Source organism: Apodemus sylvaticus, chromosome 2, assembly GCF_947179515.1.
Source record: "Apodemus sylvaticus chromosome 2, mApoSyl1.1, whole genome shotgun sequence".
Classification (NCBI taxonomy): Eukaryota; Metazoa; Chordata; class Mammalia; order Rodentia; family Muridae; genus Apodemus; species Apodemus sylvaticus.
Window position 1 is genome coordinate 109,962,990 of NC_067473.1, and position 72,089 is coordinate 110,035,078.

Sequence of the window (72,089 nt, forward strand, 5' to 3'; positions counted from 1 at the left end):
CTGGAGGTGGTCTACAGATTCTATCTCCCCTTTGTTTGGTATTTCAGTTAATGTCATCCCGTTGGGTTATGGGAACCTCTCTCTTCCCTGGTGACTGGGACTTTCTAGTGGTTCCCCCCTTTCCCCACCTCCAAAAGCTACACATTTCTGTTCAGTTTCCTGACCCTCTGGACTTCTGTCTCTTCCCATACCTGATCCTGACCCCCCTCTTTTTCTTCTTCCCTCCTTTCCCTCTCCCAGGGCCCTCCCTCCCTCTATTTACCATGATTGTTTTGTTCCTTCCAAAAAGTAGGACTGAAGCATCCACACCTTGGTCTTCCTTCTTGTTATGGTCTGTGAGTTGTATTGTGGGAATTCTGAGCTTTATGGCTAATATCCACTTATCAGAGAGTACAAACCATATTTGTTCTTTTGGGTTTGGGTTACCTCACTGTGATGGTTTGTACAAGCTTGGGTCAGGGAGTAGCACTATTACGAGGAATATAAGAGGAATATTATGAGGAATGGCCTTGATGGTGTAGGTGTGTCACTGTGGGTGTGCACTTTAATACCCTAGTCCTAGCTGCCTGGAAGTGAGTATTCTGCTAGTAGCCTTTAGATGAAGTTGTAGAACTCTAAATTTCTATTGCACAATACCTGCCTTGATGATAACAGACTGAACCTTTGAACCTGTAAGCCAACCCCAATTAAATATTATCCTTATAAGAATTGCCTCAGTCATGGTGTTTATTCACAGTGGTAAAACTCTAAGACCCTCAGTATGATATTTTCTAGTTCCATCCATTTGCCCCAAAATGGCATGAAGTCATTGTGTTTAATTGCTGAGTTGTACTCCAGATATACCACATTTTCTGTATCCATTCTTATGTTGGGAGACATCTGGGCTGTTTCCAGTTTCTGGCTATTATAAATAAGGCTGTTACAAACATAATGGAGCATGTGTACTTGATATTTGTTGGAGCATCTTTTGGGAATATAGCTAGCAGTGGTATAGTTGGGTCTTTAGGTGGATCTATTTCCAGTTTTTTGAAGAAATGCCAGATTGTTTGCCAATTGAGTTCATTAATGTTGAGAGACATTAAAACATAATGATTGTTTCTTCCTCTTATTTTTGTTGTTAGAAGTGGAATTATGTTTGTGTGGTTATCTTCTTTTGGGTTTGTTGTGATATGATTAATTTCTTTATTTTTCAAGTATGTAGTTTCCCTCCTTGTGTTGGTGTGTTCCTCCTATTATCCTCTGTAGGACTGGTTTAGTGGGAAAATATTGTTTAAATTTGGTTTTGTCATAGAATAACTTGGTTTCTCCATATATAGTAATTGAGAGTTTTGCAGGGTATAGTAGCCTGGACTGGCTCTTATGGTGTGTATGACATCAGAACAGGATCTTCTAGCCTTTAGAGTCTCTGTTGAGAATTCTGGTGTGATTCTGATAGATATGCTTTTATATATTACTTAACACTTTTCCCTTACAACTTTTAATATTCTCTCTTTATCTGTGCATTTGTGTTTTGAATATTATGTGATGGGAGAAATTTCTTTTCTGGTCCAATTTATTTGGTGTTCTGTAGGCTTCTTGTGTATTTATGGCCATCTCTTTATTTAGGTTAGGGAAGACACTATGATTTTGTTGATGTTTGCTGGCACCTTTGAATTGGGAATCTTTAGTCTCTTCTATACCTATGATTCCTAGGCTTGGTCTTTTCATTGTGTCCTGAATTTCCTGAATGTTTTCAGTTGGGAGCTTTTTGTTCTTTATATATATATATTTTTTTGACTATTTTGTCAATGTCTTCTATAGGATCTTCTCCACCTGAGATTCTCTCTTCTATCTCTTGTATCATAATGGTGATGATTATATCTGTGACTCCTGATCTTTTTTCTAGGTTTTTCATCTCCAGGGTTGTCTCCCTTTGTGTTTTCTTTAATGTTTCTCTTTCCATTTTTTAGATCCTGGATAGTTTTGCTCAATTGCCTCACCAGTTTGATTTTGTTTTCCTGTAATTTTTAAGGGAATTATGTGTTTCCTCTTTAAGGGCTTCTATCTGTTTATCTGTATTTTCATGTATTACTTTAAGGGAGTTATTTATGTCCTCCTTCAGGTCACTGTCAATAGGAAAGAATGGAAACCCACAGGTTTCCTACATCCAGTAGAGACCTAATATATCAAGCCATATAAAGAACTTAAAAAGTTAGACTCGAATAAACCGAATAACCCAATTAGAAAATGGAGTACAGAGCTACACAGAATTCTCAACATAGCAATCTTGAATGGCCAAGAAGCACTTAAAGAAATGTTTAACATTCTCAGTCATTAGAGAAATTCAAATCAAAACAACCCTGAGAATCTATCTCACACCTATTAGAACGGCTAAGATAAAGTAACTCAAGTGACAGAATATGCTGCAGAGGATATGGAGAAAAAGAAACACTCCTCATTGCTGGGAGGATTGCAAGCTGTTACAGCTTCTCTGTAAATCAATGTGGCAGTTCCTCAGAAAGTTGGAAATCTTCTACCTGAAGATGCAGCTATATCACTTCTGGGCTTATCCTCAAATGATGATCCTCCATATCACTAGCACCTATGCTCTAGCCACCCTGTTAATAGTGGCCTTATTCATCATAACCAGAATCTGGAAGCCACCCAGTTGTCCCTCAACTGAAGAATGCATACACATAATGGGGTTCATTTACATAGTGGAATATGATTCAGTTATTAAAAACAAAGTCATGTAAATTTTGCAGGTAAATTGATGGAACTAGAAAATGTGATCCTTATTGAGATAACTCAGACCTATAAGAACATTCTTGGCATGTCCTCACTGATGAGTAGAAATATTAGCCAAAATTGCAGAACACCGACTATACAATCCACAAACCGTAATAAGTTTAGCAAGAAGAAAGGCACAAGTGAGGATGCTTCAATGCCACTTAGAAGGGGGAACAGAATAATCATGGGAGGCTGAGAGAAGGAGGGATTTGAGTAGGAGAAAAAAAGTGAAGGGAAAGGGGTAGGGCAAAAAAAATATCATCTATGAAGGAAGACAGGAGAAAAGCCCAGAGGTTCAGAAGAATGAATAGAAATATGTAGCTGCCAGGGGTAATAATGAGACATGGGGGAACATCTAAAATGTGCCAGAGACCTTGAATGTGAGAAACTTCCAAGACTCAATGTGGGTGACCTTGGCCTAACAGTAGGGAGAGGGAACCTAAGTAGATCTTCTCCAGTAGTTAGACAGTGCCGCCAATTGAGGGATGGAGATACTAACTCATCTTCAAAAGTTTTGATCTAGAATTGTTCTTGTCTAAAGGAAATGCAAGGACAAAAATGAAGCATAAACTGAAGGACTGGCCAATCAGTGACTGGCCCAACTTGAGATCCATCCCATGGGCAGGCACCAAACCCTGACACTATCACTGATGTTCTGTTGGGCTTGCAGCCAGGAGCTTAGCATGGTTGTCCTCTGAGAGAGCTGGACATATATCAGCAGCTGACTGAGACAGATGTAGATTCTTTTTTTTAATGAAATATAATCTTCATTTACATTTCAAATGCTAAAACCTTTCCAGGTTTCCCCTCTCCCTGAATACCCCCAACCCCTCCTCCTACCCCTTGCCTCCAAGTAAATACCGCTCCACCCAACCCACACCCACCTCTCCCCACCTCAATTTCCCTTTGTTGGGGTATCTATTGAGCCTTTACTGGACCAAGGACCACTCCTCCCACTGATGCCTGACAAGGCATTGCTCTGCCACATTTTTGGCTGGAATCATGTGTACCCCTCGGTTGATGGTTTAGTCCCTGGGAGTCCTGGGGTATCTGGGTGGCCAATATCATTGTTCTTCCCATGGGGCTGTAAACCCCTTCAGCTCTTCCAGACAAGCCCCCCACTCTTTCATTAGGGACCCCACAACCAGACCAATGGTTGCCTGCTAGCATCTGCCTCTGTATTTGTAAGGCTCTGGCAGGGCCCCTCTGGAGACAAACACGGCATGCTCCTTTTGGTATATACCTCTTGTCATCCATAGTAGTGTCGGGTTTTAGTGATTGTTTATAGGATGAATCCCCAGGTAGGGCAGTCTCTATGTGGCTTTTCCTTCAGTCTCTGCTCCACACTTTGTCTCCTTCATTGCTCCCGTTTTTTGTTTCTTTTCTCAAAGGAACCAAAGCACTCCCACTCAGTCCTTCTTGAGCTTCCCATGGTCTGTTAAATGTAACTTGTTTATTTTGAGCTTTTGGGCTAACAGCAACTTATCAGTGAGTCCATACGATGTGTGTTCATTTCTGACTGGGTTACCTCACTCAGGATGACACTTTATAGCTCCATCCATTTGCCTAATAATTTCATGAATTCATTGTTTTAATAGCTGAATAGTACTTCTTTATGTATATATACTACAGTTTCTGTATCCACTCCTCTGCTGAAGGACATCTGGGTTCTTTCCAGCTTCTGGCTTTTATAAATAAGGCTGCTCCTTAAGAAATGTTCAACATAATTAATCATTAGGGAAATGCAAATCAATACAACCCTGAGATTTCACCTCACACCAGTCAAAATGGCTAAGGTTAAAATCTCAGGAGACAGCACGTGTTGGCGAGGATGTGGAGAAAGAGGAACACTCCTTTACTCCTTTACTGCTGGTGGGATTGCATGATGGTGCAACCACTTTGGAAATCATTCTGGCAGTTTCTCAGAAAACTAGACATGACACTTCCAGAGGACCCTGATTTACCTCTCCTGGGTATATACCCAGAGGATTCCCTGGCATGCAATAAGGACACATGTTCCACTATGTTCATAGCAGCCTTATTTATAATAGCCAGAAGCTGGAAAGAACCCAGATGCCCCTCAGTGGAGGAATGGATACAGAAAATGTGGTATATTTGCACAATGGATTACTATTCAGCAATTAAAAACAATGAATTCATGAAATTCTTAGGCAAATGGTTGCAACTGGATATTATTCTAAGTGAGGTAACCCAATCACAGAAGAATGCCCATGGAATGCAATCACTGATAAGTGGATATTAATTAGCCCAGAAGCTCTGAATTCTCAAGACACAATTAGCATATAAAATGATACCCAAGAAGAGGGAAGGAGAGGGCCCTGGTTCTGAGAAGACTTGATCTAGCATTGTAGAGGATTACCAGGACAGGGAAATGGGAAGGGGTGATTGGGAAATGGGCAGAGGGAAGAGGAATTATGAGACTTATGGGGAGGGGAGAACAGGGAAAGGGGAAAGAATTTGGAATGTAAACAAAGAATATAGAAAATAAATAAATAAATAAATAAATAAACATAGTGCAACATATGTCCTTATTACGTGTAGGAGTATATTCTGGGAATATACCCAGGAGTCATATAGCTGGAACCTCAGGTAGTACTATGTCTAATTTTCTGAGGAACTGCCAAACTGATTTCCAGAGTAATTTTACCAGCTTGCAATCCCACCAACAATGGGGAAGTGTTCCTCTTTCCCCACATCCTCTCCAGCATCTGCTCTCCTCTGAGTTTTTCATCTTATCTATTCTGACATGTGCAAAGTAGAATCTCAGTGTTGTTTTGATTGCATTTCCAGTTTGGAGAATCCTATGGAGAGTTAGTTGGAAGTATTGAAGGAACTGAAGGGGACTGCAACTCCATAGGAAGACCAACAGAGTCAAATAACCTGGATCCCTGGGGGCTAACAGAGTCTAAGCCACCATCCAAAGAGCATACACAGGCTGGTCCAGGATCCCTAGGACATATGTACCAGAGGATGGATTACCTTGTTTCTTGTTGGCCCCTAGTGGGAGAGAATGTGCCCAGTCCTGTAGAGACTTGATGCCCCAGAAAAGGGAGATATCAAAGGGGGCACCCTCTCCAAGGTGAAAGGGAAAAGGCATGGGGTGAGGAAACCTGAGTGGAGGGGACAAAGAGGCCAACATGTGAGATGTAAATAAGTAAATTAATTAGTTAAAAAAGAAATAAATAAGAGAAGAGGTGTTAGTTTAATGTCTTCCTATGAGTATAAGGTTTTTTTTGTTGTTGTTTTGGTTTGGTTTTTTGCTTTGTTTTTTGTTATTTATAGACAGCAATCAAAGAAGCAAACATCAAAAATTATCTACTGGCAAGTTTGAAATAGAAAATAGACAGATAGATAAATAGATAGGTAGATAGATAGGTAGATAGATAGATAGGTAGATAGATAAGTAAGTAGATAGATTTTAGATAGATAGTAGATTAAACACTATTATTCCAAGTACTTGACTTAAAGGGATAAAGTGGACTATAAAAGCTGATCATCTACCATAAACTATGTTGTTCTGGTTTCTATGTCAACCAGGCTGCATGTGTAAGATGTGTTTTCTTTATCGAAGGGGGAGTCATTGAAACAGTGCTTGCATGAGCTGTTCTATAGTAGTTGAGATTTCAAGCTCAGAATTTCCCTTAAGGATCTAATTTTGATTCAAGCTATGAGTAAACCCAGATGTCTACTTTTCCCAGAATAGCTTATCTTTTGACACCTGTGAAATTGAAGACTCATATTCCCTGAAGGATAAGGATTGCTATTTAATATTAAAACACCTTGCATAGCTGGAGGTGTTGTAAGGCTGAGATGTTTATAGGATGAGAAAAAAAATGTATCTGACTGTAAAATTAGAGAGAAAACTAATATTATCACATTTTTAAATGCACTTGAATTTTGTTTGCTATAAACATAGCAATTATTAATCATTCTATCCTAGTAATTTTTAATAAGATTGTGAAAATTCAGGATCTCATATTTTAACCCTAAATTAATTTCAGCAAGAGGGCAATAGAAAAATTGGCCCCTCAAAGAAAAAAGTAATGAATGACTACCCAAACTAAAAGTAAAGGTCTTATAAATGTTTCTATTTATTTACAAAGAAAAACTGAAATTACTTAATAGTATTTAGCAGTTTTTCTCTGAAATACAAATATTTGGTAAGCATCTCTAGATATTATACAATCACTTCTAGACTAAGATTATGCCATTCAAGGTTACTGGAAACATTATATAGAAAAATCACCATTTGTAGGAGTAAATGCACGTGCTGCTTGGGTGTGTACATGAGTGTGTATGTGTATGTGTGTTTGTGTGTGTGTGTGCATGCATGCTTGTGCATGTGTGTGTGCATGTGTAAGTAGCCTAGAGTGAGAGAAATAATCACTTTCACCTATATTCATATAAGCAAACATGATCATAATGAGTCTATGCTTTGAGAAACAGTGCATTGGACCACTTGAATGCTTATCTTCTTTGTACATATACTTGAATACTTACTTTTGGAAGGATAACAATTATGAGCTTTTAATGACATTTTCCAGCTTGCAGTCCCACCAGCAATGGAGGAATGTTCCTCTTTCTACATATCCTCACCAGCATCTGCTGTCATCTGAATTTTTGATCTTAGCCATTCTGATTTGAGTGAGGTGGATTATCAGGGTCTGTTTGATTTACATTTACCTGATGGCTAAGGGTATTGAATATTTCTTTAGGTGTTTAACAGCCATTCAAGAATTCTCAGTTGAGAATTCTCAAGATCTAAGATCAGAATAAATAATAAAAATATCCTTTAGAATTATATTATAATAGAGTTTAGTTTTAATGTATCATCTACTTGTAAATGTAGGTCTGTTGTAATATCAAATACCCCAAAAACAAAAAAACAAAAAGCAACCCAAACAAAACCATACCAAAACAACGATAGCAACAACAATAGAACAAAACCTAAGGAATTCTAAGTTCTTAACTCTCATTTTTTCAAAAGGCTGTGCTTAAAGAATTATGGAACATTTCTCTCTATCTAAAAAGTAATTTATATAGATATTTTAATATATTTATTATACCTGTATATTATGTTTATTCTCACAGAACCTTATTTTAATACAGAAATTCAAACTCATACAGTCTTGGTGATTATTTATATACAATAAATTAACAACCATCCACATTTGTCTTTGTGGATTATATACTCTAATTTGAAGATACTTAGCAGGCATTTCTATAGGCATAGGGCAGTAAAGGGACAGGTGGCTTGTCCTAGCTCTTTCCTTTTTTTTTTTTTAACAGACCTTTGCTTCTTTTATGTATGTGTATATGAATGTGAATGAATATGGAGGGTCGAGGACAACCTGCCAATGTTGGTGCTTTCTTTCCACCAGCTGAGACATTATGCAGGCCTATGAGTTCTGTATATCTACTTGAAGAATGAATATCAGTTGTCCACAGTCATCAAGTATTTAATAAGGCCAATGGCCACTATTATACATACACATATTTGTATGAATTATACTATATTACACATGCACTACTTAATTTAGGTTTTCACTCACATTAGGCATATTTTATTTTAATTTTTGTACTAGAGAGGAATCTGAAACTTAAAGTATATTTATGTCACACAGGGCTAACTGAAAACAATATTTCATGCAGAAATACATCTGTGAACAGTAAATAGAAATAGAACCACAAATAATTATGTTAACAGCATTTTAGACTATTGATAGTGAGGAACCAGTGATATTGCTCTGTGGGTAAGAGAACTTGTTACAAAAACCTAAGTACCTGAGATTAATTCCAGAGACCACTGTGACAAGAGTATTGACTGCAAAAACTTTTGTCTGAATTCTACATTTACTCCATGATAGGTATTCTCTCAAGACTTTTCACATATTTATATACATCACATACAGACACACACACACACACACACACACACACACACATACATAGACACAGACACAGACACACACAGACACACACGCACATACATAAACACAGACACAGACACACACAGACACACACACACAGACAGACAGGCACACACACACACACAGAAACAGAAAGACAGAGACAGAGAGATAGAGTGAAAAAGTAAGAGAGTAAATAAAATATTATATAAAAAGAATCTTGCTTCTTATAGGTTATTTGACACACCCAAGACAAATATAAAAACAAGCAACATCAAATAGACATGGCATGTTATTTAAACAAAAATATACCATATAACCTATCGATATATGTTATTAAGGGAAAAGAGATCTTAATTTAGAATCAGTAAGCATGGAAAGAGTTGGGAGGAAGGGATGAAAATGATATATTCTGCATCACACATGTAAGAAATACACTACAAATTTATGAAATTCTCAGATAGAAAGCCATTTGACTATTTGGGACTGGGCTACAAGTAAAATATAGTTAATATTTTGTGCTTGACAATTTTTGGTCATAACATACAGAGATTATGCAGAATGAGAATTTCACAGAACCTGTGACTCCCACAGAGAGTTATAACTCTGCTGTTGTTCTGTTCTTTATAACATTAATGATACTAGTGTTATTGAGAGACACTAAAACTGCAATGCACATCACAACATTATAGGAATAAAAAATAGTTATAAACAGTTGTAAGTGTTATAAAGGAAATACAGAATGTGACGGCAGTGTATTATAAGGCCAACTATTCATTCCAGGATATGTTACTAGAGTTTCAACCTGACACATTAATAAGATGTAACAAGGCTCAGGGATAAGTCTATGAGAGTCGGGCTCTGCTGTAGCTAGAACACAGATGTGTAAGCAACTGCCTGAGACCAGACAGTTAAGGAAGGAAGGGGGCCATGGGGAAAATGAATGTGCAATCTGGTTCTGGTGAAAAGAGATTTTAACCATCAATATTTTCTAGACATGAATTTATCTATGGTATTTTATTTTTATTTATGTATATGTGGCTACTTGCCCATTGTATACCATATGTACTACATGCATGCAAGTGCCCCTAGAAGCCAGAAGAGGGTAGTGGATCTTCTGGAACTGGACTTACAAGTGCTTGCTTTCCATGTGGGTGCTGGGAAATAAACCTGAACCCAGCTTTTCTGCAAGAAGAGCAAGTGCTCTTGCTCACTGAGCCATTTATCCAGTCCCTAGATATGTTCTTGAAAAACAATGGGATGTAACTCCAGGGTTAGAAAGTGAGTGACATAATAAGCATGTTCCAGTTTGTAAGAAGTTATTTCGGTTGCTATATAGAATGAGTTAATGGGTAGTGATACACAGCAAGCACAAGAACAAATTGAGGGGGTTTATAAGAAAGGTCTCATGAATCAGGTTCAGGTTGCAATATTGAAGACAATGAATATTCAATGTAAACTGGATTCTGCCAGTGGATTTAGAGACAGCTAAATTAAGGGAGACATGAGTCAAGTTTTGTAGCATTTTTGTGTGTTATATGAAGATCATTGTTATATGTAAGGCTGGAGAGGTACAGAATCACGATCAAAGAATAAAAATGGATTATAGACATCATTAATTTGACAAGAATGTATAAAATATAGAAAGAAAATGGGAACAAAGCATTTGGGAGGGAGGATGCCCGAAGAACATGGTCCTCTGAATTAACTGAACAAAGCCATGAACTCTCAGAGACTGAAGCAGGAAGCGCAGGGCCTGCACTGCTCTGCTCCAGGTCCTCGGCATATACATGGTGACTTTCAGTTAGTGTTTGTATGGGACTCCCACGTGTCCCTTCCAAGTGAATGTCTGAGTCTCTGATTCTTCTCTTTGTCTTCGCCTTCGCTCATGCCCTTCTGTTGGTCTGCCTCGTCTAATGTTGATATGATACTCTTCTTCAAACTTATATTTTATTTTGTTATGTATTGTTTTATCTTACAGAAGCCTGTTCTTTACTGATGAGAGAAAGAAAAGGCATGGATTCAAATGAGAGGGAAGGTAGTGAGCAATTGAAAGGAGTAGAGGAGGGGAAAGTGTATTTATATTGTATTATATTTATATATATAAAGGATATATTTGAGAAAAAATCAATTTTTAATGAAAGAGAAAAATATTGACCATTTCATAGTCCTCAAATAATTATCATAGATATATATTTTCTTACTAAGTGAGAACATAATAAAATATCTGTATTTGAAACAAATTTCTATTTATCTAGTAGGATATATTTTACATATTTCTACTTTGGAGTACTCACAGTATTGTTAAAATGAAATACACATTGCTCTATTAAATATGAAAATTGTGTAATTTCTTGCATTTATTTCTATGTTCCTATTTGTTCTGTTAATTCTGAGAATGAAGTATTTATTTTCAGAGAATGAATATTAAGATGGTCTGCATTTGTTCATTAGTTATTAAAAGGTCATACTTGTCTGAAAAATATTATATTTAGAGGAGAAATCTGTGCTTCATGTGAAACTTGAAAAATGTCTCCTTTTCTTGTGATTTTGTAGAGATGTAGAATTGGATAAGATATACAGTTCAAATAGAAAGATTTTAAAATTGTGGCCAAAAATATAAAAGAAATGTCAAAGTGAGCGTGGACCTGGATGGATGAGTCAGCAGTTCAGAGAGTTTCCTTCTCCTGCAGAATACTTGAGTTGTCGCTATGAGCCAGCTTATGGGTCCTGTGAATGGAAGCTACACCATCTTCAAGAACAAGCACTCTTACCTGCTTTGTCATGTCTCTTGCCCTGCTCACTTATTTTACATGTGTTAATTTGAATATACAACAGAAAACAGGAAACAATTGCTTCAAATGAGCATACAAGTATGAAATTTAAAAAATGATAGAAATTGGCATCAAAACTCATCTTATGTTAAAAAATGAATCCCTGTAAGTTTCTTTGATTTCATATTTCTTCTACTTGATCTCCAAAAAGGCAATTTGTATGATACACTATGTGTGAATTGTTCCAAAATAATTTTTATACTTAAATGTAACATTTTATGTAATATTGTACATAAGTAGGTTTTTTATGCTTTGATGTTTAAAAATACCACATTCTCATTCACTTACTGGGACATATTGTTTTAAATGAGTTTGTATCTTTGGCACTTAGCTTTTTGCGAAGAGTCACCTATCATGTAGTCCTGTACTGTTGGAATAAACTAAAACATAATTACTTTGTCCTGCACAGGGTAGCATTTAAGGCCTTATGTTTTTATACATCTTGAAACACGAAAGATTGTTGAGGACAGAAACTTCAATGTAGATTTGATGAGGATTAAGCTGTATGCCTTTTCTTCTTTGCTTGATAAACTTAAATTAATTCTGTCATATATTTACAATTTTTTTGGTTTTCCAATGTATATAAATGTTCCATATGTCTTCAAACTTACTGTTACTAAGTATTTTTTTTTGTTGTTTTATTTTGAGACAGGGTCTCAATAAAGTTTAATTTTGTTCTCACTGAAATTCTTCTTCATCTGTCTCTTGAGTGTTGGGATTCAAAGTGTCATCTACTTGCCAAACACTAGATACCATTATTTTGATCTATTTCTTTATCACTAAAAAGGTATATGAACTTTTTCAAGCTATAGATAGTTTTAAGTTTGCACATGAAGGGGTCATGGGTATGATTTTTGATATACAGTTTTTTTTTATATTATGTGGTAAAATAATTACACACAGACACACAGACACATAGACACACACAGAGACATACACACAGAGACACACACCATATCCATACCACAATTTAATACTCATTACTGTTAATATTTGCAATACATTGACACATTCACTTATAACATCATTACTTAAGGGATTATATCATCATCAATGGCCACTGATGAGTAGGGAACCAAGCCAGTAAATTTTAAATCTGACTCCTGATCCAACTTTGACCACAGGCCAACTCAGCATTGGTGGGTCTCGTTGCTATGTTTTACCTTCTTGCTTTCTACACACATGGAAATGGAGATATATCTAGCAATCCATGTGACATAGGAAGACTACTATCAGAAGAAGGAAAGAAACAGGCTACATTTTAAAATAAGCTCCTGGAACATGTGGGATTTTGAATTGTACTCAACCATTTATAACAACCAACATATCCCCAACAAGGTCTTACTGAATGGAAGATAAGGGGATTTTGTAAGCTTCAGTAGTAACTCAGCTATGTTCTATTATCACTTGATACTTCCCTACTACAAAATGAATAAAGTGGTGCATCATAAAATGTTACCCCTGAGCTAGGATGTTAGCTTTGATGGTGAAAAGGTTATTTCATATCATATCACATGATGTGGAATTTTGAGTTGGGCAGAGGTTGTTTAGTTCAGCAATATCACTAATGGTAAGCTCTGGGAAATCTGTAATGATAGTGTATTTTCTCCTATATCTTACAAAATATCTTCAGTTAAATTTGACATCTTTTCACATATAAATTAAGAATTTAAATTAGTCTTTCTGTGTATATTTATAGTCTTTTTCTACCAATTAAAAATCTGTTGTAATTTTCTAAAAATTTTTAAGAAAAGAAAATCATCATACAAAAATGTTCATGTTTATTTAAAATCTTGATTACAATTTTTGTTTTTTGTATTACTATAAAAATACTTCAAATCATCATTTTACTTAAGAACATAGAGAAATCAAACTGAAATTGGGTTGGAACTTTCCTTTTAATTCTTTCTATGCCACATGGGGCTGAAAGGCACTCTGAGGCTTCTGGGAAAGAACTGTCATCAACACTGTTATCCAACTGAGGCCCTTTGGGCAACACCATGGTCATTTTAAGTAAGATAAACCCATTAGTGCAATTCAGGTAAGTTTATTAAGGGTAGCCTACTGGTTTCTTGTTAGATTTGGCACCCAATCACATGAAGGAATTTATGTCTGGGACTGTGTTGCAGTTAAGCTGGAGATGTCACAGCTCTAAGTGATTTTATGTATATGTGTATGTGTATATGTAATAAGTATGTATATGATACACACACATTATATACAGCCTTGGTCAGAGAAAGTTCTTTTTCATGTGGCAGTGGTAACTAAGGATGCTCACAACTTGTTAATGCAATGCAATGAATGATAGTGTAAGACTTAGCCACAAACTTATGTGCTCCATTGTCACCCCTCAAGCCACAGTTATGGGGATATTGCAGAAGATGGAACAGAAGGAATTTAATATCTGGGGAAATGAGTTTGGAATGGAATTTGAACTGCTGAGTACTGTATAGCTGTCACTATGGAGTGCATGATAGCTATGATTAAATAAACATAATCTGCACAATGAGTATGGGGTATCCCTGAGGATTTATACACAGTTAGTGGATGCCAGTGGAGGGAGAGATATACTCTGGAGTGTTGTAACCACTGGCAAAATGACCATACTCTGGTGAACAACTCCTTCACTTCTGTTATATTGTGAACCATAATGTAACTCACATGGTTATGAGAAAAGAGAGAGAGAGAGAGAGAGAGAGAGAGAGAGAGAGAGAGAGAGAGAGAGAGAGAGAGAAGCTATGAAAACTTCAAACAGGAAAATTGAGAAATAAAGAGAGACCAGTAGAAGTAGAAAGATAAAAGAGTATAAGAGAGAATAATTGTGAAAAACAATCTACTCATATATGAAAATGTCATAATAAAATATAATTAATATAGTAATAGAAAAGAAAGAAAAATAAAACTGATGTTAGACAACCTGCTTCATGTTATGAGAAAAGGAAATAGCAAAAAAATATTTAAATTAACTTAAGTTGAAGATGCCATTGTATTCATACAGACCTGAAATAAAAAGCTAACAGCAGATACTATGCCAACTCTGTCCTAACAAGTTTTATTCAATGATAAGTTATTAGATCCTTTGAAGCTACTCAAAGAGAGGATATAAAAGTCCAAAAAGTGAAATGCAAATGTTTACAGTCAAATTCTCTAACTTGATCTTTTCATACTTTATATGTTTATCAAATTATTATGTTACATATTATGAAGTGGCACAACTATCATATATCAACTGACACCAGACCAACAGGAACTATGATGCTGAAAACATTCAGAATCATGAAATAATCTTTAAAGAAAGGGATTTGAAAAGCAATAATTCAAGTAAGAGCTGGGTTTGTCTTCCCAAGCAAATTTAAAATCCTCTGCTATAAGACTCAGCATACATATGTGTTTTATCACTAATCAACACTGTACAATCTCAGTCTGTGAGGCTTTCTGTGTGATCTATGAAGTGTGGTCCTCAATCAAGTACAGGGAATGAGGAAAAGTACAATTAGATTACATCAGTCAAGCTGCTGCTTGAGTTGTAGACAATCTAAAATTATGAAGAAATCAGACATCTTTGAAATTACGAAACACTCTAATCAATTATGTCCTAGAAAGCCTCACAAAAGCAGCAGGCAAATCTGTAAAATCTGCAGCTTATTTATAGAATAATACAAATTAGCACTGCATGATACATTTGTTTTGTCCTCAATTGCTAAATACATGTTGAAATTTATCATTTGTATTTTTAACTTTGTGTCTGTTTAAACCCAATGTTAAAACCATGTCAGAAAAATTTCCTATTTTATTTATACATTTTATTAATACTTTACAACCCAGTTTTTAGGGACACCTTCTTGAAGAAATTAAGAAAAGTACAAAACAATCTACAAGTAAATACTGAATTTGAGTGCTAATGATTTTTTTCATATAATCCATGAATTTTTTTTAAAAAGGCTCTGCATTTAGTAATTGTGTAAAACACTCAACTTTATTATTTATTATAAATTATTTATTATTATAATAGGTTATTATAAATAATAACTTCTTATTATTTATTATTGCTTGGATAAGACAATAAAGAATGTCTTCATTGCTTTATGACCCCTTGACTTAGCAAAGAATAATCACAAAGCTCTTTATTTTTGGATAATTTTGGAATGTGACGCATTTTTTGTGACATATTTCTGTTACTATGATAAAATATTCTGAAAAAATTGTAAAATGGAGGTGAGAGCTATACTGTAACTATGATAGGTATTTATTGTTTCCAAATTTGTGTATGTATGTGTGTACAAAATCTACAGGCTACAGTTAGTGTTACCTGCATGTACAATGTTTGCTGCTGGTCTTTTGTATGACCTATGCAGGAGCTCATCCTTGGAGGGAGCAGCAACTCTCTCAGCAACTACTAATTACCTATAGCTCTTCATCTAGGTTGGAAACCTTGTGGAAGAGCCCATGCTCACATTGGCATGTTAATTTGTGATGTCCTCCTGCTCATCTGACAGGTCATCATATTGTTGAAATGTCATGGGTGCAGTTTCTCTGTCTTATCTAGGCCATACCATCCAGTTGCAGGCTCCCTTACCTTCTGGCTCTTTTAGTTTTTATCCCTCTTCTCTACCATGTTGCCTGAGCCTTAGATGAATAAGTTTCCTTAGAGATGTATCAAGTGGAATTGAGCGCTCTAGAGACATGTATTACCCAGCAGTGAATCTCTGTAAAAGACATCGGTCGACTGCAAATGATACAATAATAATTAAAGAAGTCATGATTTTTTGAGGTGGATGATTGAGGGGAGCAAGAGCCAGTGTTGTGGCAGGTCAGTACACCTGTATGACCTTCTCAAACAGAAGCAATGCTAAAAAAGTGTTCTAAAAAGTAAACAAGAGAAACTCACAAATAAAAATAACAATTGGGAAGAATGAGTGTATTTCCCATGATTCTGGTTGCAGTTAATTATTGCAAGAATGTCACAGAGGTGGGACCTCCAGCCTGCCACTTACAACATATCCACAGCAAAGAGGAGAGAGTAAATGAGTATGTGTTGCCTGTTTGCTTACTTATACTAAGCCAGGCCCCTTTAGTTGTATGCATCCCTGGATTCCCACAGTTGGGATGCAAACTGACAATCAAGATAATGCTTCACAGATACATTCATGAACCCATCTGATTCATGGAACACCTTAATAGAGACTTGGCTCTCAGATGATTTGAGATTTCTTCAAGCTGAGAGGTAAAACTAACCAACATGCTCACTTTCATTTTTCTAAATTGGATTATCTGGAAGATGCTCATAATCTTCATTTTTGTGGTATAATGATTTATACAATTGGAGAAGTTATAGTAGAACAATATCTACCAGAAGGAAAGGTACTAGCCTTCATTTGCACATTTTGATGTTCATTTCTCTCCCATCCCAGTTAACTTCTAAATAATTATTTTTTATATTGAATTTTCTGCATTCCTCATTTGAATGATAACATATTCATCTCCTATACCTATGATTCATTGCATAAAACCAGAATATATACACCCACATACACTAACATATACTTTTTTGTGGTGGGTTCCTTTCAAAAAATGTCAACAATATGATTAGGACTATGAATCACAGAGTGTGTAAGGAGACTTTAATTTTAACATAATATATGCTGTAGGTTGTCTTTGGGTACAAATCTACCCACAAAACTTTATCCAAAATATATCCAAACAATATAGAAACAAATGAAGGAAATAAAGGTAATATGATAAATTAAGTATGAATAAAAACACAGGGTGAAAAAATAAACAGACCTGTGTAAAGTCATAGGAGAAGTACTTCACACAACTTCTAAGACAAGGCTTATTGTTTTCAGAAGAATACCTTCCATTATAATAAGTAAAAATGCAGTAATCAATTGCTAATTTAAGGTCAACTTTATGGAATGATCCTGTACCTAATAGCGAGTGAATTCTATGGAATTCTATGGAAGTAAAAGTGAGAAGGAATCAGGTTTCTTCTTGGAAGAGTAGGTGGGAATCTTTGTTTTCTCTTATATCGATGACATAAGACTAAGGATATGAAATGGGAGAATCAGAGTTTTGGAAGACTGCTGAGTAAGAATGTTTTCTGCATTTGAAAAGGGTTATTTCATTTATGACCTCACAGCACCTCTGGTTACCTGAACATATCACAGTGATCAGCATCTTTGAATAGATGGGAAGAGGTTTGTGAGCCTCCATCCATACCTATTGCCCATTTATGGGTGCTGGGGGTTTAAGAGTCAGTTTACTTCAAAGATTTGTCCTGAATACATTGACTATGCCCTAGTGAATATCCCCATACACTTGTTTACATAGACAACACTGATACGATTGAGTAAGCTATGCAAAAATGTAAGAACATGAAATTCAAAAGCAAGTATGTGGAGATCTAAGAACAGTTGAAGGGATAGGGGAGAATATAATCAAATATAGTATGAATGCTATCAGGGCATAAAAATATATTTTTAAAAGAATATATGACTAAGAAAAAGTACCTTTTGCCATATTGATGGCCCTTTGGGAGTGGGATTACACTATCTAAGGAATAGAGAGACTTATCTGAAGATGAAGAATGAGAACATGGTTAAAAATATAATAGAACACTTGAAAGCAAGTTTTATATCATGCTGAAGGAGCTCAGAAAATTTACTATGATCAGGGAATGAAGATTCTTATTTAGTTCAAACAAAATGAAAAGGCTTCACAAAAATCTTAAGTATAATACTGTTTTATAAGGGTGATAAGATGTACATTTTAATAGAAATTTTTGAAAAGATATTTTTCTCTCTGTCTTGATAATATTGTAAGTATCTTATAGATACTTTAAAGTTCGTTTAAAAAATTGGAAAACCAAGAACATTCAACTTGGAGACAGATCTCATTTTCCATTTACTTAAAAAAGTTACATCTATGCAACAATATCTATGTCACATGTGATTTTATAACACTTAAAAGTAATTACTATCTTGGACTTTAGATTTCCACCCACTGTGCTATCTGTATTCTCATCTTACATGGCTTCACACTCAACTGAATAAAATTCAGCCAAAAATGCTTGCTTATATCTTTTAAAGTATGCAGTAGCATACTTTAAATGGGGGCTTAATAGGCCATACCAGTAAGAATGTGGAAGGCAGTACTACTATGTTCGATTGGAACTGTGGGAGTTTGGTTCAAGACTTTTCAGAGAACTTTAGCCTGTTACCTAGAGATCATTCTTATGATATTTTGGTAAAAAATGTGGTTGCTTTTCACACTTTTTCTGAAGAGTCTGTCTGAGGTTAAAGTGAAGAGATTTAGATTCGTTGCATTGACAAAGGAAATCTCAAAACAGCTTAGCATAAACTTTGTCCTAAAGTTCACTCTTAATGAAAGCATTTTCATCAAGCATATCAAACTGAGAAAGGAAAAAATACCAATTGTATAAGAAAGTAGACTAGAGCTAAATTCTGTTTTCAAGGAGATAAAAAGATTAAAGATATTAAATGATATTATTATGTTTTTGCTTTTTTTTAAATATTTTTATTTTCTATACTCTTTGTTTACATGTTTTTGCAGTTGTAAAAATGATAGTTATATTATGTTAGGCATTATTATTATTGGTTATTATTTTCATTCGGATATAAGGATATATGATTGGATATCAAGTTGACATGGGATAGATTGTCATAGCTATTCTCAGTTGACAACTTGTTTGTATCTAGAATTAATTTCAATCCAGAAATGAAGGCCACACCTGTGATCCAAATCATGGTGGCAGGAAGACACAATGCCATTGATCAAGATATTGAGGCTGAAACATGATCTTGAGGCTTTTGATCAAATTGACACAGACTTTTAATCCAAATCTTCAGGGACAGTGACCATTCTTATAAAGACCTTGGGCATACGAATTAAAGAAAACCTTAGGCCCAGGTATTGTGGGACATGGCCTTAATCACAGGAGACTGAGCAAATAAGACCTCTGAATTCAAGGTTAGACCAATCCCAGGTAAAGAAAAGCTTAAGTCTAGGCTTCTGAGTTCAAGGTCAGCCTACAGAGCAAGTTCCAGGGCAGCCAAGCATGCTCTAGTCACAGCAAGCAGCAAAACTTGCCAAATTTGAATACAAGTCTCTGACTTTAGAGTCAAGAATAGACAGGGATATGGAATCTTTGATACCTGTATCAAGGCCTAGAGAGTCCATTGTATTAAGCTGTGAAGTTGAAGTTGCCTTAGAGACCCTAAGATGCTCAAAATGCCAAAGATGTGGGATATCTACTGAAGAAAACAGGAAATAGAACCAGCCCAAAAGAAAGAAGTATGTTGGAGTTAATAAAGCTGAAAGGAGTTGGATTTGCCTAGCTTGTTTTCGGTCTTGCTTTGATCTAGTATTTCCTTGCTATGTTCCCTTTCCTATGAATTAGAATGATAATATTTATAGTGTGCCACAATATGTTGAAAGTATGTGATCTAACTTTTCATTTGATTTCATAATGGGTTATAGTTATGAGATTGTATGAATTTTGGGAAAGACTTTGAACTTTGAACTTTTAAACATTGTTGAGACTGTGATAGACTATGGTGACTTTTGAAGTTAGTCTAAATGCATTTTGAATTATGTTATGTGTAGAAGTATATTTCTGCCAGGGAGTGGAATGTGTTGATTTGAAGAGATTTTGTCCCATAAGTTGGAAAGCTTAACCTATGGGGAGAGACATTATTAGGAGATAAGACCTGTCAGAGTAGGTGTGCCCTTCTTAGAGGAAGGGTGTCACTAGGAAGTTGGTCTTTAAGGTCTCCAGTGCTCAAACTCTGCTCAATGTGAAATCCAGTCACCTTCTGGCTTCCTTCAGAATAAGACGTGGAACTCTTAGTTCCTCAAGAACTATGTCTGCTTGCAAGCTGCTATGCTTCCTGACATGATGACCATGGACTAAACCTCTGAAAGTAATCCAACCCCAATTACATGTTTTTCTTTATAAGAGTTACCTTGATGATGGTAGCTCTCACAACAATAAAAATTTCTAGCTACGACAACTGTGCAAGTTAAATCATAGTAGCTGTGCTCTGTTTCTTGGTATTAACGCAACAGTATTGTAGTAAGGCTCATGGTATCAATTGCACCATGAGTTCCTAAAACTGTTGTGATGAATTCTTTATAAATTCTGACACCTGTAATTGCTTTCTAATAGTATATGTGTGTATTGTGGATAGGAAATCTTTATATTACCTAGCACTCATACTCAGTATCTCTAAGTTGCCTATGCCCTATAGATTGCCTCACGTCTCTGAGCATATGAACAGTATTAATTGGGTAAAAAGGTTATTAATTTAAAAACAAGAAGGATATGAGGTTGGGTGAGAGATGCAGATACATGTGGTGGGTGGGAGATGACAATTTGTTGTAAAAATATATGAAATATTCAATTAAGAAAATATTGTTTATATACAGTTTAACATAATATTTAATTATTATTTCAAAGTAAGAGTACATGATATTCTGAATCATATCATGAGTGTGTATTTGGCTTTATAAAGTGATGAAACATTATTTTACTAAACATAATGCTGTTTTTTTTTCACAATCCTAACAATCAAAGGGCAGGCACAGCACCAATGTTGGACATTCAATATTTGCAAGACTAAAAGCTATGACTGTATGAATGGCATTGTCTATTTCCTTTCATCTACATATCATCTATCTAAAGACTTCATGTATATAGACATACACATGTATATGTACACATATACATATATATGATATATAGCATATACATATCTATTTATCATTTATCTATCTATCTATCTATCTATCATCTATCTATCTGGCAACTATCTATCGTCTCCATCTCTGTCATCTATTTTTAGTTTCCTATGAACATTAACTCATTTAATGCCTTTGTTTTCACTGCCTGGTCCTTTATAGTGTGACCCTAAAGTGTCTCTATATATGTGAGAGGTCATGCTTTTCTCTAATTTTCCAGAATTTCAAAATTTATTCTGGAAAAGTATCCTTAGCTGTGTTCATTTATTTGTAATTCTTTGGTTCTGTGGAATTTTCACTCACTCAGTCCTTATGTTTACTATTACAGGACTCAAATCATTTTCTTTATCATAGAGGGTCATTATGTTTTATTCAGAAAAGATTCAGACCCTTCATCTCAGGGAAGGACTGAAATGTTGTTGTCCTGGGTCCTGAAAATCTCAAAAAATAGAAAAGAAAAAAAAGATAGCTCACACAGAATGAATGCCCTGGCTTCCCCCTAATTTGTTCCATTAGGTTATTATTGTTTTCCTGCCTTCATTAGGTGTGTAGAAAAAAACATATCTGGTTAATGGAGTTATATTCCACTGACCTTAAGGCCCCATGTGTGATCAAGTGAGATTTATGATTTAACTAGAACCCAACTCAGTTTCTTTCTTTTTTAACCAATACTACTGCTTCTCAAATAATTACAATATGAATTCTGACCCTCCATCAATGTAATGAAAGAAGTAAATAAAGATGTTCAGGTGGTTGAAGATAGTCAGTCATAGTCCTGCCAATTAAAAAAGCAAATTATCATCCAAGTTTTGAACAATCTTTTATATATCAAAGCCTTTTATTGAAAATGTGTTAAGTTCACAGAAATAATTAGGGTGAAATATCACACAAATGGATTTATTACCTGAGTTTTTCTTGAATCCAAACTATGAAATCATGTACAGTGAAAAAGAGATACTCTGGTGTTTTCAAAACTATCAAACATGAGATGTGTGTTACCTGTGGATCTAAATCATCCTTATAGTTTCCTAATAGATTGTGGATCACATTGATAATAGGCACAGTGGTTTGAATAAGAACATTTTCATAGCCTCATAGATTTGAATGCTTGGTCACTAGAACGTGGTACAGTATGAATGGAACAGGAAGTGTAGCTTTCTTGGAGGAAGTATGTCACTAGGGATGGACTTTTAGGCTTCAAAAGGATATGCCAAGCCCCGAGTATCTCTCCATCATGTTGATGTTTTTTGTGCATGGTATAAAAATTACTCATTTATTATTCAAATGCTGATGTCTATACTGGCAGACATTTGATTACAAGCCAGACTTTGGTATTATTATTCTTATAGCAGTATATTATTTTGTAAACACTCTTTCCACACCATCTGATAGGTTTAAAAAAGAACAGAACATCCGATGTCTGAGGCAGGAGTAAAAAGGCAGGACTCCAAGGGAGAGTTAGGAACCCTGGGGGAAAAGTCTAAGGCATGAGATTTATCTGAGAAACAAGAGAGATTTCACCAGCCAGACACTGAAGACTAAATAGGTACCAGAACGGAAGGAGAGTACCTAATGAGATATTACAGGACATAGCTAGATGGTCAGGTTTATAGAAGAGCTAGTTGAAAGTTTGTCAAGATAAAGCCACTTTTCATAATTAATAAAAAGTTTCCATGTCATTATTTGGTAGCCGGTGGTCCAAGAAAATTCAACCATTATATCTCTGCTTGTGGATCGGGACATACTTCTAGATACTTCTGCACCATCTGCCTGTATGCTGCTATGCTTCCTGCCATGATAACAATCAAGGAAACGTCTGAACTGTAAGTAAGCCCCAGTTAAATGATTTCTTATATGTGTAAGAGTTGCCAGAGTCATGGTGTCTCTTCACAACAATAAAACCCTGACTGTGACAATAGGTAAAAATTAAAGTTGGTTACAGCGATTCATACTGATTGTCAGTTTGAGTGGAATCTATACTGAAAAGCTTTCAACATATGTCTTAGGAATTTGTTGGGAAACCCTGATATTAAGGTACCAGTTTACCATGACCAGACAAATCCCTGAGCTTGTCAAAAAATGGAGGTCTCCTTTTGTTAGTGGGTCTTCATTTTCTCCACCTGACCTTATCAGGGGAACCTGATCCACACATCCTCAACCTGAGAAATGTCGTTTGTCCTTGTCAAAAATCACAGGTCCACTTCTTGAAAAGAACCTGCCCAACAAGCACCTGAAACAACTTTCCTTACAAATGTGGCATTCTGAGGACCTTATGTCTCAACCAATGTAAATTCACCTGACAAATCCATTCCTACTCTCTAAGGTATTGAAATTGGCTTTGATGTTCTCCATCTCTTACTATGGATACAATGTGAGAAGCTGCATCAAGATTCTGATGCCTTGACTTCCTAACAAAAGAAGTTTATATTCTTCACGTTTCTTTTGTCAGGATATCAAAGTAACAAGTACCCATCCCTACAAGTACTACATGGTGCCAAAGCAACACGTACAAGTCCCTGATGTTGTTCTCTGACTTTCTCCTGTAGCCACAAATTAATGCATGACTTGACACAACATTTTTTTCAAAAAAAAAAAAAAACAAAGGAAAAAAACAAAGCAAGTCATAATTTTTTTAATATTTTTATTTTCTATATTCTTTGTTTACATTCCAAATGATTTCCCCTTTCCCAGATCCCCCCTCCCCATATGTCACATAAACCTTCTTTTCTCCATCCCTTCTCCAATCACCTCTCTCCTTTTTCTCTGTCCTTATATTCCCTTCCCATGCAAGTTGTAATTTTTAATCAGGAACTTCATGAGAACATCTAAAAGACTAATAAAAATTTCCACTCAATAACCTTTTAAAATAGCTTCATGAGATTTTGTTCTCAAAAGAGTAGTTCTCATCTCAAATGCAGAAAAAAAACCATGGGTCTACCATAAAGCATCCTTGACCAAAAAAAAAGTATTTTATTGATGAAAACAATTTTATCTTCTAAAGGTATGTAAGTCCTAAGATATTTATTGAACAACCTCAATCTTCTCCATTCTAGAAGCTTATGTATTCACCTTGACTTAAGGTTCTTCCTTTATTTATTTTCTAATTTCCCCATTGTTAATAAAAACTTACCTTGTGTATTAAGCTTGAGGATTATCAATTTTTAACTATTTCCATGGAAATCCATTTCAATAAAATCCATGAATAATATGGAAACAATATTACTTTCAAGATTCAGATGGTTCTTCTTTCTCCTTAAAATGGAGAATTTGCCAGAATTTCATGAATAAAATTCATTCATAGACCACCCCATCACATTCCATAATTGCTTATGTAAATAGTGGTATAGAAAATATGAATTTTTTAAAAACCTCATCACTAATACAAAACAATTTTATTTATTTATTTATTTATTTATTTATTTTTACTAGATATATTCTTTATTTATATTTCAAATGTTGTCCACTTTCCTGGTTCTCCCTACCCCCGAAATTCCATAACCTATCTCCTCTCCCACAGTTCCCCAATCAACCCAGTCCTGCTTCCCTGTCCTGGTATTCTCCTACACTGCAGCATTGAGCCTTCCAAAGACCAAGGACCTCTCCTCCCTTTGATGCCCAACAAGGTCATCCTCTACTGTCTATGTGTCTTGAGCCATAGAAAACTGGATAGATGTCTGGAGCCATGTGTACTCTTTGGCTGATGGTTTAGTCCCTGAGAGCTCTTGGGGTACTCGGTGGCTCATATTGTTGCTCCTCCTATGTCTCTGCCTGAACAGAACACCAATAGCTTATGCTCTATGATCAGGAATTGACAAATGGGTCTTCATAAAATTACAAAGTTTCTGTAAGGCAAAGGACACTGTTAATAGGACAAAATGGCAATCAACAAATTGGGAAAAGATCTTTACTAACCCTACACCCGAAAAAATACCTAATATCTAATATATTCAAAGAACTCAAGAAGTTAGACTTCAGAGAACCAAATAACCCTATTAAAAATGGGGTACAGAGCTAAACAAAAAATTTTCATCTGCGGAATAGCGAATGTCTGAGAAGCACCTAAACAAATGTTCAACATCCTTAGTGCTCAGGGAAATGCAAATCAAAACAACCCTGAGATTACCCCTCACACCAGTCAGAATGGCTAAGACTAAGAAATCAGGAGACATCAGGTTCTGGAGAGGATGTTGAGAATGAGGAACACTTCTCCACTGTTGGTGGGATTGGAAGCTAGTACAACTACTCTGGAAATCAGTTAGATGGTTCCTCCGAAAACTGGGCATAATACTGCAGGAGGACCCAGCTATACCACTCCTGGGCCTATACCCAGAGGAATCTCCAGCATGTATAAAGGACACATGGTCCACTATGTTCATAGTAGCCTTATTTGTAATAGCCAAAAGCTGGAAAGAACCCAGATGTCCCTCAATGGAGGAATGGATACAGAAAATGTGGTATATTTATATAATGGAATACTACTCAGCTATTAAACAACATGAATTCATGACATTCTTAGGCAAATGGGAGGAACTGGAAAATATCATTCTGAGTGAGGTAAAACAATCACAAAAGAACACACATGGTATGCAGTATGCACTCACCAATAAGTGGATATTAACTCAGAAGCTTGGAATATCTAAGACACAAAACAATTTTATAATGTATATGGAAAAGTCTCAGTTTAAATGCCCTGGTTACTAGGCATTTTAGTCCTTGAGATTATTATTTTTATACTTTTGAAATAGCTGAGTATAAGAATTTTCAGTCTAAAATATAGAACTACAAAGATAGGTTGATTCATAGCTATGATTATAAATTTTGTTAATATCCCCTTCTTGGTGGATGCAGAAATGGCTCAGTGCTTAGGAGCACCGGTTGCTCTTCTAGAGGTCCTTCCTTCAATTACCAGCACCTACGTGGCAGCTTACAACTGTTTGTAGTTCTAATTCCAGGTGATCCATGGTACAAGGCATGCATGTGACACATACATATGTGTGTGTGTGTGTGTGTGTGCGTGTGTGTTTGTATGTGTGCATGTGTATGTGTATATGTATGCATGTATGTGTGTGTTCCTTAGGGTTTCATTTCTGTGAAGCGACACCATGACCAAGCCAACTCTTACTAAGGGCAACATTTAATTAGTGATGACTTACAGTTTTAAAGGGTTAGTCCATTATCATCATGGTGGGAAGGATGGCATTGTGCAGGTAGACTAGGTGTTGGAGGAGCCAAGAATTCTATATCTTGATCAAAAGGCAGCCAGAAGAAAAATATCTTCTACAGGCACCCAGAAAAAGGGTCAGTTCCACACTGGACGAAGCTTGAGCATAGGACCCCAAAGCCCATCCCCACAATTACACATTTCTTCCAATAAAGCCACACCTACTTCAACAAAGCCATACCTCTTAATAGTGTCACTTCCCATAGGCTAAACATATTTAAGCCACTACAATATGCATGTAGGCAAAATACTCTTATACATAAAATAAATATATCTTTTAAAAAATTATATTTAATCTTTTTTGCTCAGCCCCAAAGTCTAGCAGGCATTCCATTAGAAATGGCAAACCATGCTGTTGGGCAGAGAAGCAGATAGGCTAAATCCGGAAGCTCACCTCTCCTTCCTCTTCTTCACATACAATTCCACTGTTTGACCACCAGCCCTTTAGCAAGCCACTTGCTGTGGCCTCCCTTCTTTTCTACCCCATCTCCTGCAGATGACTCAAATTTATATTATTATTATAATTTTTTAATTTTCTCCCACAAACAGGAGAAGCCTCTGGAAATGAAAACAAGATTCACAGTCCTGAGGCCTCTGGTGGGAGCCCTCAGATCTCCGCTTCCCAATCAAGAACAGCCTGGGCTGCAACTACACATCTCTAGGTCCTGCAAGAGGCCAGAGGGGCATCCCGGAGGCTGGCTGGGAGGAGTCAGTGTGCTCTGGTGAGTCCAGCAGGCCCCTGCTGGAGCCTTCAGGTGTCTGCTTCGGGGTCTGAACAGCCTGGGCCACAGCACCCTGTCTCCAGGCAGTGCAGGAGGTCAGTTGTGCACCAGAGGCTACCTGGGAATAGGCAGCTTGCCCTGGTGAGTCCAGCATTGACAAGACCAACTAATACCAGTGAGAACTAGATGGCAAAAGGCAAATTCAGGAACGTCACTAACAGAAATCAAGGCAATATGGCAGCATCTGAACCCAATTCTCCTTTAACAGCATGTCCTGGATACCCCATCACACCAGAAAAACAAGATTTGGATTTACAATCACTGGTCATGATGCTGGTACAGGAACACATGAAGGACATACTTAAAGAAATTCAGGAGAAAATGGATCAAAAGTTAGAAGCCTTTATAAGGAAAACACAAAAATCATTGAAAGAAATTCAGGAGAATACAAAGACCAATAAGGAGAAAACGCAAAAATCACTTAAAGAAATACAGGAGAACTTTGGTCAACAGGCTGAGATCATGAAAGAGGAAACACAAAAATCTCTTAAAGAATTACAGGAAAACACAAACAAGCAAGTAAAGGAGCTAAAGTGAAGGAGCTAAGCAAAACCACCCAGGATCTAAAATCAGAAGTAGAAACAACTAAGAAAACTCAAAGGGAGACAACTTTGGAGATAGAAAACCTACGGAAGAAATCAGGGGACATAGATGCAAATATCAACAAAAGAATACAAGAGATAGAAGAAAGAATCTCGGATGCTGAAGATTCCATAGAAACCATGGGCTCAACAGTTAAAGAAAATGCAAAATGCAAAAAGCTTGTAACCAAAAATATCCAGGAAATCCAGGACAAAATGAGAAGACCAAAACTAAGGATTATAGGCGTAGATGAGAGTGAAGATTTACAGCTTAAAGGGCCAGCAAATATCGTCAATAAAATTATGGAAGAAAACTTCCTTAACCTAAAGAGAGAGATGCCCATGAATATACAAGAAGCCTACAGAACTCCAAACAGACTGGACCAGAACAGAAATACCTCCTGTAACATAATAATCAAAACACCAAATGTACTAAACAAAGAAAAAATATTAAAGGCAGTAAGAGAAAAAGGCCAAGTAACATATAAAGGAAGACCTATCAGAATCACAGTAGACTTTTCACCTGAGACTATGAAAGCTAGAAGATCCTGGGCAGATCTCAGGCAGAATCTAAGAGAACACAAATGCCAGCCAAAACTACTATACCCAGCAAAACTCTCAATCACCATAGATGGAGAAACTAAGTTATTCCATAACAAAACCAAGTTTACCCAATATCTATCCACAAACCTAGCCCTACAAAGGATAATAGGAGGAAAACACCAATACAAGGAGGGAAACTTCACCCTGGAAAAAGCAAGATAGTAACCTTCTCTCATCAAACCCAAAAGAAGTTAACCAATCAAATTTAAATATAACACCAAAAATGACAGGAAGTAACAATAACTATTCCTTAATATCTCTTAACATCAATGGACTCAATGCCCCAATAAAAAGACATAGACTAACAGAATGGATACATAAACAGGACCCTATATTTTGTTGCATACAGGAAACACACCTCAGGGACAAAGACAAACACTACCTTAGAGTAAAAGGCTGGAAGACAATTTTACAAGCAATTTTACAAGCTACTCCAGGAAACAAGCTGGAGTAGCCATTCTAATATCAGATAAAATTGACTTCCAACCCAAAGTCATCAAAAGAGACGCTGAGGGACACTTCTTGCTGGTCAAAGAAAAAATACAACAAGAAAAGCTCTCAATCCTGAACATCTATGCTCCAAATGCAAGGGCACCTTCATTCTTAAAAGAAACTTTATTAAAGCTCAAAGCACACATTGCACCTAACACAATAATTGTGGGTGACTTCAAGACAGCACTTTCCTCAATGGACAGATCAGGAAAACAGAAACTGAACAGGGACACAATGAAACTAATTGAAGCTTTGGACAAATTAGATTTAACATATATAGAGAGAACATTCTATCCTAAAGCAAAAGAATATACCTTTTTCTCAGCACCTCATGGTACCTTCTCCGAAATCGACCATATAATTGGTCACAAGACAGACCTCAACAAATACAAGAAGATCGAACTAATCCCATGCCTCCTGTCAGATCACTATGGTGTAAGAGTTTTCAATAGCAACAAAAACAACAGAAAGCCCACATACACATGGAGGCTGAACAATACTCTACTCAATGACACCTTGGTCAAAGAAGAAATAGAGAAAGAAATCAGAGACTTTTTAGAATGTAATGAAAATGAAAGCACAACATACCCAAATCTTTGGGACACAATGAAAGCAGTGCTAAGAGGAAAACTCATAGCCCTGAGTGCCTCCAAAAAAGAAAATGGAAAGAGCATACACTAGCAGCTTAAAGACACACCTGAAAGCCCTGGAACAAAAAGAAGCTATTTCACCCAGGAGGAGTAGAAGACAGGAAATCATCACACTCAGGGCTGAAATCAATCAAGTGGAAACAAAGAGAACCATACAAAGAATCAATGAGTCTAAGAGCTGGTTCTTTGAGAAAATCAACAAGATAGATAAACCCTTAGCCAGACTGACCAAAGAGCATAGAGAAAGTATCCAAATTAACAAAATTAGAAATAAAAAGGGAGATACTACAACAGAAACTGAGGCAATTCAAAAAATCATTAGATCCTACTACAAAAGCTTATACTCAACACAACTGGAGAATCTGGAGGAAACGGACAATTTCCTAGACAGATATCCAACACCAAAACTAAATCAGGATCAAATAGATCCACTAAACAGTCCCATAACACCTGAAGAAATAAAAAGGGTCATAGAAAGTCTCCCAACCAAAAAAAAAGCACAGGATCGGATGGCTTCAGTGCAGAATTCTATCAGACCTTCATAGAAGACCTAACACCAATACTCTTCAAACTATTCCACAAAATTGAAACAGAAGGAACTCTACCCAACTCGTTCTATGAAGCCATGATTACGCTGATACCAAAACCACACAAAAATCCAACAAAGAAAGAGAACTTCAGGCCAATTTCTCTTATGAATATTGATGCAAAAATAATTAATAAAATTCTTACCAACAGAATTCAAGAACACATCAAAAGGATCATCCACCATGATCAAGTAGGCTTCATCCCAGGGATGTAGGGATGGTTCATTATAAGGAAACCCATCAATGCTATCCACTACATAAACAAACTCAAAGAAAAAAACCATATGATCATCTCATTAGATGCAGAAAAAGCATTTGACAAAATTCAGCATCCTTTCATGATAAAAGTCTTGGAAATAACAAGAATTCAAGGCCCATACCTAAACATCGTTAAAGCAATATACAGCAAACCAGTAGCCAACATCAAACTAAATGGAGAGAAACTTGGAGCAATCCCACTAAAATCAGGGACTAGACAAGGCTGTCCTCTCTCTCCATATCTTTTCAATATAGTACTTGAAGTTCTAGATAGAGCAATTAGACAACATAAGGAGGTCAAGGGGATACAAATTGGAAAGGAAGAAGTCAAATTATCACTATTTGCAGATAAAATGATAGTCTATTTAAGTGACCCAAAAACCTCCACCAGAGAACTCCTACAGCTGATAAACAACTTCAGCAAAGTGGCTCTTATAAAATCAACTCAAGTAATCAGTTGCCTTCCTATACTCAAAGGATAAGCAGGCTGAGAAAGAAGTTAGGGATATGACACCCTTCACAATAGCCACAAACAATATAAAGTATCTTGGTGTGACTCTAACCAAACAAGTGAAAGATCTATATGACAAGAACGTCAAGTCTCTGAAGAAGGAAATCATAAAAGACCTCAGAAAATGGAAAAATCTGCCATGCTCATGGATCGGCAGGATTAATATAGTTAAAATGGCCATCTTGCCAAAAGCAATCTACAGATTCAACGCAATCCCCATCAAAATCCCAACTCAGTTCTTCATAGAGTTAGAAAAAGCAATTCTCAAATTCATCTGGAATAACAAAAAACCCAGGATAGCTAACACTATTCTCAAAAACAAAAGAATTTCTGGGGGAATCAGTATCCCTGACTTCAAGCAATACTACAGAGGAATAGTATTAAAAACTGCATGGTATTGGCACAGTGACAGACAAGTGGACCAATGGAATAGAATTGAAGATCCAGAAATGAACCCACACACCTATGGTCACTTGATCTTCGACAAAGGAGCCAAAAACATCCAATGGAAAAAAGATAGCCTTTTCAACAAATGGTGCTGGTTCAATTGGAGGTCAGCATGCAGAAGAATGAGAACTGATCCATTCTTATCTCCATGTACTAAACTTCACTCCAAGTGGATCAAGGACCTCCATGTAAAACCAGACACACTGAAACTAATAGAAAAGAAACTGGGGAAGACCCTAGAGGACATGGGCACGGGGGAAAAGTTCATGAATAGATCACCAATAGCTTATGCTCTAAGATCAAGAATTTACAAATGGGACCTCATAAAATTACAAAGTTTCTGTAAGGCAAAGGACACTGTTAAAAGGACAAAATGTCACCCATCAAATTGGGAAAGGATATTCACCAACCCTACATCAGATAGAGGGATAATATCCAATATATACAAAGAACTCAAGAAGTTAGACCCCAGGGAACCAAAAAACCCTATTAAAAATGGGGTACAGAGCTAAACAAAGAATTTTCACCTGAAGAAATTCAGATTGCGGAGAGGCACCTTAAGAAGTGCTCAACATCATTAGTCTTAGGGAAATGCAAATCAAAACAACCCTGAGATTTCACCTTACACAAGTCAGAATGGCTAAGGTAAAAAACTCAGGAGACAGCAGGTGTTGGCAAGGATGTGGAGAAAGAGGAACACTCCTCCACTTCTGGTGGGGCTGTAAGATGGTACAACCACTTTGGAAATCAGTCTGGCGGTTCCTCAGAAAACTGGACATGACACTTCCGGAGGACCCTGCTATACCTCTCCTGGGTATATACCCAATGGATTCCCAGGCATCCAATATAGACACATGCTCCATTATGTTCATAGCAGCCTTATTTATAATAGCCAGAAGCTGGAAAGAACCCAGATGCCCCTCAAAGGAGGAATGGATACAGAAAATGTGGTATATTTACACAATGGAATACTTCTCAGCAATTAGAAACAATGAATTCACAGAAGTTTTAGGCAAATGGTTTGATCTGGAAAATATCATCCTAAGTGAGGTAACCCAGTCACAAAAGAATACACATGGAATGCAATCTCTGATAAGTGGATATTAATTAGCCCAGAAACCCTGAATACCGAAGGCACAAATCGCATAACAAATGACTCCCATGAAGAAGTATGGTGAAGGTCCTGATCCTGGAAAGGATTGATCTAGCATTGGAGAGGAATATAAGGACAGAGATAAAAAGGAGGGAGGTGATTGGATAATGGATGGAGAGAAGGTTTATGGTACATATGGGGATGGGAGGATCCGGGAAAGGGGAAATCATTTGTAATGTAAAAAAAGAATATAGAAAATAAAAATATTAAAAAAAGAAAAGAAAACAAGATTCATGCCTTCCCTTTTTATTATTCTTTAATCTTTCTTTTTACATTCCAGATTTTATCCCCCTTCCCTGTCCACCCTCCAATTATTCCATATCACACACCTTCTCACCCATCTGCAAGAGGATACCCTCCTCCAATCCCATCAGACCTCCTCATTCTCTGGGGACCCAAGTCTCTCTAGGGTTTAATATATCTTCTTTGAATGAGTCCAGACCTGGAAGACCTCTGCTGCATATGTGTTGAGGGTCTCATATCAGCTGGTGTATGCTGCCTGGTTGGTGGCTCAGTGTCTGAGAGATCCCGGCAGGGGCGGGGGGAGGGCCCCAGTTAATTGAGAATTATGGCACTCCTACAGGGTCATCCTTCTCCTCAGCTTCTTACAGCTTTGCCCTAATTCAACCACAGAGTTCACCAGCTTCTGCCCATCACATAAATTTTTTTATCCTACCTTCTTTCCCCCAACTCTTCCCTTTATCCCAGACTTTGCTCAATTGAAAGAGTGTATATAGATCCATTAATATTTTCCTGCACAAGACTCAACAGCAAATTGATTAAAACATTCAACATAAGACAAATCTAATCTGGTAGAAGAGAAAGTAAAGAAAATCTTGAACTCAATGGTAAAAAGCAGTGAACAAATCACCATTACTAAGGTACTAATTAGGATCACCAATAAATTGAACCTCATGAAATAGAAAAGCTTCTCCCCATGAAAGAACAAAATCTTTTTGAAAAAGTTTCACTCTAGGAGTGGGACAAAAGTTTTACCATCTAGTCTTATGTGATAGAATACTAATATACAAAATATATAAACAACACAATCATCATCAAAGAGGTTTCATCCAGCAACGGATAGGACCAGAAGCAGACACTAACAGCCAAACACTAAGCAAAGTTCAGGGAATTCTGCACAACAAGAGGGGGGAGAAAGGATTTTAGGAGTTAGAGAAGTTGAATACACCACAATAAAATGACCCACAGAATCAAAGAAGCAAGGCTCATAGGGGAAACAGAGACTGAAGTGGCAATCAGGGAGCCTATATGGGTCTAAGCAAGGTCTTGGGAACATGGTATGTTTGTATAGCTTGGTGTTCTTGTGCAACTCAAAGAGTGGAAGGAAGGGTTAATTCTAATTCTTTTACTTGCCTTTAGTACCCTTTTTATTCTATTGGGTTGCCTTGTTCTAACTTAATATGAGGGTGTTACCTCGTTTTATTGTAACTTATTATGCCATGTCCAGTTGGTATCCCTGGTGGACCTGCTCTTTTCTGAAGGGAAACTAGGAAGAAGTGAGATGTAGGGATAAAGAACTAGAAGTGGAGGGAGAGGAATCTGTGGTCATGATGCAATATTTGAGACAGCAGCAGTAGTAGAAGTAGAAGTAGGAGTAGTGGTAGTGGTAGTAGTAGTAGTAGTAGTAGTAGTAGTAGTAGTAGTAGTAGTAATATAAAATTCAAATAGTGAAAAAAGTGTTAGTTATTTTTAAAGATTTCTAGAGTTTGGTTCTCAGCACACATATATTAGCTTATGATCACCTGTAATTCTAAGTCAAGGGAATCCAGTATCCTTTTATAGCTATCATGGGTACTATACTCATGTGCTTACATGTACACACACACACATACATAGACACACATACAAATAACAATCAATAAGTAAATAAATATCTTTAGATATTAAGAAAACAAATAATCCAATTAAAAAGTGGATTACATATCTCACAAAGAATTATCAAAAGAGAAAACTCAAATGGCTGAGACACTTAAAAGTTGTTCAACATTCTTAGCTATATGGGAAATGGAAATCAAAACTAGAGATTTCATCCATTAGAATTGGTGAGAGCAATAAAAGAAATGACAGCTCATCTGGCAAGGATGTAGGAGTAAGGGAAGCACTCATTCACTGCTAGTGGGAATGTAAACTTGTACAACCATGAAGAAAACAGGGTTGGGAGGTTCTCAGAAATCTGGAAATAGGTATGCTTCAAAAATTGAGCTCTACTGCTTTTGGATATATAGTTGAAGGATGTACTTGCACAACCATATTCATTTCTGCTCTATTAACAATAGCCAGAAATGGGAAACAACCTGATGTCCCTCAATAAACAAATCTATAAAACATAAATGATACATTTACATAGCGGACTATGCTTAGCTGTTAAGTGCAATATAGTCACATAATTTAGAGATGAATTGATGATAATAGAAAAAAATCAACCTCAGTGAGATAATGCAGACACCAAAAGGTGCATATATTATTTACACACATATAAGCATATATGTTGATATTAGCTGTTAAGTCAATGGTGAGCAAGATACAGTTCATAGAAACACAGGTGATAGATATAGAGTAGGGGACTAGGACAGAGAGATCTTCACAGGTAAGCAAAATAGAATGGATAAGTATTGATGGATGACAGGAAAGATAAGAAGAGTAGAATCAAGCAGGAAGGAGAAGAGGATGATGACAGATAGAAGAGATAGTGGAAGCAAAAGGGACCATATACAGTGTAGGAGCATAATATTGTACAAGGATTGATTCTAAAATATATACCTATATGAAGGCAGTCTAAATGAATGACCAAATAATGGTAGATACAAGAGACCCATTAGACAATTCTTGTCACCAAATGAAGCTCCCATCTGAAAAAGAAATGGGTTTCATCTAACTGAGTTATTTACCAAAGGGGTCCCATAGGAACCCACCTGCTGCCAAATACATCTGTTGTTCTCCAGAAATGGATAATATGTTCCTGTTGCTGAAGACAACACCTACATAATATACTTAATATCAAGAAGTAAAAAAGAAGCCTATCTAGAACCTTTACTCTCATGGACTAGTGTTCTTGTTACTGGAAGGTGTTCTACATGCTACCAAAAGAGAAATGTAAACACTAGCTACAAACTATTATAGACCTTCAATCTGCATCACTATTATATTAATATAAATATTCAGTTTATAACACTATATTTTATCTGTATTTTTTATTTTAGTAGCTATTTACTTTATTTACATTTCAAATTGTATACCTTTCCACGTTACCTCTCCATACAAAGATGCCAGGCAGTGGTGGCTCACTCATGCCTTTAATCCCAGCACAGTGATGATGCACATCTTTAATCCCAGCACTTAGGAAGCAGAGGCAGGCAGATTTCTGAGTTCAAGGCCAGCCTGGTTTATAGAGTGAGTTCCAGGACAGTCAGGGCTATACAGAAAAATCCTGACTTGAAAAACCAAATAAATAAATAAATAAATAAATAAATAAATAACAAAACAGAAACAAAAAAACACAATGTCCTCAGATTCCTCTTCTCAAATTTTCTCTAATATTTCCATAATTTGTGTCTTTCCTTTAAGTCTTTTTTGCACATGAAATAAAAATAAATAATATTTTTTAAAAAGGACTTAAAATGAGAGAACTATAAAAGACAAAGAAAGGGTTACATAAGTAATACTTTATCTCTAAATATTTTTATGTATTGGTCTGATTGAAAGTTTCTATAGAAAGATGTTAACGTTTCCAAAATAGGACACAAAAGAGAAATAAAAATAAAAAATTAGAAAGAGAACAGGTTTGTGATCTTTTAAGGTCAGTCAGTCATATGGGCAGCTGTGGAAGATTTTGACTCAGTGCACCACTTCCTTTTGTGACCACTTAACTCTGTTTTAGTTGATTATAACAAATTTGCTTAATATTTGGCTTCCTCTCTCCTTTTTGGTGGTACTTGCCTAGCAGCCACAAGGTGTGGTCTGTGTGCAGAGACAGCGTGTCTAGCCCATCATGAATAGGTACAGCAGAAAAGTTTCCACTGGGTGTTCCTAGCCTCTTGCACATTTAGATGTCTGTTCATGGGTGGAAGCTGCCTATCAGAATACAGTGCTCTGTACCAGAGTAGACTGCTCTGTTTCTGACTTTTCACACCATAGCTCCTACATGTAATTTCTGGCAACTGTTCCCCCTTATCCCTTAGCTCTACTTGCTAACTTCCTTAATTGATGGCCCCAAACTGAAAAGATCGTTATATCTCTCATGACTATACTTGATCTCCCACCATATTCAGTTTATATCTTTGACTCAAAATCTTTCCCTTGTAGTTAACTTCAGACAAACATTTAATGGGTTATATTAAGACCTGAGATTTCTCAGAGATATGACAGTGCAGGGAACTTGGATTTCTCAAGCTGTAGACTCAGGAATCTATGATGAAATTATAGAATCTGATGAAATTATAGAAAAATGTAGAAAAGCATGTTAGAATTGAAGATCATCATGGAAAATTTTATATAGATACAATAATGGTAGGCATAAAAGTATTCCTAAGTTGATTGAAAGTGGAATTATAAACATTTTATGATAAAGTTGAAGATTTTCATGGAAAATATTTCTGATAAAACTGAGGAAATATATAGAAAAACATGTTAAAATTAAAGATTATCATGGAAATTATATAGATAAAATTATAGGCATAGAGATATTTCACAGTTGATTGAAGGTGGAATTATGAACATTTTCAGATAAAATTGAAGATTTACATGGAAAATATTTGTTAAAATTCAAGAAATATATAGACAAACATGTTAAAATTGACTATTTCATGAAAAATTTACACATAAAATAGTAGATATTGCTTTTTCTAGGGTGTAGTTTCCCTCCTTGTGTTGTCATTTCCCATCAATTATCCTTTTTAGGGGTGGATTTGTAGAGAGATATTGTGTAAATTTGGTTTTATCATGGAATATTTTGGTTTCTCCATCTATGATAATTGAGAGTTTTGCTGGGTATAGTAGCCTGGACTGGCATTTGTGTTCTCTTAGGGTCTGTATGAGGTCTGTCCAGGATCTTCTAGCTTTCATCATCTCTAGTAAGAAGTCTGGTGTAATTCTGATAGCTCTACCTTTATACGTTTCTTGCCCTTTTTCCCTTACTGCTTTTAATATTCTTTCTTTGTTAGTGAATATGGTGTTGTGCCGGGAGGACTTTCTGTCCTGGTCCAGTCTGTTTGAAATTCTGAATGCTTCTTGTATGTTCATGTGCATCTCTTACTCTATGAAGTTTTTGTCTATAATTTTGTTGAAGATATTTACTGGGCCTTTAAGATGTAAATCCTTCCTCTCTTCTTTATCTATAATCCTTAGGTTTGGTCTTTTCATTGTGTCCTGGATTTCCTGGATGTGTTGAGTTACCAGCTTTATGCATTTTTGCATTTTCTTGGCTGTTGAGTCAATGTTTTCTATGGTATCTTCAGCACCTGAGATTCTTTCTTCTATCTCTTGTATTTTCTTGTTGATGCTTCCATCTATGACTCCTGAATTCTTTCTAAGGTTTTTTATCTCCAGAGATGTCTCACTTTGTGATTTCTTTATTGTTTCTACTTCCACTTTTAGATCCTGGATGGTTTTGTTCAGTTCCTTCACTTGATTGTTTGTGTAATTAATTGTTCCTATAATTCTTTTTTTTTTTTTGCCAATTTATTTTTTTATTCGATATAATTTATTTACATTTCAAATGATTTCCCCTTTTCTGGCCCCCCCCGCTCCCCGAAAGTCCCGTAAGCCCCCTTCTCTTCCCCTGTTCTCCCACCCACCCCTTCCCACTTCCCCGTTCTGGTTTTGCCAAATACTGTTTCACTGAGTCTTTCCAGAACCAGGGGCCACTCCTCCTTTCTTCTTGTATCTCATTTGATGTGTGGATTATGTTTTGGGTATTCAAGTTTTCTAGGTTAATAACCACTTATTAGTGAGTGCATACCATGATTCACCTTTTGAGTCTGGGTTACCGCACTTAGTATGATGTTCTCTAGCTCCATCCATTTGCCTAAGAATTTCATGAATTCATTGTTTCTAATGGCTGAATAGTACTCCATTGTGTAGATATACCACATTTTTTGCATCCACTCTTCTCTTGAGGGATACCTGGGTTCTTTCCAGCATCTGGCAATTATAAATAGGGCTGCTATGAACATAGTAGAGCATGTATCCTTATTACATGGTGGAGAATCCTCTGGATATATGCCCAGGAGTGGTATAGCAGGATCTTCTGGAAGTGAGGTGCCCAGTTTTCGGAGGAACCGCCAGACTGATTTCCAGAGTGGTTGTACCAACTTGCAACCCCACCAGCAGTGGAGGAGTGTTCCTCTTTCTCCACATCCTCTCCAACACCTACTGTCTGGTGAATTTTTAATCTTAGCCATTCTGACTGGTGTAAGATGAAATCTTAGGGTTGTTTTGATTTGCATTTCCCTAATGACTAATGAAGTTGAGCAATTTTTAAGATGTTTCTCTGCCATCCGAAGTTCTTCAGGTGAGAATTCTTTGTTTAACTCTGTACCCCATTTTTAATAGGGTTGTTCAGTTTTCTGGAGTCTAACTTCTTGAGTTCTTTATATATATTGGATATTAGCCCTCTATCTGATGTAGGATTGGTGAAGATCTTTTCCCAATTTGTTGGTTGCCGATCTGTCCTCTTGATGGTGTCCTTTGCCTAGAGCATACATTACCAGCTTAATGACACACCTGAAAGCCCTAGAACAAAAAGAAGCTATTTCGCCCAGGAGGAGTAGAAGGCAGGAAATCATCAAACTCAGGGCCAAAATCAATCAAGTAGAAACAAAGAGAACCATATAAAAAATCAACAAAACCAGGAGCTGGTTCTTTGAGAAAATCAACAAGATAGATAAACCCTTAGCCAGACTGACCAAAGGGCACAGAGAAAGTATCCAAATTAACAAACTTAGAAATGAAAAGGGAGATATAACAACGGAAACTGAGGAAATCCAAAAAATCATCAGATCCTACTACAAGAGCCTGTACTCAACACAACTGGAGAATCTGGAGGAAATGGACAATTTCCTTGACAGATACCAAATACCAAAATTAAATCAGGACCAACTAGACCATCTAAACAGTCCCATAATGCCTAAAGAAATAGAAGGAGTCATAGAAAGTCTTCCAACCAAAAAAAGCACAGGACCAGATGGCTTCAGTGCAGAATTCTACCAGACCTTCAAAGAAGAGTTAACACCAATACTCTTCAAACTATTCCACAAAATAGAAACAGAAGGAACACTACCCAATTCCTTCTACGAAGCCACAATTACGCTGATACCAAAGCCACAAAAAGATCCAACAAAGAAAGAGAACTTCAGACCAATTTCCCTTATGAACATAGATGCAAAAATACTCAATAAAATTCTTGCCAACCGAATCCAAGAACACATCAAAACGATCATCCACCATGATCAAGTAGGCTTTATCCCAGGAATGCAGGGTTGGTTCAACATATGGAAATCCATCAATACAATCCACTACATAAACAAACTCAAAGAACAAAACCACATGGTCATTTCATTGAATGCTGAAAAAGCATTTGACAAAATTCAGCATCCCTTCATGCTTAAAGTCTTGGAGAGAACAGGAATTTAAGGCCCATACCTAAACATAGTAAAAGCAATATACAGCAAACCAGTAGCGAGCATCAAACTAAATGGAGAGAATCTTGAAGCAATCCCACTGAAATCAGGGACCAGACAAGGCTGCCCCCTTTCTCCTTATCTTTTCAATATTGTACTTGAGGTACTAGCTCGGGCAATTCGACAACATAAGGAAGTCAAAGGGATACAAATTGGAAAGGAAGAAGTCAAACTATCATTATTTGCAGACGACATGATCGTCTACCTAAGTGACCCAAAGAACTCCACTAGAGAGCTCCTACAGCTGATAAACAACTTCAGCAAAGTGGCAGGTTATAAAATCAACTCCAGCAAATCAGTGGCCTTCCTATACTCAAAGGATAAGCAGGCTGAGAAAGAAATTAGGGAAATGACCCCCTTCACAATAGCCACAAACAGTATAAAGTATCTTGGGGTGACTCTTACCAAACATGTGAAAGATCTGTATGACAAGAACTTCAAGACTCTGAGGAAGGAAATGGAAGAAGACCTCAAAAAATGGGAAAACCTCCCATGCTCATGGATTGGTACAATCAATATAGTTAAAATGGCCATTTTGCCTAAAGCACTATACAGATTCAATGCAATACCCATCAAAATCACAACTCAATTCTTCACAGAGTTAGAAAGAGCAATTATCAAATTCATCTGGAACAACAAAAAACCCAGGATAGCTAAAACTCTTCTCAGCAACAAAAGAAAATTTGGGGGAATCAGTATCCCTGACCTCAAGCAATACTACAGAGCAATAGTGTTAAAAACTGCAAGGTATTGGTACAGTGACAGGCAGGAGGATCAATGGAACAGGATTGAAGATCCAGAAATGAACCCACACACCTATTGGCCACTTGATCCTCGACAAAGAGGCTGAAAACATCCAATGGAAAAAAGATAGCCTTTTCAACAAATGGTGCTGGTTCAACTGGAGGTCAGCATGCAGAAGTATGCGAATTGATCCATCCTTGTCTCCTTGTACGAAGCTCAAATCCAAATGGATCAAGGACCTCCACATAAAGCCAGACACTCTGAAGCTAATAGAAAAGAAACTGGGGAAGACCCTTGAGGACATCGGTACAGGGAGTAAGTTTCTGAACAAAACACCAATAGCGTATGCTCTAAGAGAAAGAATTGACAAATGGGACCTCATAAGGTTACAGAGTTTCTGTTCCTATAATTCTTTATGGGATTTTTGTGTTTCTTCTTTAAGGGCTTCTGCCTGTTGACCTATGATTTCCTGTATTTCTTTAAGGGATTTTTGTGTTTCCTTTTTAAGGGCTTTTTACCTCTTGACCAATGTTCTTGTGTATTTCTTTAAGGGAGTTATTTAAGTTTTTCTTGAAGCCCTCTATCAGTATCATGGGATATGATTTTAAATCCAACTCTTGCTTTTCCAGTATGTTGGGTATTTGGGACTTGCTGTGAAGGGAGAATTGGGTTCTGATGTTGCCAGGTGGCCTTGGTTTCTGTTGGTAGGGTTCTTGTGCTTGCCTTTCGCCATCTGGTTATCTCTGTTGCTAGTAGGTATTGTTGTCTCTGGCTGGAGTTTGTTCCTCCTGTGGGCCTGTAAGCCTGTGTCCTTACTCCTCTAAGCTCAAAAGTGAAAGCACTGCTTGGAGATCTGTCTCTCCTCGCAGGCTATGCACAGAAGGCTGTGGAGTCTCCCAGCTCTCTGGTGCAAATGGTGTGGGGAATGCTTCAGTCCTAGCAGATCCACTGATCTTGTGCCCTGTGTGTGTCTATAACATTATTATAGACCTCAGCTCTATAATAGAGTCCTGCTACAAGATATGCTAGTGCAATGGTGGAACAGATTTTGTGGGAGAAACATCCCATACTTGATTTGGTTTAAGATGTACTTTACAATCCACACCTGAAGCTGCTTTGATGACAAAGAAACTGAGTTTAGGTAGTCCAGGGACCTTGAAGATAACCAAATACTACTGTTCTATTAAAGGAACATAGCAATAAAATGACTCTGAATGATATTTTGCTATACTCATAGACCTGTGCCTTGCTCAGCCATTATCAAAGAAGCTTCCTCCCACAGTAGATGGAAATAGAGTCCCATAGGTATACATTTCATAGAGTGTCATCTTTCAACAGTGAGCTCTAATCAGGATGTCTCCATCCAGACCCTTCCATCTGAGCTCATGGAATCTTTAAAAAGAGATGTAAAGATTATAATGGCAGAGGTGATGGAAGACATCAAGGAAACAAAGCCTTCTAAACATAGTAGAAGCAGTGCACATGAATGAACACCGGCTATTGCAACATGCACATGGCTTTTACAAGTCTATATAAGATGGGGTCCTATAGATGGAGGAGAAATGGATACATGACTCAATTCTGAAAAAAAAAATCCTTCCTGATTCACTCCTTTTAATCTTATATGGTTACTGAATATGTATTATGCCTTCCAGTTTGGTATTTGTGGTGGGAGTCTTGAATGTGTGAATGATAGGGTCTCTGTCTATTTCTCATGCTCTTTCTTGAGTTCTTTGCCTTCCAGTTGCTCATTTTGACCGATTTGAATTTGTTTGTACTTGGTTGATCTTTCTTTATTATTATCCCTCATATGTCTGCCTGATTGTAATGAGAGACAGTAAAAGGGTGAAGCTGGATGCAAGGGGAAATAGTGGGGAATTGAAGGAGTAGAGGGAGGAGAAACTGTAATCAGGATATATTGTATGAAAAAAATCTATTTTTAATAAAAGAAAAATCTGTACTCATAAAACTGCTGCGTGTAGTGTATATTAGCATAAAGTTTGGGTAGGCAATTTTGTTGTAATTATGATAATGATTTGAATGAAATACAAGTCTAGAATCCTTATGAGCCCATCATAAGACCTAAAAATTGGGGCTTAAGTGTTCCACAGAGTAGGCACTTTGAAAAATATAGATATGGCCTCTTTCCAGGGTCAACTAATAATTTTCACTAATAAATTACAACTGGAGTTTATCCATAATAAATTTCTGTCACTACATGTCTTTTTACCATATCATTACTCTTATTTATGATAGAAAATGCAAAATAAACTAAGCAAGCATTACAAAATGTAAACATAACTACTTTGTGGGGCTGTAACTCTGTTCTGTCCTTATTTTTTATGCTTTTTTTTATTCCATGCTGTTTTCTAATACATAAGCATAATTGAATAGTAACTTTGAAAGACTTATATTACAATGATAGAAAGCTACAGTGTCAGGAACGAGTGTGGATCATCAGCTGGTTCTGTAAATGAAGCCGTGTCACAAGACAGGTGAGGCCATGTTCTCATTTATTTATTCTCTCAGTCTGTTTTCACACAGTGACACAGATTTCAAGTACTTGTGAAGAAGAAGACCATATGGACTCAGAGAAAATCCTGTAATATTTATTTCATACTTCAGTGAATTAAACAATTGTCTTGTTTTATGACATTGATTGTCCTTCTGTTCAACTTGCGTGGGGGATCTTAGAGATCAGATTATGGTCATTTTTGTAAAAGCATAATCTTATTTGTATAAAGAGCCAGGATATTTTCTCAAAGAAAGTTGTTCCACAGCCAGCTAAAACTCACAGGTGGAAGACTCCACCAACAGATGCAAGCTTCTGACTACTGGTATATTTTAGTAAGCTATTTCAACAGTGATTTTTTATTTAGTTAAAAATATTTTTATTACAATTCAGGCTTAAATAAGCTCAGTGTCTGTCTGTTATGATACTTTCATTTTCTGGCCTTTCTTTTGAAGCTTCATCTGAATAAAGCAGATGGAATTCCAGAACTAAAGAGAATGCATAAAGATTCTAGTTTGGAAATGAAACAGTAAAGGAACAAAGAATATAGGTATCTTGAAAAAGAATGAACTGGGAGTTAACGTTGTGGAAGCAAGTCCCTCATGATGAGCATTTTTAAACCATTGTTCGTTGGCACAAAATTTTGATTGTATAACTACAATATCTGAGATTGAGTGATGAATATGTATTTATGTAAACAGTATTCCCAAACATTTGACTCAAAGGTGAAGATATCAACCAAGATTTTCAAACATGGTCCACAATGTTGATTAGATTGTCAGTCACTCAAAGAAATGGAAACTGGATCACACAACATTTTGTTGTTGTTGTTTCTATGCTAGAATGTTCATTCTTGTTCCAATGCACCAAAGTTCTTATCACAAAGCTAGACAGTAATGTCCTTAGGAAACTTTATAGACAATCTTCCAGAACCTCCTCTAGTACATTCTTGGAAAAGGCAGAAGAAAAAAATCTAGCCTGACTTTAGAGGCTGATGGCAGCAAAAGAAAATTAAAAAAAGGTTCTGTTAAATTGGACAACCTATCAGCAACATTGTCCTGTGGAAAAGTGATTCTGCTTCTTTCCCTATAGCTCTTCATCTATGAGTGGGGCCTTGTGAAATTTACTGTCTATGCTTGTATGTCAGCTGGTGTTATCGTTATGCAAGTTTTGGGGTGAGACAAAGGGGAGTTATGTTTGGGGAAGGAGAGGTGAAAATAATATAAATAGAAGATTTTTTAATGAATACTCCTAAAACCCTAAAAATTTCAATAAATAAAAATACATGGGCTGGTGAGATGGCTCAGAGGTTAAGAGCACTGATTGCTTTCCAGAAGGTCCTGAGTTCAATTCCCAGAAACCACATGGTAGCTCATAACCATCTGTAATGAGATCTGACGCCCTCTTCTGGTGTGTCTGAAGACAGCTACAGTGTACTTACATATAATAATAAATAAATCTTTAAAAAAATACACAAAAAATAAGAAGGCATTCTTGGCTTATACTCTCATGTCATAAGCAAAAATATGTGCTAGAACTCATAAAGTATGATTGTGAATTATTTTATTAGTCAACGAGGCTTCTGTTAATATAATACCATGTATATAATATTGATGTCCATCATAAGTATATATAATATACATGTTTAAAATAAATATATTCATATATTTTCTCAAGGTATTTTATGTAATGACAAAACATGAATTCACATGCTAGCAATTAAGTTTTATTACTGAGGGTGGAAACTTAATGTACTTATTGTCTTAATATACAATTCAGAGTTTAAAAATAAATATACACTACTTGTAGATGAAAATGCAATTTTAAGTTGGTTTGAAAGTCAATTTCTCTGTGTAACATCCTTTCAAATAGTTTATTTTGTATTGCTTTGTTAAATATATTGTATTTCATTAGATTTTTCTATTTAAACAAGATTTGTTATTAAAAAGAGTAAGTGAGGGCCAGGCAGTAGTGATGCATGCCTTTAATCCCAGCACTTGGGAGGCAGAGGCAGGCGGCTTTCTGAGTTCGAGGCTGGCCTATCTACAGAGTGAATTCCAGGATAGCCAGAGCTACACAGAGAAACCCTGTCTCAAAACAAAACAAAACAAAACAACAACAACAACAAAAAGAGTAAGTGAGTAAATGTGTGAAGATTCTTTGTCTCCACAAGGGTTGCAGTTCTGAACCGATGTAGTCAGGCTTAGGGGGATAACTAAATTCAGACTTGAGCAAAGACATCTTTACTACAGAGCTGATATAAATATAAAGATTTACACAGAATCTAACATTCTAAATATATAATTTTAACATATCAGGGCTAAGCAGTTGAGAGCACTTACAAATCAGTCAAGAAGAGCAGAGATTGTACCCCAATGCCAAAACCATATCTCTCAGAAAAATTCCACTTTGAAGAAATTTGATGTCTTCTGGTCTTGTAAGTCACCTGAACATACCTGAACATATAATAACACATGGGCACAGACACATAGACAGACACACAAACATGTACACACAAACACATACACATATACATATTTTTTAAAATTTTTTTATTATTTTTATATCCTGCATATTTTATTCCACACCCTGCCAACCCCTGACCACCCTCTGCATGTTCTACATCCTATACCTCCCCCTGTACCCCAACTGACCTCTAAACTCCCTGGGGCCTCCAGTCTCTTGAGTGTTAGGTTTATCATCTCTGAATGAACACAGACCTGTTTATTGTATGTGTGCTAGGGGCCTCATATCAGCTGGTGTATGTTTTCTGTTTGGTGGTCCAGGGTTTGAGAGATCCTGGGGTTCCAGATTAATTAAGACTGCTGGGTCCTCCTACAGGGTCACAGTCAGCTTCATTCAGCCTTCTCTAATTCAACAGCAGGGGGTCAGCTCCTTCTGTCCATTGGTTAGGTACAAATATCTGCATCTGACTCTTTTAGCTGCTTGTTGGTTCTTCTGGAGTGCTATCATGCTAGGTCCCTTCTTATGAGCACTCCATAGCCTCAGTAATAGTGTCAGGCCTTGAGACATCCCCCCCTTGTGTTGGATCCCAATTTGGGCCTGTCATTGGACCTTCTTTTACCCGGGTTCCTCTCCATTTCCATCCCTGCAATTCTTTCCAACAGGAACAATTATGGGTCAGAGTTATGACTGTGGGATGGCCCCGCTCTTCCTTTTTGAAGCCCTGTCTTCCTACTGGAGATATTCTCTAGAAGTTCCTTCTCCCTACTGCCAGCCATTTCATCTAAGGTCCCTCCCTTAGATGTCACAGGACAGAAGACTGGATACAGAAAATGTGGTACATTTACACAATGGAATACTATTCGGCTATTAAGAATGAAGACATCTTGAGTTTTGCAGGCAAATGGATAGAACTAGAAAATATCATCCTGAGTGAGGTAACTCAGACCCAAAAGCATATGTATGTGTGCTTCGTACTTAGTAATAAGTGGATATTAGCCACAAAAAAAGTACCGAATACTGAAGATACAGTTCACAATACTCAAAAGGTCAAAAAGCTGAAGTGCCCAAGTGAGGACACCTCAGTCCCACTTGGGAGGGAAAAGAAAGCAATCACAAGTGGGGAGGGAGGGAGGGAGGAGGGAAAGAAAGTGGACAGGGTGGGGAAGAGCACAGGACAGAGGGATAGATGGGAAACTGATCTGACATTGGGGGAGGGAAAAAGACTGAAGGAGGCCTGAGGGCCAGCAAAAAGAATGGAAACAGGCAACCTTAGGAGATTGGAGGTTAGGGGGACCCTCCAGAATGCACCAGACACCTGGGAAGTGAGAGACACACATATACATCTTAAATAAAAATCACATGCTGCTTTTAACTTCTAAAACAATAAAAAATTACAATTTTTAAAGAAACAAACAGTACTATTTTCCTGTCATTAAGCAAATATGTTGTGATGATTAATTTGTATAAATGTATGTTGAAGGCATTGAATGATTTTCTTCTAATTATTACTGGCTAAAAGTTCTGAGTAATTAATGATATTTAATCTAAAGCTTGATCTTTGATCAAAAATTAATTTCTAGCAATTTTTTGAAAATATAATAATGATGTGCCAACTTTTATACAGATGGATAGTTTTAATTAAGTATTATCAGTACTTATAAATAAAATTTTAAGAAATTACTAACATAGAAAATGAGCTGTATTGTGTTGGAACTGTTGAGAAAGCTCTGAGGGAATGGTTAAGTTAAAGAAAGATAGAGTTTTCTCCTTCTAGGCTGGATAGACAAATAATAGGAGACTAAAATCATTTGATAAGAGTTTATTTCATGGTGTGAATAGGTGCACTGTATGTGAAGATGAAGTTAGTGGAAGAGCTATAACTACAGACAGAAGCAGAAAGAGAAGAACTATATCCTTATCTATGATCCAAATCACAGCTCATATTTGATCCTTATCTGTAATCAAGTATGACCCAGGCTGGAGCTGGTCTAGAGGCTCACACAAAGCAGCTACAGAAGTCTGACTCCAGAATTAGTAGGCAGAGAAGTGGAGGGACAGATCAGAGGGTAAAGTGTGAAGCATCATTGAATTAGAAAAATGTATTAGTAAAAATCTCTCTATCCACCATAACATAAACTTATGAAGACATAAATAGCATAAGAGATGCTATATAAGAACAACTTGTGAGCCAGGAGGTAGTGACATATGCCTTTAATCCCAGCACGTGGGAGGCAGAGGCAGGCAGATTTCTGAGTTCGAGGCCAGCCGGGTCTACAAAGTGAGTTTCAGGACAGCCAGGGCTACACAGAGAAACCCTGTCTCCAGGGGGGGAAAAAAAAAGAACAACTTGTAAAAATATTCAAGATACAATGAAAATCTTTGATGGAACAGTTTATAATTAAAATACTATATTTAGCATTTTAGAATATCACAATATGATTTCCCTCAAGAGTTAAGAAAAAATATTAGGTAATACATTTGCATGATTGGTTGCTCTCTGTTCATAGTTATGGAATTTAATGTTGATGTGATTAGTGTAGGCTTGAGAAAAAATAACATGGTTCCACACTTTGCTTTGAAGAAATTAGTAATTGTTAGATTCAGAATCAAATATTGAATATTAAAATTAACATATTTGATACATTAAATTGTCTGATTTGAAGTTCACAAAACAATTGACACAAAATTTAGGACATTGTATAATTTGGATTTTATCCTTTTATTGGTGTTATAAAGTGCTGAGGACAGGGTCCAGAGATTCCAGAATTCTCAAACAGTCAGACAACTGAACTACATCCCCCGCTACACACACACACACACACACACACACACACACACACACAAGTCATGGATTTAGAAAGGTAAATATGAGCAGTGAAAAGTTGATATATGGTTGATTCAAGAGAGAAGAGCAAGAGATGCCACAGACATGTTCTTAGCACATGTTCTGCACAGGAGAGTAAGAACTTATTTACAAAAAGTACATAAGAAGGGGAAAAATGGACTTAACTTTCTTATTTTTTATTCGATACGTTTTTTTATTTACATTTCAAATGATTTCTCCTTTTCTCATACAGAGAAATTTTCCTTGTCCTGAATATCCATGAGGAGCTCTACGCCTGGTTTTTCCAAAGACCTCCTTAGGAAGCGTCATATGGTAGTTTTCTGGACACAAGCATCCTACAACTTCAGGTCAAGACTTATGGTGTTTTTTGTCTTTTGCAGGTGAGCGGTTTCTTCACTCAAGTATAGATTAAATTTTTAATAAGACTTAAAAATTATCAATACATCATTTTGAATTTTGAATCTATAATTTTGCTTTCTATGTAGTGAGAGTAAACTTGGAGAAGAGATGCAAGTTAATATACTCAGGCTCAGGTATATCATGGATTACTTTTAAAAACATTAGTTACATAGAGCAGTTATGAGTGAAAACATAGTTAAGAAACTAGATAACTTTGACAGCAAGGTTGTTCAGCAAAGGCACAGGCAGCATGGCTGTCTAAAATAAATTAGTTTTTTAAGTCCCCCACCGGATATTTAGGTGTTCATCTTACTAAAGAAATAAAGAAAGAAGGAAGGAAGGAAAAAAGGAAAGAGAGAGAGAGAGAGAGAGAGAGAGAGAGAGAGAGAGAGAGAGAGAGAATGAACTATTTTTACACCATCACAGTCTTTTCTTACAAGAAAATTTAAAGGAGAAACAATAAGAGTATCCTAACAGTATCTACAATAATTACTGTCCTGCATTGCAAAATTTCTTCTGCATGTTGTGACTGGAAAGTACATTTCTCTGTGATTTTCTTCCCCTCTTAGACATGGTGCAAGACTTTGGTCTGAAGCCATGCAATATATGAAATAGGACAGACTTTGGTGTCATCTCCTGGCTTCTTGCATTAGTCTGATGCTAAAAGAAACACTGCATGGATTCGTATTGATTCTGAAATGGCATGGATTCATATTGATTCTGAAATGACTATGTTGAGATCCAATGAGCTGTCGCGACAGACTGATGTTCTATGTGGGAAATACAAAACTTTTCATTACTATGGTTTGGTTTCTAAGAGATTTTGGTATCTCCAGAATGTACAAATTTGAAATATATTAACAAATTATCATATTAATTTTATAAGTTGATATATTATTTTGAGTCCTCAAAATATAATATTTGATTACAAATATTTTTCAGAAGGAAACTGAATTATTTGTCAGTTGTATGGTATCATAGATCTCTGTCTTTGGCATGCCAGAAGGGTCACACAATTTGTATATTGCTGAAGGGTATAAAGTACCAAGAATTGAGAGCCCTATGTGTTTTGCTATGTAACCTTATACATAGAAAATAGATTCTTGTCACCATGCTCTTGGATTCTGTTTATTAATTCATCTAGTATCTTTAGCAGCACATTTTTAGCATTCATAAAGACCATTTTACATTGAGAACTAATTCAAATTTCCAAACAGAAAAGTGAATTTCTCTGCATTCATGCTCCTCTCATCATACAACCACTTTCCTAATCTTTATTCCTTTTACATGTTAGTGGAGCACTGTTATGCATGTATGTATTTTATTTGCATCTGCATGCTAACACATGTGTAGGTGCTCACACACTTGTGAATTTGAGCGTATAGAGGCCTGAAGTTGACATTCAGAAGTTTCCAATACTGATCCTTCATCTTATTCAGTGAGACAAGTTCACTCAGTCAAACCTAAATCTGCTAAGGCTCGTCTCATTAGCCAGCTTGCTCTGAAACCACTGTCACTGCCTCCTGAGGCTAGAATTACATCTTGGACAATTTGTCACGTGTCACTAGCCCTTCCTTACTTTTGAACTTAAACCTTGTAAGGCACTAGGAAACACAAATTATGTGACACTGCAAATTGTCATCTATAGCACAAAGAGCAATCTGTATAAGGTACTGCAGGGCTTTCACGGATCCTGCTTGCAGTTTAATTATTCATAGATACTTCTATAGAGTTTAAAGTTGTTGGACTTTTACGGGGCAGTCTGTCAGCTAGTCATCTTACCTTGACTTCTCAGCTGTCCTGTCTCGCTACTGTTCTGCTCCTCACATCTTCCCATCCTCTGTGTCTGCTGTTTTCCCAGGCTCCTCCCCTCCCTTCCCCACCCCTCCCCTCCCCTCCTCTCCCCACCCCTCCCCTCCCCCTCTCCCCTCCCTTCCTCTCCCCTCCTCTTCTCTCTCTCTCTCTCTCTCTCTCTCTCTCTCTCTCTCTCTCTCTCTCTCCTGGAAGTCACACCTCTATACTTCCTGCCCCATCTTTGAGTTGTCAACTCTTTTTAACAAAAAGCTGCATTCCAGTTTTAGTCAATCAGTACCAAGACAATACCTGATCTATCACTTAGGCTGCCTGTAGGCATTGAGGGCTGCCTGACCTTCATATTTTGGGCAGATGAGAAAGAACAAGCATTTCCAAATAGAAAACCGGTGATGGACCAATGACAAACTCAAAATCCTGCCAGCACTTAGCTCTCTGCCAATACAGCAATCAACATTTGAAAATACAGGGACATACCCTCATACAATGTAAGGTAAGGTCATCCCAAAAAATAAGGAATCTCATATACACTTTATATTTGTGTGAAAAATATTCTAAAGGCACAATTTCATTGCAACTGGTGTAGTCAATGACTTTATGCTTAATTCCTTATGGAATCAAGGGCTAACATAAAAGAAAGGAAGCTTCTGTTTTTGTCAAACATAGATACATATACAATTACTCAAATATACATGTACATATGTTATTGACATAGCAAACACACAGTCATATAGAAATATTCTAGGCTTAATAATCTCTATATTCTTCATGCATCTATTGGTGGTAAAAAATTATCTGTCTGAGGGATACAATGATGGCTCAGCCACTAAAAGCCCTTGCTGCCCGTGCAATCGACCTGTGTTTGGATCCAATAACTATATGTTGTGCCTCACAACCTCAGTAATTCTAGCTTCATATGACAGGATTCCCTGTTTTGGCCTCTGAAGCATTTGATCACATGTATGCACACATGCATACAGAAACACACAGATAAACACACATAATAAAAATAAATACTAAAAATTATCTGTTCAGTTTCTGTTCAAAATGATTTTGGGCTTGGAGATAAATGATCTGGAAACTATGAGATAGCATTAAGTCATTCTATGCTATTCCGGGGGAGCAGACTCTAGTCTCTTCTCAGCAAATGTTGGTGTATGCTCCAAGTGCATTTCCATATAGCAAGGTGTATATGGAATGTACACTTCTTAATAAATAACACTATGATCTATATTACATGTGCCTTATATGATGCTGAGAGAAAGTGTTTGTATTAAGCCAGTAAGTAATTGGCTAATCACAAGAACTTAGTCTGCCCAGCCACAGAAAAGACAACCAAATCTTTTTTCTTTTCATATTTTTTTAATTATGTGCATGCATGTGTGTTCATGTGTTGGTGGTGCCTTCAAAGATATAAGAAGGTATCAGATCATGTGTAGTTGGAGATTGAGGGAGTGGTGTCAGCTGGAAACAGAACTCCTGTTGTCTACAAAAGGAGTTAATACTCTTAACCACAGAGCCATTTCCCTTGTTGATTCCATATTCTCTCAAATGTTTTGTTCCAAGACTTGCTATGGTTAGATCCTTGAGCACACTTTCCACCAAGCATTCAGGTTGATTGAGTGAAACTGCTTCATTTTGTTATTACCATGCAAAATTAGACTAAATAATATTTATTAAAATAAAGATACTTAACTTGATATAATAGGCTAAAGTTTAAAAATTTAGTATATAATTTTGTTGCATTATGCACTGAAAATAATGTTTTCCTGTCAGGATGACTATTGGTGCTAAGAAATTTGAAATGAGTGGTCCTAAATCTAAATCACTGAATGATTAACTTTCCTCATAGAAATCAGGACCCTGGTTCACAGGTTAACAAACTCCTTTTTAAAAACATTGTTAAGCATTAATATAATATAAAATTTAGATAAGAAAAATATAGTGGATTATGTTATAAATCCCCAAATCATGAGGAAATTGATGAGAATATATTTAAGGAATACTACTAAGCAGAATATTTTCAAAATAATTCTTCATGCTTATGGAATGAAATAATTTAAGAATTAAAGGTTGGATCAATAATACAAAATAATAATTAATTCCTTTATTTAACATATTACTATTGAACATTCTTTTTCTGACCAGCCAAATATGTAGAAGAAAAATTCAAAATTATCTTTCTTTTGAGGGATAAGATTTTTTTAAAAGATTTATTTGTTATTTATATGAGTATACTCTAGCTGTCTTCAGACACACCAGAAGAGGGTATCAGATTTCATTACAGATGATTGTGAGTCACTATATAGTTGCTGGGAATTGAACTCAGGACCTCTGGAAAAGCAGTTAGTGCTCTTAACCACAGACCCATAGCTACAGATTGATAAGATTTTAAATAAAGGAAGTAAATAAAATGATACTGAGAATAATATTTACTTTTTAAAGTAGACTAAAGTATGACAATTCTATTTAAAACAGAAAAAAATGTGGAGGGGAAGGGAAATCTTGACATTATGATTTATCCGTGAAATCACAGAAGTAGGGAAATAGGCAGGAGAATTGCCACTGTCATTTTGGACTACACAGACCTGGGGTAGCCTATGTTATAGAGTGAAATTCTATCCATGAAAAATAATAAAGATGTTGAGATGTGGAGGTACATTAACTAGCAGGTCAAGGGCAACCTCAGCTGTACAGGGAATTCCAGACCACCCTAAGCTACACAAGATCCCCAGTCATATATCTATATGTGTATGTGTATGTGTATGTGTATGTGCATGTGCATGTGTATGAGCATGTGCATGTGTATGTGTATGTGTATGTGTATATGTATGTATATCTTTCTGTCTCTCTCCCTCTCTCTCTCTTTCTCTGTCCTATATACAGCATACATTCACGCACATGCAAAAACATGTATATTACATTTTTTTTAAATGACAAGAGACCTAGGATATGGCTCAGAGCATGACTCGCTACTTAAACCTGAGCTGCATCACAGCACACCCTTAAAATAAGAAGATCCTGGGGCTTTACTGGTTAGCCATTATAGCCAACTCATGAGCTGCAGGTTCAGAATAAATAGATCCTATTTCAAAAGCTAAGACTGAGAGCAGTAGAAGGGGGCAATTCACAAGTTTTGGTGTCTAAACTTATATATGTTTACATAGAACAGACACATAGAGAAAGCAGACATGAAAATGAATGAGGGTTATCATTAACAAATATTGTCGTAACAGAGGTTGAAAAATGCTTTTCTATCCTGGCAATGTTTGTACTCTAATTATAAATAGAATGTTTTTAAGGAGACATGTGATTTATACCTTGTTGCTATACAATTTATATTGTTTGACAGTTTATATTGTTATTTCCCTTTTGTGGATTTTTTTAAAACCAAGCTATAGTTTTATTTTGCCTAATAAAGATACTTTCACTCCTTTTATATTCTATGCAACAACCACTCAATATTTATTGAAATCCTATCAAAGGCCAACACATACCTTGTCTTGTGGGGGAGGGAATGCTTGTAAGTCAAATAGACACAAATAGTAATCATTGTTGATAATAAAATCATATTGTGTTAGTTGGCAATCAAAACTACATATAAAGCAAATGTAAAGTTGCTCAAAATAAGTTTTCTGGGAAGATGGAATATTAGATGCATTCAGTGCTTGCTGATAGCTACTGAAAATAGTGTAAAATTTTCAGAGACAGAGACAATGTCTACATTAAGATGTGCAGAGAAGAGAGAGTAGTATGTTAGAGGGAAGACGAAGGAGAATACTTATAACCTGGTTCTTCAGAAGCAACTTTTAAGGGAAATTTGGGAGTATTTCCATAAGGCTTATATATCATTGCCTGATGCCTGCTGTCTTTATCAAAAACAAAAAACAAAAAAAAAAACAATAAACAGAACACTTGCTGTGTATATTATGGTCCAGAGACAAGCCTCAGTGACCAAATGGCTTACACCAAAAGCCTCATGCCCACAATCTGATCCCTGTAAGCCAGTGAGAGTAGAACATACTTGACTCCAAAAAGTTGTCCATTGTCTTCCATGGATAGGCTGCAGTATGTGTGTTCTTGTTTATCAGTATAATAATGAGAAATGAAATTTAAATGAAGAAATGAAATAAAGACAAAAAATTAAACTACTGTGTTCAAAGGATCATTGTTAGTTCTATTGTTTGTTTGTGCTTGTTTCACTTTTGTTTGTGGAAAAGACAAGAAAACAGAGTGAATGAATGAATGAATGTCACCTAAGGAAAGGTGACCTACTAGATGTTCCATGGTGACTAAATTTCTAAGAAATAATATGGAACAAGATACATGATAAAGTGTTCTAAACAATTTTCCAGAAACAATAGATTTGTTAGATAAAATTATCTTGTATTAGATCTAAAAAATTAGCATGTGACTTGTCATTAGTTCTAAGAGGCAGATTATATGTGAAATGAATTCCAAAGGCAAGCACACAAATTCCTAGTAATGGTACTTCTCATTATCCACACACATACAGGTATATGGGACAAAGATGTATTTATGGAAATAAATCTAAACTACAGACACAACTTCAAAATTGTGTAAAATTTAAGAGATTTTTTAAAAATGCATTAAATGGAAAGTAATGTATGGAAGACAAAGGAAAGAATCAAAGACTAAAGGTTGAACCAAACTCCTTAATGTTAACAAAAACGGGAGACTGAGAAGGAATCTTTAGTGTCTAGTTTTTTTCCTTTTTCAGAATATTTCATTTCATTTATTTTCATTTCATGATATATTCTGAAAAAGTAACTGAGAGAGAAAGTGGAATTATGTGGTTGACAATTCCAGGTTATAGTCCATTTTTGTGGTGAGATCAAGATAGCAGAAGCTCTAACCACCTTGTCATATTACTCTTAGTAAAGAGCAGAGAGTAATGAATTAAGGCTTGCAGGAATTCAGCCGGCATTCTCACACAATCCAGGATCTGCTGACCAGGGAACCATGCCACTGACTGGGAGCAGCCCTTCTCATCTAACTTATGGAGACCAAGATAATATATTGCCTCTCTAAAGATATGCTAGAGAGGCTAAGTTGATTTAGACTTCCTTCCTTGAGATACCTTCCCTATTGACTGTAGATTGTTGTTTAATTCTCATCAAGTTGGATATTAAATCTACTAAACTAAGGTAGGGACAAAATCTGGTGGTTTGGTCAATAAGCAATGAGTTAAAATGGAAGTAAGAATGACTTTCTTTCTGGTACCTGTAGTAAATCAACAGAAATCAATCAATGAAGTATTTTTGGAATTATTAATATTTTCTGAATGGACCATGGAATGACTGAATATTAACCTACTTTGAATGAGTTTTGGAAACAAATAAAATATAAAATATCTTTCTATGCTGAAAAAAATAATTAAAATGAAATAATAAAACAAATCACAAAATAATAGTAGGAGAGAAGGAGGCTCATGGGAGATGTTTCTGGAAGCAAATGGATGCAATAAAGTTCGCTATGTACTTGGAGATATTGGCTTCATGTAGGCACAGATGGGTGACTATAGTAACATGTGGGAAGGTACTTAACGTGGGTGCAGATGGTGGAGGGATGGTAAACTCAACTATAGGAGATTCTGGAATTTTTTCTTCTGATTTCTTCCAAATTTTTATAGTGAAATAGGAAGAAAAACAACTCATACGTTGATATAAAGCATGAAAGAACATTCCATATGGTTTAGGAATGGGAAAACTTGAAATTTTATAGAGAGATGTGGTAGTATCCATTTTTCCAGGATTGAAGTATATTTATGTGTATTTAGAGATCATTCAAAGTAGCATTTGTCAATATAGCTCTTCCCACCTACAGGCAATTTTAGTCTGCTTGAGTGTGGGAGAATCAGGCTAAATTATATTTAATTGAGTTGTGGTCTTAGAAAATGAATTTGATGATTCAAGAGTCTCTCTGTGGGTGAAGAATCAAGGATATTGTTGAGAACTTGATTAAGCTGCTGACCGTGGAATGTTAGCTAAGTAGAAAAGGTTCAGAATTGCAAATGGCTAGTTGTGTGGCACAATAAACTTGTTGGTTGGCCCTTAGGAGCTAGGAAGCTAAGAAGATACTAGAAAGCCACAAAGGCTTCAGTGCTTGGAAGTGAGGGGCACCAGATGAGAACTGTGACAACAGCATCATGGTTATTGCAAAACAAAATTTAAATGGTTTCTTGATGGGAGCGTGAAAAGCAGAATAGGGGGTGAGAGAGATCAGGGAAGAAGAAAAGGAAAGGAGAAATGAGAAATTCTGAAGGAAGGTAGCATGTGCTTCTGAGACTTAATAGTGGGGTCATTATGGAAAGATAAACAGCGAAAGGGCAACAGAAATCACTGATAGATTTGAAAGGTCTAGAATAAAGGATAGTGATACTAAATGTTAAGCAATGCTGAGGCATTTAGTTGGTGCAATATTTTTTATTCCTATTTCAGTTTATACTAGTCTGTGAGAGTTTGGACAATGTATTTTAAGCATATGCATCTTTTCTTCATCTCCAATAAACACACAACTTTATTTACTCTCAAAGGAAAAAAAAATAGGTAAAAATTGTGGTGTTCTTAGACTATTGAATATGTGATTTTATACTTCTCTGATCTTTTAGTTGAATCAAGAAAACATCTAAATTTACAATCCTTCCTCCAGTTTCCCACTGTCTTTTTATCAGTTTCAGCATCAATATTTTCTAATAAATAATTTATTTATTTTACATCTGGATTGCAGTTTCCCTGTCCTCATTTTTCCAAGTCCTCCTCCCTTACCTCACCTCCCACCATATTCCTGTTTTCCCTTTCTCCTCAGATAAAAGGAGGCCTCCCATCAATATCAACTCAACTTGGCATATCAAATTCTAGTATGACTGGATACATCTCCTAATCTGGCTGTGCACGACAGCCCAGTTAGGGGAAAGGGTTCCCAAGGGACACAACAGGGTCAGACAGAGCTCCTGTTCATTCTGTTAGAAGTCCCACCTGAAGAGCAACAGCACTTCTGCTACATTTGTGCAGAGGGCTTGGGTCTGTCCCAAGTATGCTCTCCTTTTGGTGGTTTATTCTCTGCGGATACTGTGAGCCTAGGTTGGCTAGTGCTGTGTGTTTTCTTGTGGTTTCCTTGACCTCTCTGTCTTCTTCAATCTTTTGTCTTCCCTTTCCATAAAATTCCCCAAGCTGTCCTTGATGTTTGAATGTGGGTCTCTTAACTGTTTCAATAAGTTGCAGGTTGAAGCCTCTCAGATGGCAGCTATGCTAGGCACCTCTCTAGACTTATTGCAAAGTATCATTAATAGTGTCAGTGGTCGACTCTCTCTTTCATGGCAAAGGTCTCAAGCTGGGCCACTCTTTGGCTAGCCATTCCCTCCATTTTTGTTGATAGGAGAAATTGTGTTGAAGGGGTTTATGGTTGAGTTGGTGTTCCTTAATTGGTATTATTTTCTATTTGTAGGAAATGCTTGGCTCAGGCTCCATATCCCCCAGTTTCTAGGAGTCTCACAGATTCTTGGGAGTTTCCATTGTCTTAGGTCTCTAGCTCATCCCAGAGATTTACACACACACAACTCCACCCCCAATCTTTTAGAATCCTATGGATATTTTCTTGATTTTAATAATTGAGGTTAAGGTAATTGTTTTAGACATTTAGTGTGGGTTTTATTTAGTAAGAATCCTGAGTACTTGAATACCTTTAAATACCTTGGATATACAATTGCAATTTAATGGTGATACGGATAAATGCAGATACCGAACTAATTTTTTTTCTTTCAATATTTTACCTTCTTCACTTTTGAATTATTTCAGGCAGTGTATCCCTCAAAATATTATCATAAACCTAAATTTTAAACAACTATTTCTGTGTCTGTGTTTGCGTATCTCAGGTGCTCACAGATGACCAAGTCTTTAAATCTCCTAGAGTTGGAGTTGCTTGGACTAGTAAGTCACCTGATATGATTATTGTAACCAAACTTGAGTCTGATGCAAGAGTAGTCTGCATTCTTATCCACTGATCAAACACTTAAGCCCCCCAAAATCTAAATTATTTTGTATGGATATGTACATTTTCATTAAAATTGGAGTGTAAGTTGACCTTCACCACTCAGTGTATTACAATTTGTTCAGATTGTATTTATTTTTTTCTTCTGTTACATATTCTGTGAATTCACTCTTTCTGAGCCTTTTTTACCTGTATAAAATTCTGAGAAATTCATTATCATTTTTTACCACGTATTCCTCATTTCAGTTGTTTCTTGAAATAGCAATAATCCTTCTGTCACTACTATCTTCTATTGATGTTTCAATTTTTAATTTATTATTTTACATTGTCTTCTTTATTCTCTCCTATTTTGAAATGCAGGCAATGATAGTTCTTTGAAAAATATGATATTTATCTTCTTTAAAGTTTTTACATACAGTAGTTACAAGTAATCCTAGCAAATTAGCATGTAAAATGCTTCCTGTAAAAATAATTACTTGGTCCTAAAAATTTAATAAGTGCTACTGTTGTGCTTCTGCACCTTCATACTCTTAATTTTCAGAATTATATTCTAAATGTTAACATCTAATCTCTCTACACTCCTGCAGTAAATTTGATTCAATCTTGACAGTTTTAAATGAACATGATTCTTTGTCAATTGAAATTGTTTTCTATAGAGTCACATTTCTTGCTTTCAGCAATATGGTGTATTTTTTTTTTATTTAGGACCTGCTACAAGCCAGGATTGTTTTCTGCTAAGCCTAAGGTACTGAATAATCTATGAGAACTTTTTATAGTATTTATATAGTAGCTGCCTCTGCTAACTCATGTCCTTTACAGATAGACAGCTTGTAGTCAGTTGCAGCCAATACTTACATGGATTTAGGCACAAAACCCTATCACATTTTCTTGACTTAAAACAACTCTAAAAGACCTTGTCAGTTGTATAGCAACCAGGAAAACAGCTAAGATAGTAACTCCAAGCAAGGACACTTTTCCTATGTTCCTCCTTATCCTATAATTTTTGAAGGGGTCATTCTTAACCCCTTCATGCCTTACATGCCCCTGTTAAAATTCTCAGCCCCTTACATGCCCTTGTTAAAATTATACCCTGATAATAAAAGTGCAATGTTGGGTTAAATATTTGAAGTGTTTGGTGATTTGAGAGGATATAAATTATTTTAAGATCTGTAGAATTAGAAATCTCTTTCCAAATGTCCTAGTGCTATTGCTGTGATGAGATTTCATGACCAAAAGCAACTTGGGGACAAAAGAATTTATTTAGCTTAAACTTCCACTTCACTGTTCTCCACTGAAGAAAATTAGGACAAGCACTTAAGCAGGGAGGAACCTGGTGGCAGAAACTGATGGAGAGGCCATGGATGAGTGATGCTTACAGTCTTGCTCTCCAAAATTTGCCCTGCCTGCTTTCTTATAGAACCCAGAACCACCATCCCAGAGAATCCACAATGGGCTGGGTCCTCCCTCATCAATCATTAAGAAAAATTTTTACAGGCTCATCTGAAACCTACTCTTAATGAGGCATTGTCTCAACTGAGGCTTCCTCTTCTCTGGTAGCTCTACCTATGTCATGTTGAAATAAAGTAGCTAGCATACCATGAGTTACTAGGACTCTGGGTAACAGTTTAATAATGATTAGTCAGCAATTTAGAATGCTGTGTGAAAGCAAAGGAAAAGAAAAAAGGGAAATATCTGTATTGAGTTCAGAGATCATTTTTGATTAATAGTTTTATTGAGAAGGAGATTTTTTTGTTTTATCCTGTGTCAAGTAGAACACAAGGATGAGAGGTGGAGATTTCTAACTAGTTTTAAAAAGATGGATTCCTATATGTTTCTAAATTCTTGCAATTGTTTGTCTAACTGGAATGATGCATATCTCTCAGGTCCATTTGCTTGTAAATGATGCCAGGACATCCGTCATAAGCAAGCAGACTGTGAACTTATGTGTCTCTATTCCTACTAAGAATTCATGATGTTAGGATTTTATACCTTTGTTACATAAAACTCAGTGTAGTGGCTTATTTCTGTAACACTAGCACTGGAGAAGTGGAGGTATGAAAGGCAGAAGTTCAAAGTCATACTCAACTACATAGGAAGTTTGAGGCTACCCTGTCTATGTAAGATCTTGTCTCTAAAAAAGAAAGGCATTACAATTCATGCTCCCTACAGTGTCTCTTCATTTATTCTTATGTTTCTCTCCTTGACTTGCTATTAATTGATTTCTTCAGAACTGTTCCCAGTTTACAAAGTCTATTCTCCTTTCTTTTTATTTCTGTTTAAATAAGTTACCTATAATTATAAAATGATATTCTAAACTTTACATATCTTAATATTTTATAATTGTAATTATTCATAATTAGTCCTTTTTTGTTTCATTAGAATTACTTATTGTATTTTTGTTTTAAAAATCCCTACAACTGAAATATGTATAGCTATGGATATGTGTGAAGTGCACATATAGGCCTCCTGCTTGGCAATTGGCTTCTTTATTTGAATGAAGTGACAACAGTGGCATTACACTGAGTTCATCCAGAGGCAAATTTGCAAGGCATTTGCCTGCTGTTCAGTGGGCTATCAGCTCAGAATCACTTTCCAGTGATTTTTACAATGAGTCTCAGACCACACAGGGAAAGTATACTTAAGCTGTCAGTATATATCAAAACTATGGGGAAATGTCTTTTTTTCCTACCCAGATGATTGGCCAATTGTAAAGCCCCTGCTGCTGTTCACTTGAATACTCTGGCCAGCAAGTCTTACCTAAGTAACTCTAGCTGCAGGCTGAGTTTGAACTGCTTAGTATCCTCCTAATTTTTAAAGTCCTGAGTCTGTGTGATTGTCTGAAAAGGAGGATGAGTGTCCTTTTTTTAAAAATAGCATTTCTTATTCTGTAGCTGGAGATGTTTTCAAAATATATAGTATGTTGTTCGTTCTTGGTATATAAATTACACTGATGTCTAATAGTACTGTAGCTTAGGAGTAGATTGCTATGTTAACATTTTTTCATGCACATAGACATATACATACATACATATATACATGTCTATAATTCCTTCTACACATAAATTATTCTTTCATTGTATTTGTTTCTTTTGTAATATAAGTTCACAAGTTTTACAAAGGTATACAAGGAGTATTCTTTAACTAAGCATTTCCGGACATTTCAACTTCCCTGTGTTTGCTCTGCTGGTACTGTTACTTTATTTTGCTCTCCCATCAGTGACTTCTCAATTGAAACAAAACTTTATCCTAGAGTACTTACTTTTTAAAATATTTATTACTTTCTGGATAATCAGCCTTTCTCTTTCATAACTACTTATTTGTACTTTTGTTATTTTCATAACAATTTTCTTTTAAAAATTCCTTCTAAAAATTAACACTTATTAAGCTTTCAAAATAAAAGGAATAATTAGAATAAATAAATAACAAACAATTCACTTTTGCTATGAAAGACAATGACTGTTTCATTATTGAAACATTCACTAGGCCTATCCTATTATATTTTTATATCTGTAAAATTTCAGGGATGCTTCTGGAACATAATTTTTCAGGATAGCTTTGTTTCTTTTCTGAATATTAATCTTAATTGAGAATCTGACCTTGAATTCACCATATTACCCATGCCAATCTAGAACTAGCATACAGTCTACCTCAACCTCTTGTATTCTGAGTTTCATCAGATGAGGCATCTGATGAAGACAAAACTTTTATATCTATCTAGAGGCTTTCTTTCTGAGTTCTGGTGTGTTCTTTTCAATGGTGTGACAATATAATTAATGCAGCTTTTGTTTTATGCTTTTAAAATTTCTTCTGTGTGTTGCTAAGCAGTAACTTCTTGACTATGGTACCTAGATAGGTCTTTGCATTGTACTAAAATAACTCCCTCCCAATAATCTCTTCTTCAGAAGAGGAAACTTCATTCTTTTCACCGCTTGCTCTTTTTATTATATCTGTTCATTTTTCAGTATATCTAATACTGTTTTATATCACCAAGTTCAGCTGCTTTCCTATATTTACCATTCTCAGAGCTTCTGAAACACTATCGATGGTCCTGGACCATCTGTAAATTGAAGGAGCATTGTAATTTCGAGCTTATATTTTAAGACTTAATATAAGAATTGTAATAAAATAATGACACTCAATATATTTACCCGTAGGAGAGGCAGAAGGAAATTCCCATCTACATCTGTCTTAAGCAGAGGAACAAGCCTGTTCTCTTAAATTACATTTGCTACTAAGTTCTGGATCATCCAGTTTGATGCTAGTCGGTATGTGAACCATTAGATAACATTTTCCTTGATGCTACTGAACTCTCCTTCATAGTTGTTTTTTGTTGTTGTTGGTAATGTACTATGAGTACAGAAGGTATTCATGATCTGGTATTGATTTATCATTTAGAAGTAACTTAGAGAATTGATTACAAAAGAATTCTGGATTCCTAAGCATCATAAATTTCTATCATTAGATTTTTGGAAGGAATATACTTGGTGCAGCTTTTCAGAATCTCTTTGCAGAAAAAATAATTGTGTGCTTTTGTGTGTGTGTGTGTGTGTGTGTATGTGTGTATCTTCCTGAACACACATTTATGCTCACAGGTAACTATGCTTCATTTGAACATTTGGCAGACACATTTTTATTTTGACATATGTTTGTTAATTGTTTTCTTGTATTGTTTGCTTGCAAAGAAATTTGTGTTCTGTTATTTCTGACAGTGAGGTGGTAAATGATTGAGTAGGAGACCAGCAGCAGCCAGTAGTAACAGATAGCATTATGCTTCTTTTCTGTGACATCATCCTCACTTGTAATTCTTTGTGATTTCTACCAAATGCATTTACCACAAGCATTGCTCGTGTGTTCTCCTTTGCTTTTGGGATGTCCTAAGGACAGACAGCCATTCTTAAAAGTAGTCAAAAGGAGAGTGTTCAGTAGGTGTGCTTATATTTAATCAAAGATTAGCACAAAAGAAGCTTCAGTGACATCCTCTGGGCATGAAAATTGTTTAGAGAGCTGCTGTTGCTCTTGACTCATCCTTTCTACTGAGATGTAGGGTATATTTCTGTAGATTTCGTTTAACTGAAAAATAGTTACAAAGATTCAAAATGATTTAAAATTTGTCAGATCAAAAATGTTAAAGTTGATGAACTCAATGAGGCATTTGTATTATATTATCCCATAAGTAACAATAGATAAATTTTCACATACAATATGCCTGTACAACATACACAAAGCTAATATGACATTAATTCTTCAGGGGATTTTAAGTATAAGCTATATTTTCAAATAATGTCATTTTCTTTCTAAGTAGTGTTCTTTCTCAATATTGATCTAGTAGATATATTTGCTTGAGTGAGATTCTTGAAAGTTCATCATAGTCTGAAATAAAACCACTATAATTAGCTTCAATATGTAGTCAAAGGATACTTAAAGATACATTTTTTCAGATCCTACAGTTTAAAATCATGCCATACAAAAATATCTTGTGCATCCTTCTTGTAGCTAGTGGTCTGTCAATCACATTGCCTTGTTTATTGGTTCCCTAATCACTGAGTATGGCAAATGCTGTAATGTTGAATTGTGCTCTACTATTCACTATATACTACCAATTCTCTGCAAATCAAAAATATAAAATAAAACTAATAGGAATGTATCTCCATATTTTGTTAATGTTGAATGAATGCATGGTGATGTTAGGGATTCTTATTTTAGTACAGAGATGATAGGAACTGCTAAACAATATGGATCATTTTTCTGTGTGGAACAGCAGAGATGAGGAGTGAGCTGGAATGATGTGGATCCTTCCTTTGCCCATATAGTCTGCTCTCACTCTCTTATATAAAGCTTACAGTTCTGAAGCTCTACATTCTGTACAGTAGCTGAAGGCACTATAGCAAGTGTTTCATATACCTTTGTTCTCAAAATGACCAATACATTGTATTGGCTAACTCAGTCTTCAAAAAAACCCTAGTTCAAAGACAGTGATAGCAGACCACCCCTCTCAGTGTAGGTGAAAGCTGTAATTTAATCCCATTCTCGGAATTTTTCTAGAGCATCTTTATAAATCTATTTAGTATTTCTACCAGGAATATGTTAAATATTTGATAACTCATTTCTGGAAATGAAGTTCTAGTGGCATTTCTAAGAAGGGACAAAATAGATCAGACTAAATGTATATAACATTTCCTTATGGGGTAGGGACACAGACGAGTAATGAGGATTAAATTATGAGGTAGAAGAAACTTGAAGTAGCTAGAAAAACAGTTGTCATGGTGAGTCTGAAATACATAATGGAAAAAGAGAGTGAAGGGGTAAATTAAGACTTCATGAGATTAAACTCAGCAGTAGCAGAAAATTAAATCCAAGCCTACTCATCTGCTGCTTGGAAACTCTAGCCAATTCATTTTATAAAAGGAAGAATTGCTTTCCTAAGAAACAGCCAGAGTTGTAGACTGTGCTTACAGTTGTACTGTGTATTTTATCTGTATTATTATTGTTCTTGCTATTAACAATTTTATCATAATTGTACAAAGTTCATTTGAAGACTTAATAAGCTTATGTAACTGTTTATATTGTCTCAATAAGTACTAAATGGTATGATGGCTAGAGACAACTTAATAACTGAAGCTGACAAGTTCAACATGGTTTGGGTAGGATGCCCCCACACAAAGACACAGCACTGTATATAGCACAGTAAGCACGAGGTTTTGAACAGAACAGTATCTACTAGCTAAAATTTAGGGTCCATTAATAAGTCAATGCTTCTAAGAAATATGAAATTAGGTAACATAGGAAAGCACAGGAATGTCTTTAGCCATGTGGATAAAGAAATTCAGAGATTTTAGAATAGTAAAGTGGAGGTAAAATTGCAGGTTTTGTGAAAGACTCAAGAAGTTGGTATCCTTGATGAAAATTGTACAGCTGCAGTCCACCTTTAAATTTAAACTTATTGGTTTCTATATGTTTATGTGTGCTCACGTGTTGGGTGTACATGCACTGTGTATTAATATAATTAACCACAGAGGACAGAGGCCAACTTTATATTCTTCCCTAGATGGCTGCCTTGTTTTTTGAGACAGGGTTGCTGTGGTAATTTGAATGAGAAGGCACCATAAGTTCTTATTTATGAATTCTTGTTCCCCAGGTGATGCAACTGTGTGGCAGAGATTAAGAAGTATATGCTTCTTGGAGGAAGTGTGTTGTAAGGGGTGGACTTTGTGATTTCTAAGGACTAAAGCCATTGCCAGGGAATCAAGATGTAAGATAACAGTTATTCCTGTTACCATGTCTTTTCCCTGCCATTAGGGACTCTAAACCTTTGAAAATATAAGCCTAATTAAATGTTTCTTTTAATAAGTTGTGTTTGTCATGTTGTTTAATTTAGCAACAGAGAAGTAACTGGGACAGAAATTTCTAGCTGTAGAATCCTAACAAAAGCTTTGAAGGGATATGGAAGACTTTCAGACTTTGGTGTGGAAACATGGTTGAATGCTGTATGTATCCTTAAAGGACCTTAGAAGACAGTACTGCTGAGATAGACACAGAAATAAGAGGCATCGTCAAGAGATTTCAGGGCCCAATGATATTAGTAAGTGGCCCAAAGATATTTTGCAAAGAATGTCTGTACTTTTTCTACTGTCTTATGGATTTTCCTGAGGCTAATCAAAATGTGTAATGAACACACTTTTTATGAGGAGGACATTTCAAGACAGCTTGGTATGGACTCTGTTTTATGGCTATTAGTAGTCACGCATATCTAAGGTTACAATGAATAAGAGAAAGAATAGCAAAATGAAATGCCAAATATACTGTTTAAAGGAAATAAAAAGAATACTAGGAAATTTAATTTTGGACTCAGACTTGTACTGAAAGAGATAAGGAGATCAAAGGAAGTTCTGATCCGTTTTGGGAAAATAAAGGGACTAGTGCCCTCATGGCAAGGACTCAGACAATGAATCTTCCAAGTTGTTAAAGAAACGGACCTCAGACATTTTCTGTTCCAAACTAACATCAAAGGAAAGCCCCTACAAATGTAATTCAAGCAAGCCTGACTTCATCTCCAAGTTGGTTGTCAAACTCGACAATATTGTCCAGGTGGTTCTGGCTTTACACCAATGAAGGGCATGTTAGTAAAGAACTTGTCAAAGTATTTCTCTGCTGTTATGAATACTGCTTCATCCAGGCATATGACTGAGGAGTCCCTGTATGGTAGTTGAGAGAGAATTGTGTGAAGCAATGAATGTGAAGTCGTTACTGTGTTGGGAAACCCAAGATTAGAGGTGCCAGAGGCAGAAGATATCTGCCAGAGAGAACTTCACACTGGATACAGAAAAAGCCAAAGAGAGAGACCTATATGGCAGGCACAAAACCTGGAAAGCAAAGCTATATATGCCCTGCAATATCAGAAATGGAGTTACAAGGATTAGAATTTAACGTGCTAGGTGTCCGTCTTTTTTTTTTTTTCTAGCATTACCTTGCTGTGTCACCATGGCTCCTTTTTCTATGCTCTTGTATATTTTGTACCATTATATATATTCTAAATATGTAATTTACTTTTGATTTTACAGGGAATTATGATTTAAAAATTGCCATGAGTCTCAATAGAGACCCTAGATTTTGAAATAACTTTGAGACTGAGAAACCAGTGAAACTTTTGAAACTGATAAAATACACTTTGCATTTTGGTATGCTTACACATAGAGTATTCATGGAGTTGAATGTTGCTGTTTGAATGAAATTTATTGTCATAATGGTTTTGAATAAAACAGTTGGTGGAACTGTTTTAAAGTATTAGGAGTTGTGGCGTTGTTGGATGAGGAATATTACTGGGGAAAGCATTTGCGGGTTTTTAAATACTTGCCCCATTCCTAATGTGATCTCATTCTTTCTCTTCCTGTTTCTTATGGATCAAGCTGTAAGCTTTAGGCTGTTCCATCTGCCATGTCTTTGATCTTACATAATAGATTCTAGTTCTCTAAATCCAAGAGCCCACATAAATGCTTTCTTCTATATGTTGTGTTTGGTTAGGGTATTTTATCACAGCAAAAGAAAAATTAGCTAAGACTCTCTGTCTTAGGGTTTCTATTACTGTGATAACACCATGACCACAAGCAACTTGTGGGGGAAAGGTTTTATTTCATCTTACATTTTACAGTCCATCATCTAGAGAAGTCAGAGATAGAACTCAGGACAGGGACCTGGAGGCAGGAACTGAAGCAGAAGTCAGGCAGAGATTTCCTCAGTGGCTTATTCCTCATGATCTGTTCAGTTACTCTGCTTTCTTACACTAAGATCATATTGCAAAGGATGACAGCAACCATAATGATGGGATGGGCCATTCCACATCAATCTTAAATGAGGAAAAATACCATACTGTGCTTTTCCTACAGGGAGTATTATATATGTATATGCTAAATTAAGTTTCCTTTTCTCATATTTGTTCTTTTTTTTTTTTTTTTTTGCCTTGGAGCATACCAGCTAATTTAGACTGACTGATGAAGAAGTCCTACCAATCTACCTGTCTCTATTACCCCAATGCTGAGATTACGAGACCCACAATGCCATACATAAGAATATTGGGGCTTTAAATAAGGTCTTCATTATTGGCTGGCAAATACCTACTGATTGAGTCCCATCTTCAAAGTCCCAAATTTGTTTCTTTATTTGTGAATATATTGACTATAGAGATGGACAAAGATGACCACAGAAACAGAACTTTTTTTACTTAGAAATGTAGCACATAAATAAGACGCTCTCAGTAAGGCAAGAGATAGGACTAATGAAGTAAATATCATTCTGATCATTTAACAACCTGGAATTATCCAAAAGAATAGTATAAATGTAAGCAGATAACAGTGAGTTAAAATACAGTGAAGTGACCCAAAAGGAGCAAGGGCAAGAATGACATGCCAGAAGGTTCTCACTAAAAGTTTGAAGTTTATGTGACTGGTAATGTCACTTTGTAACAAGTCCAGAATAGGATGCTGTTCAGAGGGGTTTGAGCACATGGACATGCAACCAACATTGGAGAGTAAACTTTAGACAAACTGAGGCCATAAAAGTCCTTCATCCAGTCTCTTTGTCATGCTTGTTATTTATAAAATTTATTTAGACAAAAATAAACAAGAGAAGTGTATTTAGTTTCAGGAATCTGTGTAATAATGGGGATCACTGGTGAGTGAAGTTAAGATAGTAGGTGTATAATCTATGTTTCATCATTTGTTGAGAGAAAACTATTCCCTGGATAGAATTTAAGTTTTATGTGCAATTTTCTTTACATGTTGTTTTGAGTGATCTATCAGTTTGCTTGCTTGAATTACATTTTGAATTTCAAATATGAAAAGATAATATTTTAGATCACATCCCCTGCATGAGAAGTAGACAGCTAACACCTGATTTATTGATTAGCTATAACATGGTGTCATAATTAACAGCCCCTTGGTGGGTTTCTTGTGCTTTCAGTGTAGGAAGTGGGAGAAAAATGACGAAAGCACAGAATACAAAGCATTAATAGCTGAACAATCTTGATAAAGATAGGTGAGAACTGTTTGAGTTAAGGTTAATGAACTTTAAAGAAAAGAATCTGAAGTTACAGAAATAAACACCTTTCTGCTTTCATAAGAAGGAAAACAGTAAAGTTAACAGAAACACAAACCTTTCTCTGTCTCTATAAACCGTCTTTCTCTCTTTTGTTCTTTCTTTCTACCTCCCTATATATCTATCTATCCCTCTCTCTATCACTCTACCTCTCTTTGTTTTTAAAGATTTCCATATAATACATAATACTCCGAATACTCTCTTGTCACACAATATTCAAAATAAACGTATTTTATTATATGGTATGGTATTAAAATTAATTGCCATGAATTATATGCTAGTAAGTATTTTAGAAAAGTCAGAGAACTTAGTTTCCCCACCATATGCAACTTGCAAGTTTTCTTTCCATCTACAGACTCCTCTCTAAGCCCGGAAGATACTGCCATGGTATCTTTAGCCAACAGGACAAATGAATGTTCTGCTTACCTCAGATGCTTCCTGGAAGTTCTGGGTTTGCTAGGGTCACTTCCTGTCACAGTGCTTTCTCAGTTATTCTATTTGTTACCAGTGAGGGGTGTTTTCAATCATTGGATGCAGGGCTAATAGGAGAAAATAATTACATTTTAATGGGAGAAAATTACCACATTTTAACAAGCATTGGGATGTTCTGTGCCTACCATTAATTCTGCTCAGATTAAAGAAGAAACTGTTTCAATGTGTTTTTAGAAACAAAATTAAGATCTTCCAAGATAAATGGTAGGATAAACTCAACTTCTTACCAATGCACAAAATAAACTCTAAAATATCACAAGAAATTATCTGAAAGTGGTGATAGCAGTCTGTTTTTGGTAAAAAGTTCTAATATAAACAGGTTGTGCTGAAATTAGAACCAACAAAAGCAAATAAAAGGGCTGGGGCTGGGGCTGGAGATATGCTAAAGCAAGTAAGATCCTTGGCTACCCTTGTAGAAGGCACAAGTTCTGTTTATAGCACAATAAGAAGTTGCTCACAGTCATCTGAAATTCCAACTCCAGGATATCTGATGCCCTTTACTGGGCACCCAGGGTACATCCATTTATGTAACTATACATAAGCTACTCACAGACACATATGTTTAAGTAAAAATAAAGTTAAATATTTTTAAAACCCCACAAAATTAGTCAAAAATAGTGAACCAATCAATAATATTGCCAATTCTATATTGCCTTACTAGTTTTATTTTTCAACATAAAACTAGTTTTTCAACATAAAACATAGCACCATTTTTGGTGCTTTCAAAAGCACCAAAATATAATCTGAGCACACCGATAGGGCCTTTTCTTAAGACATGTATTTTGAAGAAAGATTGAATGGTACCTGACAAGATTTATCAGTTTGAGAAGATAAATATTCTATACTCATAGTATTTGGGGAGTAAAGTGAAAAAAATCAATTATAAATTCATAGTCTAAGCCTGAATTTTATGTTCCACAATAAATGTTTTCAAAGTAAAAAGAAACTTAAAAATAGAATGTATTCGAAATTTGTGGTTGGGTGCTTTGAGACAAGGGTGTGGGGAGGTAGGCTAAGTCACAGCCACATGAATTAGAAAAAAAATCAAAGGGAAGTGTTTTAATTGAAGCTGAAGTTAGTGATGATGAATTTCATGAACAAGAACTAATAAAGCAAAAATATATAGAGCCATATGAAACATGTTATGAAAGTGGGTATTCATGTTTAGAAGAGAATAATACAGTGGATCTATTCAGAAAATTATTTGAAAAAAATATGAGTCAACAAAGGGTCTTTATTTAGTTTCATAACCCAGAACAGAACACATCGATCCCCATCACTGAAGCTCTATTGGCATGCCCAAATTGACTCCATATATAAGGGTTTTATGTGTAGTGCAACTGTGTATAAGCATGCATTCTAAGATATGTTGAGAAATTAACTTCTTTCCTCAGAGTAAACAATGAAAGACTCAAGCAAATAAATTCCTCTATTACCTGTGACTTTAACTCTTATGTAATTTATTTATAAAATTTGTTTGAGAAATGTTATCTTGAAGTATAAGGTAATTGAAGTAGATGCATGTTTTTGACCACTATGGAAAAAAGTAAGGAAATGCATATTTTTATATTTTCTTTTCAATAGCATGATATCTCTTTCATTATTAACCTCTTTAGTTAAGGACTTAGCGCAATTTTCAACTTTGAATTCAATGTGATGCTGAATACTGATAATCAAATTGATAGGATTTAAAACCACTGTGGAGACAAACCTCTGAGTATATCTGAGGAGAGTATTATACATTGGATTAACTGAGATGGGAAGTTTTATCCTATATGTGAACAACATCACTATGGACCAGGTTCCAAGGACCAAAGCTGAATAAAAGATAATAAAAATAGCTGATTAATAGTAACTTACATTTTTATTGTTGAAATAAGGCATTATGGCTGAATATCTTACACAATTAAGTGTTTATTTGGTGATTTACAGCTTCAAAGGATTATAG